Source organism: Rosa rugosa, chromosome 5 (assembly GCF_958449725.1).
Source record: "Rosa rugosa chromosome 5, drRosRugo1.1, whole genome shotgun sequence".
Classification (NCBI taxonomy): domain Eukaryota; kingdom Viridiplantae; phylum Streptophyta; class Magnoliopsida; order Rosales; family Rosaceae; genus Rosa; species Rosa rugosa.
In genome coordinates, this window is record NC_084824.1 from 39,539,775 (window position 1) to 39,592,493 (window position 52,719).

General features: G+C 40.7%; 5 protein-coding genes and 1 pseudogene across 6 annotated transcripts; 2 read left to right on the top strand and 4 right to left on the bottom strand.

Moving 5' to 3' along the window:
* Positions 1-8,178: 8,178 nt before the first annotated feature.
* Positions 8,179-9,743, bottom strand: LOC133711639 (uncharacterized). Its single transcript, XM_062137745.1, has 6 exons — positions 9,277-9,743; positions 9,072-9,203; positions 8,916-9,002; positions 8,502-8,837; positions 8,355-8,432; positions 8,179-8,223 (listed from the first exon to the last, which is right to left on the bottom strand). Exons 1-6 carry the CDS (start codon positions 9,472-9,474, stop codon positions 8,179-8,181), a joined length of 876 nt encoding a protein of 291 aa, XP_061993729.1. The 5' UTR covers positions 9,475-9,743.
* Positions 9,744-14,258: 4,515 nt separating this feature from the next.
* On the bottom strand, positions 14,259-16,762 carry LOC133707928 (uncharacterized). The gene is made up of 6 exons (XM_062133393.1): positions 16,248-16,762; positions 15,906-16,008; positions 15,483-15,538; positions 15,195-15,359; positions 14,707-14,820; positions 14,259-14,616 (listed from the first exon to the last, which is right to left on the bottom strand). Exons 1-6 carry the CDS (start codon positions 16,596-16,598, stop codon positions 14,491-14,493), a joined length of 915 nt encoding a protein of 304 aa, XP_061989377.1. The 5' UTR covers positions 16,599-16,762; the 3' UTR covers positions 14,259-14,490.
* Positions 16,763-18,948: 2,186 nt separating this feature from the next.
* Positions 18,949-27,246, bottom strand: LOC133711640 (uncharacterized). The gene is made up of 3 exons (XM_062137746.1): positions 25,887-27,246; positions 24,719-25,327; positions 18,949-19,191 (listed from the first exon to the last, which is right to left on the bottom strand). Exons 2-3 carry the CDS (start codon positions 25,325-25,327, stop codon positions 18,949-18,951), a joined length of 852 nt encoding a protein of 283 aa, XP_061993730.1. The 5' UTR covers positions 25,887-27,246.
* A 1,303-nt stretch (positions 27,247-28,549) lies between these two features.
* On the top strand, positions 28,550-30,082 carry LOC133711641 (probable phospholipid hydroperoxide glutathione peroxidase; annotated as a pseudogene).
* Positions 30,083-39,695: 9,613 nt separating this feature from the next.
* Positions 39,696-41,838, bottom strand: LOC133709574 (small ribosomal subunit protein eS7z). 2 transcript variants are annotated; one of them, XM_062135358.1, is made up of 6 exons: positions 41,699-41,838; positions 41,188-41,277; positions 41,028-41,101; positions 40,824-40,947; positions 40,325-40,507; positions 39,696-40,027 (listed from the first exon to the last, which is right to left on the bottom strand). In XM_062135358.1, the coding sequence occupies exons 2-6, from the start codon at positions 41,260-41,262 to the stop codon at positions 39,908-39,910; spliced, it is 576 nt and encodes a 191-aa protein (XP_061991342.1). In that variant the 5' UTR covers positions 41,263-41,277; positions 41,699-41,838; the 3' UTR covers positions 39,696-39,907. The 2 variants fall into 2 exon arrangements, with proteins under 2 accessions (XP_061991342.1, XP_061991343.1); XM_062135359.1 differs by having other exon boundaries at positions 41,188-41,273; positions 41,699-41,799.
* Positions 41,839-42,824: 986 nt separating this feature from the next.
* Positions 42,825-48,021, top strand: LOC133710822 (mitochondrial outer membrane protein porin 4). The gene is made up of 7 exons (XM_062136949.1): positions 42,825-42,971; positions 43,679-43,743; positions 44,015-44,082; positions 45,224-45,334; positions 45,497-45,583; positions 46,444-46,652; positions 47,494-48,021. Exons 2-7 carry the CDS (start codon positions 43,695-43,697, stop codon positions 47,798-47,800), a joined length of 831 nt encoding a protein of 276 aa, XP_061992933.1. The 5' UTR covers positions 42,825-42,971; positions 43,679-43,694; the 3' UTR covers positions 47,801-48,021.
* The last annotated feature ends 4,698 nt before the right edge of the window (positions 48,022-52,719 follow it).

The window sequence follows — 52,719 nt, forward strand, 5'->3', positions numbered from 1 at the left end:
TTTTTCAGGGGAGGATACCGAGAATGCGGCAACTCATTTGGCCAGGTTCAGGGTACAATGCGGCCAGTACCAGAATGATGACATCCTCAAGTGCAGGATCTTTGGCACTTCTCTATCAGGGGCTGCCTTTAGGTGGTTCTCCAAACTGCGACCAGGAACCGTGGCAGATTGGCCTGCAATGGAAAAGCTCTTCCGAGAGACTTTTGGAGCCACAGAACCTGAGGTAGACTTGGCTTCTCTCACCCAGATGGCCCAACAGCCCACGGAGTCCGCTGTGGCTTACCTTCAGCGCTTCCAGATTCAGAAGGCCAAACTGAATGTGATCCTGCCGGAGAAAGAGTTGATCAAGTTGGTGATCAAAGGCTTAGAGCCGCGCCAGCGAAAGAAGCAGCATGGAAGCATGATTCAGTCAATGGGAGAGCTCATCACAGAGGTGGGAAGCTTCGAACATCTCCTCAGAGAAACTGATGCCAGGAAGAATGCGTCCAGAGGGACATATGTACCAGGGAAAAATCGCACCATAGCGGCCCTGAGCTACCAGCCGGCTACGTATGATCCTTACTATCACTATCACAGTGAGGATTTGGTTCAGGAGGACGATGAGGAAGATGAGAGCGACATCGCCGCTTATGAACTGACAGGGAGAAAGAACCCAGCCTTGAAGCAACTGAAAATATCCAAGGAACCTGTCAAGCTCAAATCGATGGCCTTCACTAAACCTGAGTTCGCGGCGTATACATATGATGCCAACAAAGCACACGAGATTCTAGATGAGATGATCGCCGCGAAGATGGTGAAGACCGACTTTGGACCTTTCCCTCGACCAGATCAGCTGAAAGGAAAGAAGTATTGTAAATTCCATAACTTGTGGAACCATAATACAGCTGACTGTGGGAAGCTCAAGGACCAGATTCAGGTATGGCTCAATAACGGTAGTCTTCAAGTGGAAGCTTCAGTAACTGCAGCCGCGCTTGTTGACCTAAACCCTTTTCCTGATACTGGGATCAACATGGTCGATGTGAACTGGACCAAGCAGAAACAGAGGAAACCAACCCTGGATTTGAACACACAGGGGCGAGAAGAAGAACCTAACGAGGCCCCTGCCCAGAAGAAGGCTAAACCATTTGGTCAAGCCTCACCCGTAGTATTATGCTCGCGATGCAAAGAAGAGTGTGGCATCCAAGTGTCGCACGAAGAGGTCGAGCAAACATTTCGTTTTGGCTCTCTCCCGCCCATCAAGTGGGCCTCGCCATCGCGAAACTATCAACCTTCCAGCCCGAGAGAAAGGGAGGAAATGGGGTCACCTACATCACCAAAGGACTCCAATCTGTTCAAGAAGCTGAGGGCAGCTACGGTTGATCAGCAAACAGAGGAGAAGGCTGCAAACAAGCACAAAGACATTCTGACCAAACCCTACATACCACCTGCTTCAACCGCTACCATCAAGGAAGGGACGTGGTACACCAGGGAGAAGGGGAAGGCAGTGGAGATAAGTCCTTCCAAAAAGCGAAAACTTCAGCGCAGGTTTGGGGAAGCCAAGCGCGCGCTCGAGGCTTTAGACCAGAGCCTGATCAAACCTTCACAATTGGTCAAATCGCCTGAGCAGTATCAGAAGGAGATGGAAGCACTTGCTGCCAAGCCATTAGTGGCCCCTCGCAGTTTGCGAAAGCAGGCGAGTTCAGCAACAGGGACATCTGAGCCCAGTGTTTTTTGCAGAATTAACAAGGAAAGAACACTTCCGCCAGCCAGAAAGGAGAGCTCGCCGTCCAGGCGACCGCACGTCAGGCGCCGGTTGTTTCGCGAGGAACCAGAAGCCAAATCCTCAGTTTTCGAGAGACTGGGGGGCAGGGATAGGACTACCGACACTTTACAGTGGAGACCTAAGAAAGTCCGGAATGTAGTAGTTGCTCCCCTAGAGGAGGACGTTGCTAGGGAACCAGAGTCAGTTTCCCCTGAACAAGCTCCCGTGGTTCAGGAGCATGAGCAGTGTGAGGTAAAAGGACTCACTGAGGAATCCTTAGTAGACAGGTTGGCTAAACAGTTCAACACGGCTATCCCTGTCAACGAACCCAAGCTCAACCTGGAGGACGACATAGGTGAATTAGATACGTCCTGCAATATGGTTTATGTGCTCCCAGCGCGGTATGCAATACCGGTCGCTGCTCAGGAATGTGTAGAAGCCGAGGAATGTAATACACAGCCCCTGCAGATCACGTCAGTGGTCACAACACCGGTAGAAGAGACTGTTTTTCTGGAAACAGAGGACGCCAACAGTAAAGAATTCTTCATGAGCTTCACTAGGCCAACGCCTGCTATGGTCCATCACATGAGACCTTTATACATCACGGCAGAAGTTGGCGGTACCAAAGTTAGCAAGATCATGGTTGATACTGGAGCTGCTGTTAATGTCATTACTACTAGGACCATGCACTTGCTTGGAATCAAGAAGGAGAAGATCCAGTCAACGTCTCTCACTCTCAAGAACTTCGCGGGGACTGTAACAAAGACCTTGGGGTTACTTTTCTTGCGTATCAAGGTAGGTCCAGCAGAGGGAGTTTATGCTTTCTTTGTGACAGATTGCTATGCGGCCTACAACGCTATCCTGGGAATGGACTGGATTCACCGGAGCTACTGTGTTCCGTCAACCCTCCATCAGGAACTTATTATGTGGAACAGGGAGACAGATAAAGCTGAGGTGATCAAAGCGGATCCTCGTCCTTTCCCAGTATCCGCAAACTATGTAGATGCCAGGTACTATTTGGAGCCTATCGCTCCATTGCAAGTCAGTGGCATCGATAACAAAGGCCGCCCTACAGGGGTGACGGCCTCTGAACTGGCACAGTGGGGGCTTACGCTCGCAAAAGAAGACTTGGAAAGGCCTGGCCACGCTGTGCCTAAACCCTTAAACGATTAATGGATTACGACCTTCCAGAGGAAGGGATAGAGGCCCTCCACTCGCTGTACGAAAGATTATCATCATATCTAGTGGAAAAAGAGGCCTATGAGCGAATCGCGATTTTGGAAATCGTTGAAGAAGAACTCTCTGATCAGGAACAAGCGAATGAGGTGGAAATTCAGCTCGCTCCGGCAGCGTTGGACGACACGCCTCCCAAAGTCAGAGACCCTACCGAGAAAGTCAATCTCGGGACAGCAGATGAGCCTATGGAAGTGGCTATCAGCGCTTACCTAGAGCCTAGCGAGAAACAGAGGCTTATCGACTTATTACTAGAATTCAAAGACTGCTTTGCGGAAAAGTACGAGGATATGCCCGGCCTGTCACCGGACTTGGTTTGCCACCAGCTACCAACACTCCCTGACAAGAGGCATGTGAAACAAGAACCGCGAAGAATGAATTCAGAAACTCAAATCCTCGTCAAAGAGGAGGTTGAAAAAATGCATAAATCAGGCATTATCAGGGTGGCCAAATACAATCAGTGGCTATCTAACATAGTGCCTGTCCACAAGAAGAATGGCAAGATGAGGGTCTGCGTAGACTATAGAGACCTTAATACTGCTACACCTAAGGATGTCTACCCCATGCCGGTCGCGGATATGTTGGTGGACGCCATTGCGCAACATGAATTATTGTCCTTCATGGACGGCACTGCAGGCTATCACCAGATTTCGGTCGCAGAAGAGGACAGACACAAAACCGCGTTTCGTTGCCCTGGGTTCGCGGGCGTCTTTGAATATGTGGTTATGCCTTTTGGACTGAAGAACGCTGGAGCGACTTATCAGAGAGCCATGAACCTAATCTTCCATGACATCCTTGGAAAGATTTTGGAGGTTTACATTGATGACGTGGTTGTCAAATCTCAGAAAAGAGGGGATCACATCACAGATCTCAGGAAAGTATTCGAGCGCATGCGACAGCACAAGCTTAAAATGAATCCCGCTAAGTGTGTTTTTGGGGTTCAAGCAGGAGACTTTCTGGGGTTCATTGTCCATCAGAGGGGAATTGAGGTCCCAGAAGACAAAGCGAGCGCAGTCATAAACGCATCTCCGCCACGCACGAAGAAAGAGCTGCAGCGTTTGCTCTGTAAAATCAACTTTTTAAGACGCTTTATCTCTAACTCTGCAGGTAAGATCCAGCCTTTCTCTCCTCTGCTAAAGCTACAGGGCCAGAGCGAGTTCGTCTGGGAGTATAAACACCAAGAGGCTTTTGATAAAATCAAGGCCTACCTGGCGAGCCCACCAGTGCTCGTTCCTCCTAGGGCTGGATTCCCATTAAAACTATATATTTCAGCAGCTGAGGCCTCCATTGGCAGCCTGCTCGCCCAAGACGATGAGGACGGTGTCGAACATGCCATATTCTATCTTAGTAGGACACTCACAGACTGCGAGACAAGATACACTCCGATGGAAAAGCTGTGTCTCACATTGTACTTCTCAGCATGCAAGCTGCGCCACTACATGTTATCCTTTACCACTTGCATCATCGCTCAGACTGACTTGGTCAAGTACATGCTGTCGCGGCCTATTCTGCGAGGCCGCATTGGCAAATGGGTATTGGCTTTATCTGAATTCTCGCTACAATACGTGCCACAAAAGGCAGTAAAGGGACAGGCTATCGCGGACTTCCTAGCACACCACCCTACCTTGGACATCCCCATAGTGAAGGAGTTGGAGATCGCAGCTGTGACCATAACTCGGCCAAATTTAGCGCGCATCCCGGAATACGCTATTCGGTATCAAGCCACGGTCTCCTTGCAGCCCTGGATACTATACTTTGATGGTTCAAGAACGGAAACGTTAGCAGGGGCAGGGATTGTTCTGGAGAATCCAGCGGGCGATCGTTTTTCTTATTCTTTCCAATTGGAGTTTAAATGTACAAACAATCAAGCAGAGTATGAGGCCCTTATCATTGGCCCTCGCATTCTGAAAGTCGAGCGCCGCACACTGCCTTCGTGGCTCGCGCGGCCTGACCCACCAGATGATCCAGTCATCGCGGTTCTCGGGCCTATTGACGTCGATTGGCGCATTCCGTTGATTGACTACCTCAAGCAGCCAGATCCTACAGCAGATAGGAAGACTCGTTTTCTTGCCTTGAATTATTTCCTCAGAGGTGACGAGCTGCGACGACGTGGGGAAGATGGCGTAGACTTTCGCTGTGTCTATGGCCGCGAAGCCAAGAGGTTGATGCGCGAAGCGCACACGGGAGTATGTGGAGCCCATCAAGAAGGCCCCAAGATGCGTTGGCTTATCAGAAGACATGGGTATTATTGGCCCAGCATTTTGAAGGACTGTATCGCGTTCGCGAAAGGCTGCCAAGACTGTCAGGCGCATGGTCCAGTGCAGCACATTCCTAATATTCCCATGCAACCCATTATTAAACCTTGGCCTGCCCGAGGCTGGGCTTTGGATTTGATTGGGATGATTCACCCTCACTCTTCGCTCCAGCATAAGTTCATCATTGTAGCCACTGATTTCTTCACGAAATGGGTTGAGGCTGAACCTTTGAAGGAAGCTTCCAGCGCTACCATTCGCCAGTTTATCTTTCAGAATATTATTTGCAGGTTTGGCATTCCAGAAGTGTTGGTCTCAGACAGGGGGGCAGCATTTATGGGCGGTGAGGTAGAGAAACTTGTCAGGGACTTGGGCATCCAGTTCGTCCACAGCACACCATATTATGCCCAATCCAATGGTCAAGCAGAGGCCAGTAACAAGATTATTATCACCTTGCTCAAGAAGATGCTTGTTGAAAACCCTAGACAGTGGCACGATACGTTGTATGAGACCTTATGGGCTTATCGTACCTCCAAGAGGAATCCCACTGCTACGACCCCCTATGCACTAATGTTCAGTCATGATGCAATCTTACCTTTGGAAATCAACGTCCAGTCTTTGCGCGTCCAAGATCAGCATCACTTGATCGGGGAAGATTATCTTTAGGCGATGTGGCAAGAACACGAAGATCTCAGCGAGCAACAACGTTTAGCAGCTTTGGACAACTTGGTCTTGGAAAAGCAACGGATTGCTCGCGCCTATGACAAGAGGACGCGTGGCCGTAGTTACAAAGAGGGTGACTTGGTTTGGAAGGCTGTTTTGCCTTTTGGCGAGAAGTTGACCGGTCGCGGTAAATGGTCTCCGCGATGGGAAGGACCCTTCGTTGTTCATCGCATTCTAGAGCGCGGGGCTGTTCACCTCAAAGATTTGGATGGCGACCTCCACCGCAATCCCATTAACGGGCGTTTCCTGAAGAAATACTACCCTAGTGTTTGGGAGTTTGAAGATCCACCGGATCAACCTTCTTCTCAGACAGAGGGGCAACCTTAGTCTCCCCAGGTTCGCTTCATCCATATTCAGGCCTTTTCTGTGGCCTTAGTCTCCTGTACTTGCGTCACCTACGAAGACTAGGGGGGCAACACTCTGTACATTCAGGCCTTATTTGAGGCTTTATTTTTGGTCAACAATTTCAAATTTCTTGTTATTATTGTCAATTTTTCTTTTCTTTGACATTATGGTGTTAAGAATGCATGTAATGGCCTATACCTGAGGCCTTATTTTATACTCTGATTTGCAAAAGTATTAAAAACTTTCATTCATAAAGTGGCTTTGCGGGCAAGAGCAGTACAAAGTGCAAATCAAAATAATTACATTTGCGGTTTACAAGGCCAGAAGTGGCTTAGAATAAAAACCATAAAGTTACAGATCTACTGAGAGTTTCTGGATCTTGTGGCAGCGAGGGGGTGGTGCTCGGGCATTCATACTCTTCCTCTCTTCACCCACATGCCTCCTCTGATCTGAGTGGCAGCCGCTACCGTCTGTACCGGACGAAAAAGGAAGGAAATAACCCATCGCAACCCTTCTGGTTGGATTATCCTCCGGGATGGAGATGGTCTTCACGGAGAGTGCGACTCACAACCACATCTACCTCCAGGGGAAAAACATAAGTCACGCAGTCAGACCCTGGAGGTAGGCTACGGAGCAAGAACAGGCGACCCATATTGGTCTTCCGCCTTTCTTCCTCCTGCTCCACGCGGGCAATCTGAGAGAGGGGACCCCTCAGAATCGAGTCCCGCCGTATCGGGAGCACCACATGTTCTTCAGGCTAAATGAAACCGGTGGATTTCACCGCGACTTCCAGAGACCAAAGACATGTGGTTGGACCTGAGGTTAGGCCATAAGACCTACCCAGGTATTGAGGTTAAGCCATAAGGCCTAGGAATTTGAGGCTAAGGCTGATATCGTGAGGAGAAGATTGTAGAAACTGGAGGAAGAGAAGCAGAGATTGTGATACTATTTCTGGGAAACCCATATTCATTTGTGTATATCATCTCTCCAGAGTGCAGATATTTATAGTGCCAGTCTCAGTGGCCTCGACCGTACGATGGGCGGTTGTGATATTCTCACTGCCATCAATGAGCGTATCAATTGGTGTTAAATGCTAAGATCTCGGAAATGAAGATAATTGAAAGCACGTGGGTAGCGGGGCAGTCTCCAAGGAGGTAACCGCTCCATTTCGAGACTATCTTTTCAATCTTTTCAAACAGTTTTAAAAGCATTAAAACAAATTAAAGCGCTGAACAGTTTGAGAGGTTAAGTTGATATGTATTTGGGCCAAGCAATATGGGCTAAATATTAAGTTAATAATAATATTATTGTTCATACGAAACATGGGCTTAATTCTAGAGGCCCAAAAGTCTGCGGCCTGCATGGGTCAGGCGAAGGAAAAGTTCATCTAAACGAAAACTAGCATCTGCAGCAGCTTGTGCGGCTTGTTGGGCTGCCACACGAGCCTGAGCCAGTTCCTGGGATAGCGTCTCGAAGGCAGCGAGGGGTTGTTCTAACTGAGGCTCCGCATGAGTAAGCCTGGTAGTAACGTCAGTTAACCGGGCTTGAAAAGCCTGAATCTGGGACCTCAAGTGGTTCCTTTCGAGCGTCAGTTAACCGGGCTTGAAAAGCCTGAATCTGGGACCTCAAGTGGTTCCTTTCGAGCGTCAGTTCCCTGATGAGGTTAGCTTGGTCACCCAAGAAATCGCGCGCGGTCTCTGTGTGCTGAGTGAGGTTCTGATAGTGCGTCTCGGTCTGCCTAGCCTGCGCGTTCGCGACTGCCCGCTCATTGAGCCCTTGGGGAAGATTTTGCAGCAGTTGATCGACCTCTTGGAATTGATCTTCAGTGATGGCTCCCTCGCGGAGAAGTACCCTCAAAGCTCGCGACGAAGGCCTTCTCTAGCTTCATCTACGACCCCAGGAGGGGTCACTTTGAGTACGCGAGCTAACCTTTCCAGAGTGGAGGGAGTTGGTTGCTCAGCGACAGGGGCCTCAGGAGGCTCAGCGACAGGTGCTGCCTCTGGCACTGGTTCAGGAAGGTCTGGCACTTGGGGGGCAGGGGGAGGAAGTTCCTGACCAACCATATTAAGAGCGGGCTCAGCAGCCTCTGCCTCTACAGCTTCAGCTACAGCATCCTCAGTGTTGAAGGCATTTGGATTCTGAAAGAAGGTATTGTCAGAGTATTTAAGCCAGGAAGTAATAATGAATTAGTTGGTTAAGGGAAATACCTCCTCGGCTGGGGGCTCACGCACAACGACTGCTGGCATTGCCTCTGGGTTAGCTTCGCTGGGAATAGGAATTGAGTCAGGCGCTATCTGTTCCAGGACAGGTATATCGCTTGGTTCCTCGCGAGGCGCATCCGGTAATGGTACTCTATCTTCGGCCTCAGGCGAGCTATCATCTATGATCTGCACTGGGATCAAGGCCAACTGTGCATTACTGGCAGCGCCCGCAGGAGGTGGAGAGTTGTTCACAATAGTTGGCGCTTGGGCTTGGGAAGCAGATGTGCCTTCACCAGCAGCTGAAGATCCTTCTTCAGTGTGTCTCGAGGACCTGTGGCGAACCTGCGAATGAGAATTGTTACATGGTCGCATAGAATGAAAAGAAATTGCTAACAAGTACTGAGTGTGCTTGTATCTTACCAGTCGGTCAGCGATTGGTTCATCTTCTGCCCATAGGTCAGTTCGAGGATCAGAGCGACTGCATTTCCGAGCCGAGAGGGCGGCGATCTGTTGGGGTCAGAAGATTAGGTTTGATTCGTGGAGGAAGTATGATTTACTCAAACAGAAAGTTCTTACCGTCTGCGAGTCATCATCATCAGAGGAGGATTCTTTGTCTTCAGGCTCTGTCATTACTGCCTTTTGTTTCCCAGACTGGCCAGTGGCTTGGGAAGTGTTGGCTGCGCGACTGCCAGAAAATGGCGCATTTCCCTGGAATAGCAAAATTTGAATTAAAAGGGAAGAGCAAATGAACAAAGGACAAAACATAAGTCAGGATATTTACCTCTTGAGGGGGTTCGCGGATTACGATACCAGCCTGGGCCTGACGTGGGGCTCGCGCGGGTCGCGGAGCCGGCTCAGCAGCAGGAGGAGGAGCTTGTGCAGCGTCTTCAGGGACGCGAGCAAGTAGATCGACGTCGGCAGTATAGGGGTATCGCAGTTCCCCGAAAATGGCAGCGAATAGCTCATCATGCTGTTGCATCCAGCAGTTAACAGAAACTTCTGCCCACCATGCCTCGTATCCTTCCTCAGCCCCATCCACAGAGTCAATCTCTTTAGCCCAGTCAGGGAGATCAACCAGTGCGAGTGTGCTTTGTGCTGGCGGAGACCCAGAAAGAGGCCCAAGTCTACGCCAAGAGGTGTTGTAGTTCCAAGCATCATACAGAGGGAATGGCACTAATTGAACAAAGCCGAGTTGGCGAGCGAAGTGGTTGGGAGCGTAGAGCTCATAACTGAGTTCGTCAGCGGCAATCCTGATGTCTGAACAGGAAATTGCGCGGCGAAAAGCCAAGCGCGCGCGATCACTGTAGCGAGAGGCGCCAGGGAGAAATCCGTGTTCAAGCGGAGCCGGGAATCTTCTACTCAGCACTAAGTCGCAGTATGGCATCTCGTGCAGAAGGTACAAGTATGTGAAGCACTCAGAATAAGGAGGGGATGTGTACCTTTCATCGCGACTGAGCCATCGTCCCAGGAGTTGATCAGTAGGTGGAAGCAATGGGATGTCGTCGCGACGAAAATATGGGAAGTAAATTTGAATCCAGAAGTCAAGAATCCAAAAAGGGCCAGAAATGCTAGTCTCGAAGGGATGCATGGTGGCTTGGTACAAAGTGCGATAGAGGGCACCCAACACTGGTTGTCCTAACCCCACGCGGCGACCGTTGTAGAGGGCCGTTGCCAGAAAGGTCCAGGCACCAGTGGGCTTACAGGAGGAAGTGCAGAAGATAAACTTACAAAGCCAGTACTCCAAGAAAGCAATCCCGCCAGTCACATTGTGCTCCTGGCGGTAATAGGCCAACCACCGCGGATAGGAGCCGCTATGAGCGCTGCGACCATGTTGGGCCATGGTGGAGGTAAAAGTATCAGAGTCGAATTGGCCATGCAGATAAGGCTCGCCGTCGATGGGTAGGCCAGTGATGGTGAGAATGTCCAATAAAGTGATGCTCATTTGGCCAAATCGAAAATCGAAGGTGTTGGTGGCGGTGTTCCAAAAACAGAGAAAGGCAGCGAGTGGCGAACGATTGCCACCGCGCGGAAGACAAAAACAAAGATCGATAGTATGGGTGATACCTGCTGCGTTCCAGCGAGCCAGATCTCGAGCTCGCGCTTCACGATACCAGGAAAGCTCCGCCGCACTGATAAAAGATGGCCAATGCCCTATTTTTGATCGATGATTAGGGGCACTCTAACTGGTAAAATCCCCAGGAGTCCTTCGGAGGACTGGGATGGGGCGGCGAACAGGTAAGCCATAGAAGGCGATGGCGTCGGCCGGGAAAGAATCTCGCGGCGTTGGACCCAGTCCGGCATGGTTGTTCGAGAGTCTGAGGAGCAGGGGTCTCTGGATAATGGTCTGGAGGACCAGGCTGGCACCGATGTTGGTTCCCCAAGAATGGGCGGCCTGTTCATTCAGTTCTTCTTCTTGATCGATAACTATCTTTTTTGGGGGAGCCATTTCTGGGTTTCAAAGAGGAAGGTGTGTGCAAAAGAGGGTTTCTGGGTTTAGGAGACTAAAAGAGTTTCTGATGTGACAGGTCTGAAGTGGCTGCGGATTTAAATAAGAGATTTTGTGAGGGAAACGATACAACAGAAAGGTGTTTTCGCGAGCGAAAGGACGCAACCCTCATTAATGACATCGTTTCAAGCATTGAACGGGTCGTTTTAGTCCCCTTCAATCAGTTACATTTTCATGGGCCTGATTTCGAGGCCTGGGGGGCAATGTTTGAGCCCAAAAGTAATTTTGGCAATATCCTTTAGTGGGATCTAGCACAGCGGGCCGATACCTGCGGCCCAAAAATAAGCCTACTGGGGTTTGGGTTACAGCTTCGCCCATTCCGGAATCCATGAGGAAAACGAAACCTTATCGGAGTCAGGTAGCAGAGATTGATTAGGAAACTTCAATCAATAATCCTTCTACAACAAGGAGCAGTCGAAACCCTAGGTATATATACCAGGTTTCAAGGATGAATGAAGAAACTCTCTCTCATATCAATCAATCCTAGCGATTACAAAGCCTCCCCGGAGCAAACCTTCAACCTTGTTGAAACCCGGTGACCGCCGGCCAGTCCTAGTCTCTCCAAGAGCCGACTGTCAGCATCACCATACCAACCGGCGACCGTACTTCCAGTCCTAGTCTCCCCAGGAGCCGACTGCGAGCGCAACCGCCACTGTTACTACCAGCGAAGCAAGGGTAACGCCCTCGCAACCCAGCGAAGCTAAAGTCACGCTTTAGCGCAACCCGTGCTTTCTCCAAACTTCCCAATGATTGCTCTGCTTAGTCTGCACTACTAAGTATCGATTCGGTGACGCGAAGAGATCACATCCAAAGTCCTTATCCGTAAGGCAAAAGTCCTTTTCCGAAAGGCTAGAGAAGAACCCTGTGACGAGGTTGGTGCTCTCCTCGTCCACAGCGCTTGAAGAAGAAGTCAGGTCAAGGGACTACCCCAACGACTGCACCCCACGGTGCTGGCACGCCTGCGCAATCACTCGCTCAAAAGAGACAGTTTGCAAGCCGACTGGTTTTGGAGCCAAACAGATTGGATGGATTCTAATTCTTAAAAATGAGCCATGGCATTAGTAGAAAAACTTTTTTACTAGTTTAATTTTCAGTCCCTTTCACTCATCTACTATATTCTCATGCAGATATGAAGAAAAAGTACATTAATTGAATGTCTCAACCTAGCAGAGCTCTGCTAGGTTTGGGAGAGCAACGCCCTTGGATTTGGCCTCTCTTTATCTCTCTCCGTTATGAATGGAGTACAACTAGGGCATCTTCTTTGTGGTCGCCCAAATCAAGTTAGGCTATTGTCGTGTCTACTTTGTCGCGGAGACCTGATTTGTCCCGGAGCAATTGCCTCTTGCTGTGCAGCCTCCGGGGTGTTGTGTTATGGTGGCTCGTCAAGGCCAAGGCGGGCGCCGCTCAAAGTTAGTGGTGTGGGATCTGAGGTGCTGGTAGATCAGGTCAGAGCATGGCAGTTGCGCTTAGAGGGTTGGGCTTTGTCCTGGTCAGGTCAGATTCTGTTCGAGTCTCTCCATGGACAGCAGCACGAGAGACTCCATTAACAAGCATATTTTGCCATCATCACGCGACAAGCATATTTTCTTTTTAAAGTCATTTTGCCACCATTAACATTGATCCTAAATGAACTAGCCGCAAGAGAGTCTCCCTAAAAATCTTCTCACTTGTCCGGCGACGCGTCCTATGGACGTTGTTGCCGGACGGGTAGGCTTAATATCGCCGGTTATCGGCAAAAAGTGGCCCTGGGCCTTTGGTTGATAGGTTTTGGGGTTCAAACAATGAGGGTTTGCAAGGTTTTTGACCGGCGGAGGCTTGGTAGGAGGGTCGGGTTGGCAGCGACTGGTCAAAGTTGGAAGGCGGAGCCATACGGGGACGTGGTGGAGGGGATGGCTGGATTGATCTGGTTTGGAGGGTTTGTGGGTGGTTGGCGGAGTGGGGCTGCTTTGATCTCTGGTGGTTATGTTAGGCGGGCTCCGATCGGATGGGATCTGTCTTCCAATCTGGTTTGGTCCGGTGGTTGGCAGGGATGGGAAACTCCAGTTCAGGGGTGATGGCTGGTTTGATCCTGATCTGGCTTGAAGGGAGGAAGGTATGCTGATGGTGGCGGTCAGTCTCCGGTGGTGCTAGTGCTGGCGCGATGCAGTTTGACGGCAGTCGGGGTCTGAAGGCGGTGGCGGTCTGGGCCTGGTGGTAATTGGGCCTGGGATATTTTTCTAGGTCCATTAGGTGTTGTTTTTGTTTTACAGCTTTTAGTTTTGTTTTGCTTGGTTGTTGGTGTATTGTTGGTAATCAGGCACTACTAAGGGTGTGGCAGAGACAATCTTCTCTTTCGCCGTCTAGAGGGTAGTTCCTGTTCTGGAGTTGGGTCAGCAGCGGTGGCGAAAATGTCTGGCTATGGCATAGACAATCATCCTTGGCCTTCTAGTGGGGCTTTCCTGCCTGGGTTCGGGTCGGAGGCGATGGCGATTTGGAGCAGTTGTGGATGGATGGTGTTGACAACAGGGTGGTGATGGTGTTGGGTTTTCTTTAGTCCCAGGTTTGAATGTCCGGCAATCCTTTTGGTCGAGTTTAGGTCACAACAAGTGTTGGCTTGGTCGATCAAAAGCTGGTCAGGAGGACTCTGGTTGGTGAGTTAGTGTCCACACAAGTAAGTTGTCTAGTTTTAGAGTTCTTACTGGCTAGACGAGAGGTGAGATGTCAAGGATTCACTGCTCTTGCGCTTATTGTCTTTGTCATACAGTTGTAGTGCAAGTTTAGAGTCAGTCATTATAGAGTTCCAGTGTGAAGTATAGTGGCCATTTCTGAGTAAGAGATGTCGCCTAAAACTCGTTGTAAGCAGTTCATTATTAATGAAGTTCTTATTTGATAAAAAAAAAAAAAAAAAAACATTGATCCTAAATGACAAAATTCAAAATACCGTACTAAAATTATAAGAATCCAATGATAAGTTTATCACTGTTCAATGCTGAGCACTTATACCATACAAAATAACACATGCCGCATAGCATTACAATGAACTAAAATGAAAATGTTATACATCCTCCTTTATACATTTGTATCTCGCGATCTCATACCAAGAGCATATGGTATTATCGGGGAAAAAACAAAAAAGATGAAATTTTGCTCTCCCATATTAGAGCATAGTTTAATTAGTGCCTTCCTTATTATTATTTTTTTTTAATGGGCTGGTGTGGCAGCCCTCAAGTCTTGATTAATGAAACTGCATAATACAAGGTAGGACATAGAGTCTGAACTTCAGATTACAATATAAAGAGTACGTACTGAAATAATAACAAAAGTCTCCACAAATCTATGTATTTTAACAGACACCAATTAGCAAAGAGTGCACGAATGACTACTACATTTGTTTTGGTATAGCGGTGACATACCAAAAATATAACTATATTTCGAAGAAGCATTATTACAAATACCATAACTTTCCCACTATGTTGCCGCACGGAAGATGCATCAATCATACTGTTTAGCTCACCCTAACGTAACTTCAACTAATGGATAATCTTTAAAAGGCTTCAAAAGAGGGTACTTATTGAGTAATTGCTGTTCTGACAGATTGTCATCTTCTTCTTGAGGAGTCCACAAGACTTGGACTGACTGCAGAAATAAGAACAAGAAATCATTTGTACGCATATTAAACTTAAGGAGAAACTTACTATTTACTAAAAGTATCAATTCCTTTCTTACCAATATTTTGTTCGAGGGAATGGATTTGAGGTTTTGCAATGCTTGCTTCAAGGTACTACTGTCATCAACTGTTGGCAGCTTATACAATCCTCGAGTGGCCACCAGTATAGTAACCTGATCAGCGAAATTTAGTACGACACAAGGTTAAATATGTTACAATCCAATATCCCAAAATAAGCATGCAACTGGACAACTCAGGATATCAAATGATGGAGTTTTCTTGTTACATTGAAAGCTATCCGAATCATTGCTGATAAATGAGGTCTGACCTATGAAATCGCTCACATTAGTGTTTGTATTATGACACCCGAAATCATTTTGGGGTTTCCGCCCAACTTTCCTGTCTATACCATGACTAACTTGAGCTATTTAATAGGTCAGACACCAAAATGACCTTTGGACAATACCATTCCATTCATGATAAGAAAACCTTGTATATAAATCAAAATCCTCGACACTAAAATCGGGGGATGTATGTTTGGCCTTACCGTTATATATTCACTCTGGGATCCAGTAGCTGCCTTGCTGGTTGAACTTTTAACTTTTATGTTGTTCACATTGACAAGCGTTTCTTTATCACATATAGCCCTTTCTGTGATCGACAATTGATTGAAGTATTTCTCTGCATCCTGTATGGTTTGTTTTAGAGCCACCTACAAGCACGCGAGAAGTTATATTTCATGTCCTTGACATTTCTAATTTCTAAATCTAGTTATATTTGATCCATCTGTCAACCCATTATTTATATTTCCAATAGGAGATGGTATTGGACTTACTGATGAATAACCTGAGATGCAATAGTCAAGATTCTGAAGCAAACTTATTGTTGCCCCTGCAAAAAAAAAATACATAAAAGAAAAAAATTTTAGAAAGGAAAAAGAAAAGACTAAAATCAATAACTGGGCATTTAGAATTAATAATCAGGACTCCAATGTCATATCCCTAAGCAAACAAACAGACGATAAAAAAAAATAAAAAAAAATACACACACAAACACATATATGGTAACTAATTTTACCGAAAAGTAAATTACAAATCAGATCTTTTTCCATCTGGCTTTCCAAGCGACGAGGCTTTGACAAGATCACTAGCTAGTTAATATTCCATTTTTGCAAGTGTTCGATCTCAGAGTTATGAATAAAGTCTCTCCCTAATTGGAAAAAAATAAAAATACTAGAGAAGACACTAATTGAATTTACCTGCCAAAACATTGCTCCAACCCTGAGAGGTGGAAGTATCTGCGGTTTCAGCAATCCGATTGAGATCCGTTTGGAGGGTTGGTGCTGAGCCCAATAAACCAACCTTAGAGAAAAAGAATAAATGGTTACTTTTTCTGAAAAACAGAAGTATATTATTGGAAATTTTCATGATAAAACTTAAACAATCATTATAAACATTGCATAAGTATGAACTCTCTTGTATGCATGATCTAGTGTACTAGTTTGTCGAACGGTTTGGTTATATGATCATCACTAATCATCAATAACAAGAAGTATTAGAAAACTCTAATAAAGTATGAACTATAAGTGGAATATCCATACCTGGAGCTTCAAAACACTAGTTGAAAAACTCGAACATTTTTCTCCCTTAATTTTGCAGCAGCAGGCTATCACAAAAACAAACGGAAAAAACGCGATAGCTGCAGCGATGAATCCGATGATTATCCAGATGATGAAGTTCATTGAGGACGACGACGAAGAGGACGAACCATCGCCAGAATCGTAGTACCTAGAAGAAGATGAGGATGATGATGATGAAGAAGAGCCGCCGGATGAGAAGGAGCCTCCGCCGACTGCCCCGCCCGATAGGGCCAATGCCGAAGTGGGGCCATGCATCAATAACAACAACCCTAACAGCATGGCAGCCATTGCCGGATTCCTGTTCAGAGCCATCAGGTCGATCAAACAAGATTGTTTTCAGGGCGACGAGGGTTTTATAGTTTGCTAGGAGATGAGCTAGTAGTATAATCCAATTGAATGCCCTAATGTATAATCCAGTCGGATTTGAATTCTCCCCCAACAATAATTAGCAAGGTTTATCTACCACATCACGTGTTTTGAACTTGGTGTTCCGCCTCGAAATCATTCTTGAGTTTTTCCTTTTTTGTTTTTTTATTTTTTTATTGGAGCTTTTATCTTGATCTTTTTCAAATTTTCACTATTTCCGTTCCTCCTTTTCTATATTTTTTTTCTTTTCATTTTTATTGAAAAAACTAGGGGTGGGCGCGGTGCGGTGCGGTTCGGTTCGGTTTGAGGTCCAAACCGCAACCAAACGGCTTTTTTCGGTTGGCCTATATATCAAACCGCAACCGCATTACAAAAGGGCTGAACCGATTATTTCGGTTACACAATTTTTCGGTGCGGTGCGGGTCGGTTTCGGTTTGGAGCGATTTATTAATTTCAACTAGAAAGAGAGGGCCAAAATCAGGTTTATTTTTACTTAACAATTTCAATAAGGCATAAATAAATTTTGGATGCATTTAGAGTCCACACAAATCGGCAAATGTCACCCAAATATCAAGCAACTTGCAGAAAAACCATAGCAACTTATTACACACACACAGATATATATATATATATTAAAAACTGAAAACCTAATCAAAAATGGATTTCTTATATATTAAAAACCAACATTTCCATCAATAGAGAAATAATAAATAAATAAAATGTAATTAAAATAAATTCGGTGTGGGTCGGTTTAAATCGGGCGGTTTATGACCCGAAACCGCAACCGAACCGCTTTTAAACGGTTCGGTGCGGTGTGATCCTAAAACGACACCGTTTTAGTTCGGTGCGGTTACCAAACCGTTTTTTTCGGTGCGGTTCGGGTCGGTAACCGCATTTTCGGTACAAAATGCCCACCCCTAGAAAAAACGATTGTTATCAAGCTTGTAGCTAGGATTACAAACGTTGTCTATCAAAATAAGCTTCTCACACATAACACTATATTTATATGTGCTTAGTCGTCCAATTATATTAAGATTATAAGGTCGACTCAGCTCAACAAATTACAAAATCCTAACTCCGTCCTTGGATAGAAAGAAGAACCATAACGCAGTATGATAATGAAATTATGAGACAATTTGTGTTAGGGTGAGGCTATACACAATATTTTTGTTGTAGAATACCTACTTTACCCATAAAGTAAATTAAAACAATAAATATTAGATAAATGCTCCAACCAATAGAAGAAAAAGAAAAAAAATCGAGAAAATGTTCCTCGTTTTCCTCTCTTCTCTTCCTTCTTCTCTATCCATCTTTCTATCTTCTGGGAGGAACTTTTTTTTAATATGAGTCATCACTATAAAATCTTTCAAAAGCATGATAAAAGAATCAATATCGTTATTATATAAACTATCAAATTTGACCAATCCCAATATCAAGATGAACAAAAATATGATCAAAAACATCCGATTGATTTTGATTCAAGCTTAACAATTCTAAAAACATGTCGGTGAGCCGTGACCTGTTGGTTAGCTAGCCTAACTAACACTGTGAAGGTCACGGGTTCAAATCTCACTGACATCAGGAATGGGGTGGGATGGGGAGTTACATTGTCGTCCAGAGTAAAAAAAAAAAAAAAAAAAAAAAAAATTTCTAAAAACATATTTTTCTTCAAATCAGTTTCTATTTAACTAGTGAATTTATCATTGTGATAGAGATATCTCAAAAGAAATAAGGTAAAAGAGAAAAAGAAAGAGAAATGAGCCGGTAAAGTTGTCGGCAATTGATGGCTTGGCTTTAATAGTAACAGAGCTTCGACAATGTGTCTTATATTTGTGGTCGAATTACAGGCAAGATTGGTGTATGATTTGTTTTTCTTTTCAGTTTTTATTTTTATTTTTTATGTTTAATTGAACGGCAAAATGGAATATTTTGGAAAAAAAATTCTTATAAAATAAAATAAATAGATGATAGGGTGGCAATTGCAGCACCCTTTGTATTAATTTATGTTTATTAAAGAGCTCATATGAGATATAAGGATAGCAACCAGTTCCAACAGCCAATTGATCACTAACATTACAATACGTAGAGCAGTCCTGATCCCCTGGTCAGTAGCTGACCAGGGATGATTTGGTCACTGACCATCCGATTGAGATCTGACGGTTGACAGCTCTCATCTAAGATCTCACTTAGCTGTCAACCGTCCAATCTCAATCGAACGGTCATTGACCAAATCATCCATGGTCAGCTACTGACCAGGGGAACGGGATAGTACTCTATGTATAATTATTATTCAATATCAACCATGCACTACGCAATTGTAAGTGCACTGACAAGTACGGTAAGGACCATCACCCTCACATGTTCCATGACCATCAAGTCCAGGGTATTTTGCTTGACAGTTCGAATTACAACAATTGACGTCGCAAGATTCGCTGCATGGACCATCACCCCCGGTGCATATGTTCGCTTTTGATCCAAACCTTGGTTCTCCCAAAACAACCAAAACTGATCTATCTCCCTTCACCATCTCCAATCCGGCCTGTAACTAATATTCAACATTGAATTTAGATCCTAATCTTCCTCTTCTCTTACAAATTGTTATGATCTAAATACATCTTTTTTAGCTTTTAACAGTGATGCTCAAGATGTGTAGAGTTAGATTAGAGAGAAATTAAGGATTACGGACATAAAATAAGAGGAGACAACAAAATTAGATGATGGAATAGAAGTGCATATATACCTAACATGAATGCGAGCAGGACAACAAAAAAGCTGCTGGAGAAATCTTGGCCTCTTCGAATGATATTGTTATCTTTTTGCTTTACTAAAGTACAAGAATTGATACTCTTGAGCAACTTAAATCACTAACATGTGTTTATAAAGAACAAACGGTTGTTGAAAAATGCATGAATAGTGAAACATTGTGCTTACAATAGGACATTTATTAAAGAAAATCGGGGAGGATCTCTACGTACAATTAGTAACAATATCTATAATTCGCCTGTGCTAATCCTTTTTTTTTTTTTTTTTAAATATCAATACATGCCTTATGTTGTTGCTGGCTAGATTTGGACTTCAAGATTTAACTTAAAAATAAGAATTTTTCTATTGGAACCTTCAAATTTACTCACTTGACCTCTATGCTTTTTACACCTCTTATCAAATTTTCAAATACTAAATTTACTCATTAAACCTCACTGAACTTCCTCAAATAACCTCACTTATATAATTTACAAACAAATTATTATCTTTAAAATAAAAAATTTAGTCATTTCAATGATTTAATCACCCTATAATCTTAACTAAATATACATTTCTTAATCAAACTTGAGTTTCAAAAATTAATGTCTAATCAATAAGAAAATGCCATGAACTATTATGTTTTTGTTAAAGTGAAATGACAATTGGAATTGGTCTACTCATTTCATTTCATAGTCCCTTTATATAGGGATAGAATTACAACGGAAATATCGATTACATTAATGATACTAAATGCTGATTGATCCGTAATTGTGCTGATTGATGGTAATCACTGATTCCTTGATTCCCTCTCCGTCAGTTGCTTTGACGAAGGCACACAATATGTTTTTCCTTTAACACTCCCCCTTGTGCCAAGTCAAAGCGAAATGGTGCATGAGTTGTTGCCTCACTAAAAACCTTGCCAAGTAACAATAAAAACCCTGTGGGACAAAAAATACGCCTTGGTCGAAGGAAAAGAGCACAACGCACCTTTTACATTTGAGGATGACATGTGTGTGTTAGACTCCCCCTGACGTCTACACCTCCCCCTGATACTTACATTAATCAGGGGAGCTTGGAAAGTCTTCGCATTCCTATGCTTTTCACATGTTTCTCAAATATGGCCTTAGGCAATGATTTGGTGAACAAATCTGCCACATTCTCCTCAGATCTTACTTGATTCACTTGAATCTTGAGGAGGGCCTGTTGTTGCTGATTGTACAAAAACTTTGGCGATATGTGTTTTGTATTATCACCCTTGATATATCCTAGCTTCATCTGTTCGATGCAAGCTGCATTATCTTCATAAATGCAAGTAGGCTCTTCAGTGGTAGAACTCAAACCACTAGTCCCTCGAATATGTATGATGATAGCTCTTAACCATACACATTCACGAACCGCCTCATGTAGAGCAATGATCTCTGAGTGGTTCGAGGAGGTAACCATAAGGGTTTGCTTGGTTGATCTCCAAGATATCGCCGTGTTCCCAATGGTGAATACATAACCAGTTTGGGAACGACCTTTATGTGGGTCAGAGAGGTACCCAGTATCAGCAAAACCAACCAAAACGTTATTTGGCGTTTCGGTGTAGTGAGTGGCGCTTTCGCCATCAACATTTCCTTTAGGGATTGCAGTTCCATCTGCGGTCCCTCTTGTCTCTCTGTAGGGAAAGAACAGTCCCAAGTCAATGGTTCCTTTTAGGTATTGAAGATGTTCTTGATACCATTCCAGTGACGCTGCGTTGGCGCTGAGCTAAATCTAGCTAACAAGTTCACTGAGAATGCAATCTCTGGTCGAGTACATTGGGTTAAGTACAATAATGCGCCTATTGCACTTAGATAGGGAATTTCAGCTCCCAACACTTCTTTGTCATCTTCCTTTGGACGAAATGGATCTTTCCTTGCATCCAAACTTCGACCGATCATGGGAGTGCTAGCAGGATGCGCTTTGTCCATGTTATATCGCCTGACTTTTGGACATACGCAGACGGGTGGATTAGTATTCCACAAACTCGGTGTTCTAGTTCAAGGCCTAGATAGAATCGAGTTTTCCCAAGATCCTTCATCTCAAATTCGGATTTCAAGTAGCTCGCGGTTTCTCTTATTTCGTCAAGAGTACCTATTATGTTCATATCATCGACATATACAGCTACAGTTGCAAATCCGGAACTTGTTTTCTTTATGAATACGCAGGGGCATACTTCATCGTTCTTATATCCCTTCCTAATCAAGTAGTCACTTAGACGGGTATACCACATCCGCCCGGATTGTTTCATTCCGTAAAGTGAGCGTTTCAACTTAATTGCAAACGCACTCCGTGGTTTAGAGTCACTTGACTTGGGTAATGTAAGGCCATCAGGCACTTTCATATATATCTCTGAATCTAGATCCCCATAGAGATATATAGTAACCACATCCATGAGCTGCATTTCCAGTCCTTCGAAAATTACTATGCTAACTAAGTAGCGGAACGTTATAACGTCCATTACGGAAGAGTATGTCTCCTCGTAGTCAATTCCAGGGCGTTGTGAGAAACCTTGCGCCACAAGGCGAGCCTTGTACCACAGGACTTCATTCTTCTCATTACGCTTTCTGACAAAGACCCATTTATGTCCTACAGGCTTTACACTTGGTGGGGTTAGCACTACCGGACCAAATACCTGTCTCTTTGTCAGAGAATCTAATTCTGCCTGGATTGCTTCTTTCCATTTAGGCCAATCTGCTCTTTGTTGACATTTTGCAACAGAGCGTGGTTCGATATCATCGTGCTCTATGATTCCTTGAGCAACAGTATATATCATCAATGTGTATGGAAGATCTTTCTATCAACTCATACGCACTCTCATAATCCTTTGAGATTTCTTTGTTCTCTGGAATCATTTTAAACATCGGAGCGTCCTCCAGTATTGATTCATGGACATAACTGTAATCAGAGACAATCTCATGAGAGGGATTCTATACATTGATGATTAGTTTGTGCCTTACTCACCCTCTTCTTCCTTGGGTGAGTGTCAATCGAACCAAGTGGCCTCCCCCTCTTCCTTGGGGAGCCACGGCCTCAACCACACCTCCACTAAGTGCGGTTGCAGTGCCTCTATCTGCGGCACCGTGCCCCTTGTTGGGGACTTCTAACCTTGCAGGCACATTTGCAGCTGGTATATGTGATCTCGTCACTTTTGCGATATTAGTAAACGCATCAGGCATCGAATCTGCTACGTTCTGAAGATCGATTATTCTTTTCACTTCACTTTCACTTTGTGAAGTGCGGGGATCAAAATGAGACAGAGTGGGGACAAACCACGACAATTCCTATCGTTCCCTTGGAAAATCCTTTTTCCTATCTCCCCCTAACGACGGGAAGACTGTCTCATCAAAGTGACAAACCGCAAATCTAGCGGTAAAGAGATCGCCTGTCAAGGGTTTCCAAATAGCGGATAATTGTTGGGGATTCGTATCCAACATAGATACTTAATCGTCTCTGAGGACCCATTTTGGTGCGCTGTGGGGGCGCAATAGGCACATATACTGCTCAACCAAATATGCGTAAGTGTGAAATGTCAGGCTCATATCCAGTTACCAACTGGTACGCAGAAAATGGTTGGCTAGCAGTGGGTCTGAAACGAATAAGTAAAGCTGCGTGCAATATTGCATAACCCCATGCAGATATAGGCAGGTTGGTGCGCATAACCAATGCCCTTGCCACCATCTGTAGCCTTTTGATGGTGGCTTCTGCGAGACCATTTTGTGTATGCACATGGGGTACAAGATGCTCTATATCGATCCCAATAGACATGCAATATTCATCAAATGCTTTTGATGTAAACTCTCCAGCGTTATCAAGCCTTATAGACTTGATAGGGTGATCAGGGTGGTGAGCCCTTAAACGTATAGTCTGTGCTAGGAGTTTTGCAGCATTTCTTGTTGACACTAAAGCGACATGTGACCAGTGTGTCGAAGTATCTACCAGAACCATAAAGTACTTAAAATGGTCCGCATTCTGGATGGATAGGTCCACAGATATCTCCTTGTATCCTTTGTAAGAATGGAATGTTTTGTGTTGTATCTTTAGCATAGGAAGGTCTCTATCCTGTTTTTGCTAAAGGGCAGGCTTTGCAAAACGAGTGATGTGCCTTTGAAATAGTCAATGAGGCATAATGGGAGGGAGGTAGTGCTTCTGGTACTTCAGAAGGCAATGACTGCATTTGAGCAATACTAGAACCGACACCTTGCAGTGTGACAGATTTTTGTCCCATTTTATTTTTCACTCGAAAGAAGGGATGTCCATATGAGTTCTTTAAAATACGGATCATCATGTCACGACCAGGGTGCCCTAGGCGGTCATGCCAAAGCCTGTATGAGTCAGTGTCCCACATTTCATTGTTGGTGACAGCATAGGATTCAATGATCCGAATCGTAGTGAGGTACAGTCCACTAGATTGACTCATAAGTTTCTCTAAAATGCATTTCCTTCCACATTCATTAGAGGTAATAGAAAAGTATTCAGTTCCATTCTCACAGTTTGTTTTTACATGATAATCGTTGGCATGAATATCTTTGATACTTAACAAGGTTCGATTAGCTCTTGGTGCATACAGAGCGTATCTCATATTCTTTAGAGTATTTGTATTTATGTAGAATGATAATTTTTTCATCCAAATAATTTTTTCTTTTTCTAGATGTATTGCTTTACATCTTTATAGTGCAATTTTGAACCATGTAAATATGTGTAGTAAATAAATTTGAATAAATTCAGTGCTTCAGAATAAAATTCAAAATTTATTAATAAGCCAACGATAATCAAATCAAGGTCTTTGTTCATAAATCTAATTCATCAAACCATTATTGAAATAAACTTTAAGACCAAGTAATAGTCTAATTAAAAATGAGGCATTATGCCTTCATATCTGTCTTTGGAAAATAAATAGATAAAGCAGGTCAATCAAAATCTAGTGCATCCATTGACTGAGCAAGTTCCTTGTTGCCATTGAGGTCTGCAATTGTGAGGTTGACATCTGGGTCATGGCCTCCTTCTTCCATATAGTGAGTTTCTTGTTCTTTAGACTCCCTATATCTCTTGTAAGTGGCTGCAACTATGTTGCTTGCTTGGCAGTTCTTGTACCAATGCCCAATGATTCCACACCTATAGCATGGTTCATTGCCAACTCTATCCTGTTTAACTGAAGGGTTCTTAGGTGCCTTTTGCACCTTGTTTCCATCACCTCCACGTCCCTTTCCACGTGGTGCATTGTTGCCACGTGGGTAGGGATCAGCACGTTCAAACCTCTTTGCATTGGAGTTCTTTCCACCTTTTATTTTTCCATAATTAGCATCGGGAATTTTCTTTGTCCCAGTGGGCCTAGCATTGTTGTGCAAGAGATCCTCATTTTGCCTCTCAGCCACTTGCAGTAGGCTGATCAGCTTTTTGAAGGTTGTGATTCTTTTGTTGTCATACTCCAGCCTATACTGGTCCGCTAGTATAAGCGCTGAAGTAGGAAAGGTGGAAAGAGTCTTGTAGATCATATCATCTTCTGTGATTTCCCTTCCACAGAAATTGAGACGTGCCTGTAGGCGCAACATGTCCTTGTTGAAGTCATTGACCCTTTTATAGTCAAGCAAGCGGATTCCATTCCACTGAACAGCCAGTTCTGGGAGCAAAGTGTCATGAATGTTCCCAAAACGTCCCTTAAGGGCATCCCACAGTTCTTTGGGTGTCTTCAACTGAAGGTACTCCCAGCGTAGACTAGGATCAATATGTCGCCTAAGAAACATTAAGGCATTTGCTTTCACCTTGTTAGATAGTTCATCATCTTTGGGATCAGTAATGGTGGCAGTGTAGTCTTTTGCCACAAAGGCAGTTTCCATATCGGAAACCCAACGATGGTACTCAAGTCCTTCTGAGTCCAAGATGTCAAACTCAGGTCGAGTTGGATCAGCCATCTACATAAAACAAGAGAGAAGATATAAATTACGCAGTCATAAAGACATCCACGTAAATTATTTTCCAAACATATGAATTAGATTTCAAGACCAAGATTCGTAATGGTCACATTTTTTTTCGATGCTATGTGAAAATACTTTATCACAGTAAGTGAGTGTATAATGCGCATGAATTTTCATTATCATGGCCAAACGGTATTGATATGTTGCATTAAAAATAATCATAGTACATTTAAATATATCATATAAAAATAAGCTTCATGCTCAAATTTCACAAATATACAACAAATTATATACTACACATAAGAATAGCAATAATATATCATGCGTAAAATAAAATATAAATAATAGCATAATACAAAGCATGCGTAGGCATAATTTATATAAACATGCTCAAAATTTCATAAGAAAATATAAACAATAAAATATAAAGCATGCTTAAACATAATTATAAATCATGCGTAAATATAATCATATAAAACATAAATAATAAGGCATGCTCAATAATCCTAATTAAATATACTATAGTATGAAATTAAATAAATAAAAGAAAACATACTTGATTTTGAGTAAATAAAACGATCCTAGCGCACGCGCGTGTTGATGCAGGCGTGCGTAGCGATGTTTTTGGGCTTGGGCCACTTCCTCTTTTTTCAGCAATGGACCACGGGCCTTGTTGTTTGTTTTTCTTTTGCTTGGCCTGCTAAAGTTTTCTTTTTTCTGTGGGCCGTAGGGCCTGTTTCTTGTTTTTTTTTTTCGTTTCTAGGCCACACAATTTTTCTTTTCTGGGCATGCAGGTTTTTTTTTTGTCTTGGCCACAGGGCCTGATTCCCCTTTTTTTCCTCTGGGCCGAGGGCCTTTTCTTTGGCCTTCTTTTTTTTCTGTTTTTTTTTTTTTAATTTTATTCTTTGGGCCGGCTCTATACTGTGAGCCTAGTCACCTTCTTTTTTTTCTTTTTCTTCCTTCTTTCTCTCTCTTCGCGTCTTCTTCTTCCTACAGGTTCTTTGTTTGCAGGTGGGTGGGTACCGATCGATCAGGTTTGCAGGTGGCTGACTCAGGTCGTGGGCGAGCGCCGGTGTCCGGGCGTGGATGTGAAGGCCGGTCTGCAGCGAGGTTGGGCGAACGCTGCTGTTCGTGCGCCGATCTGGATGTGGAGGCCGGTCTGGGCTGTAGGCGGAGGTGGAGGTGAGCAGCAACGTGGTGGCAGGGGCTGCGCTGGGCAGATCGAAGGCGCTGTGGGCTGGATGCGTCCGTGCTGGGATCGGTGGGCTGCTGGGAGGAGAGGGCGGTGCTTTGTATAGGGGAGCAGGCTGCAGGTGAGCGATTGGGAAGACGGCGCAGATCAGAATCGGGCTGGAGGAGCATTGGATTGTGCCGGAATTTGGTCGCAGTCGGAGCTGGGCTCGGAACCGTAGCCGGGTCGGGTCTTCTTTGGAGGTTACTTCTAGGTGGGTGTCCAAAAGGAAAGCTTGGGTGTCCAAAGGGAAAGCTTGGCTGCAGGCGGGCTATGCAGTAGCGCGGGGCGCTGGGCTGCGCGGCCGGGGGAGAGAGATTTTTTTTTTTTTTTGTTTAGGGCGGCAGAGGAAAAAGAAGAAAATATATTTTTTCTTCTAGGGTTTTGGTTGTTGTTTTTTTTCGACGGAAAGAAACTAGAAAATTAGGATTTTTTTTTCTTTTGGCTATTTGCTCTGAGCGTGCTGATAACGTGTTAAAGTGAAATGACAATTGGAATTGGTCTACTCATTTCATTTCATAGTCCCTTTATATAGGGATAGAATTACAACGGAAATATCGATTACATTAATGATACTAAATGCTGATTGATCCGTAATTGTGCTGATTGATGGTAATCACTGATTCCTTGATTCCCTCTCCGTCAGTTGCTTTGACGAAGGCACACAATATGTTTTTCCTTTAACAGTTTTAAATTTTTTTTTTTGTATTTTAGTTGTGCAAAAAAAAATATATGAAGAAATTATTTGTTTTTATTCTCAAAAAAAAAAAATCATTCTTTTTTTAATATTTTTTTCTGTATTTTTTGTACCACATGATCAATTATTTATTTATTTAAATTTTTTTTTTTTGCAAATATAATGGATTGACTTAGATTTAGGCCATAAATCATAAGAGGATTTATTTTGTTTTCCCTCACCAATATGCGTTCAACATATATATCATACATTTTTATGTCACATGATCTTAATCATATTTTTTAATTCTTATTAAATATATATGAATGCTTTAATTTTTTTTTTTTGAATAAAGGATACTTCCATTGATAATAGCGCATGCCAAGAAGGCCATTACATACCCATCCGCTGACACATAACAATGGCCAGACAAGACTTCGTGGAGGAGCCACAGTGATACATAGGATAGACTATATGAATGCTTTAATGAGTATGTAGGGAAATTGGAAAATGAAAATAGATAAGGAAAATAATAAGGAATACAATCTAAGGGAAATGATGGAAAATGTCACTTTAGAGAATGAAATGATAAAAAAGTCACCTAGTTTCCCACTTGATAAAAAGATCCATGATGAATTGTTAATAATATTAATTTAGTCCTTATGAGTAATAAGGTAATGTTAAAAAAGGTTAATTTTTATTCAGATTCTGCCCTTGAAGCCTAAAAACTTATGTACATAGATTCACCAACGCAAACCCTCACCCCTCTCTCCCTCCTTGTCTCTCATTTTGAAAACCCTGCATTTCCCGAAACCCTAGAATTCTCTCTCTCTCTCTCTCTCTCTCTCTCTCTCTCTCTCTCTCTCTCTCCGTCTGGCTCTCCCCTTCGTCATTCTCGTAATCTGCAAGTGTTCGCTTGCAGAAAGCTAATTTTGATTTCAATTCAATCAAATTTCTGCAATTGATTCGTTGATGATGGCCCACGGAAAAGTCAGTCTCGCTCAAGAACTCCTCCCCTCACCGATCTTCTCCGCCACCAAAGGTTTGTGTTCTTCAGCTCCTCCTCTATCCTTATCTCTCCGCATCGCATTCGATTTCTTTCTTGTTTTTCTTCTCTTTAATTTTGTTCCACTCTTTGCTAGATCTTTATCTCTGTGGTTCTAGTATGCATTTGAAATTTTTGTTATTCCAGCCAATTTTGAATTAGGGCTGCTACCTCTAAAGATTATGTCGGTATATGGATTAAGAAATTGTTGGATGTTGTTATTGGTTTGCGTTTTGATTTTGATTTTGAGATGTCTTAGACTCGGAGATGGCACAGAGGGAAGAGTTCGAGATGAGCGTCGCAGGATCTGGAGAGGTGGAGCCTTCGATCAGTCAGATCCTTGGAAAGCTTGACAGGTTAACGGAGATTGTGAGTGTTTTCGGTTCTTGTGGATCCGCAGTTTTGATTTGTTGAGTTCATGTGATGTTTGGAAGGCTGAAGAAAGGCTGAAGAATCAGGTTGGTCGATTCATTTTAAGTCATTTTTCATTTTGATTTTACAGTATGTGCATTTGATAATTAAATAGAAAAGAAACGGGTATGATCTGTGGTGTGGTCACAATTGTTGTCAAGCAAGAACAATTGGCTTAATTGAATTGACGAATTGATTTTCTTGTAAGATTAGCATTTTGTTTGGAACACAGATATAAGGGCAATGACAGGGATCAAGTTGTTGAGGCACTACTTCCAGAACACTCAAGGTCTTATTTTTGTGGTTGATCGCAATGACATGGATCAAGTTGTTGAGGCAAGGGATGAGTTGCACAGGATGTTGAATTAGGTAGTTACTGATTCTCACGTATTATAATTTGTGCTTGTTTATGCTGGGGATTCATTAGTTCCAATTGCAAAAGATCACAGGATTCTTAATTTTACCCAAAAAAATAAAATAAATAAAATCTACGTTGCTTCACTAAGTTTCTATTTGGTTTGGTGCAAATGGTGGAGTGGAGGCCAAAGATTGCATCAAGATCAAGGATATGGCGAAGATGATGAACTATACATTGTAGATGTTTCTACTCAATCTAAGTGTTCAACCGGTAATGGAACTCTATACCTATGTTCTTATCATATTGTGCTAGAACTCTATGAGCTCTATTGTTTCTTTGTTCTTAATTTTTTTTTAATTGAACTTTTGCAGTGGTTTAACATAATCCAACTACAAGGAATTGAACATTTTGTATGAAAAGTACAAAAACAAAGGCCTGTGACTACTTGCAGAAATCTCATACATTATTTAATTCATGTGTTCATTCTTATCCGTGAAGCTTTGGTTTTCTTTTTCTGGCAGGTTTTGAGATCCTGGCATTTCCTTGCAACCAGTTTGCAGGACAAGACGTTTCCTGGAATGAGGAGATTCAGGAAGTTGCATGTACGAAGTTGAAAGCTGAATTTCCAATCTTTGACAAGGTAATCTTTACAATTGAACAGGAATTAAGCCATGAAAGAAAAGCTCTCGGCAATGAAATATTAATTTATCATATGTTGCTCATATAGGATGAGGCTCCCCTTTACAAGGTCTTAAAATTGGAGAAAGGTGGTCTCTTTGGAAATTGCATCAAATGGAACTTTACCAAGTTTTTGGTAAACAAAGAAGAGAAGGTTGTGGAGAGATATGCTCCCGTGACAGCACCTCTCAAAATTGAGGTCAGTTGTTTTTTTAATTTTATTTTACCGTTTTGGTTTGAGCCAATATGGTTCTGATGATAATAGCTCACCTATATTTCTTTTGTATGTGCAGAAAGACATCCAGAATCTATTGGAATCTTCTTGTGTATCAAGGTTTGACAGGTTTCCTTAAGAAAGGATTACTATTTAGTTGCGTTAGTGTAGTTGCATTAGTGTGAACCTTTTACTTTCTCGTGAAACCAATTCCTAGGTACCGACATTTGGATCTTAAATCTTGTGTCCCCATTACTACAAATCATCATTGCCATGACAGCCTTTCGTTAATAGAATGGTTCAAATTATTTTAAATAGAAATATAATTGCACTGCTAGATAAGGGGTTGATTAGATGAAACTTGCAACTGCTGGACTTGTTTAGTTAAATTCTCTGCAACAGTAGTTGTACACTTAGCTTTCACTTCAAAGTTCTCTTGCTGTTTCATATAGTATTGTGTGCACGATTAATCTTGGGTAGTCAGGGGCTCTATGGTCCGGTTTGTTGTTTAGACAAAGTACTCATTCTTGTTTTCAGTAATTGAGTATTTGAATGACCACACCTTCAAATAACCCTCTTTGTCGTAACCAGCCCTTATTTTGCATTTTTTTTCTTTATTGATGTACTGAGTAGACACTAAATATATACTAGGTTTGATGCTGAAATATGCATATAGGCTGAGATATTCATGTCAGTTACATCCAATTCAGGGCACTGGTTAAGTCACTGGCCATGTCACAATCATGAACATGTAACTGTCACAGTCACTGACGATTTTCTCATTTTCACAATTTTGTACAGGATCTACAGACAGAAGACATGGGGCGGGTTAAAGAAAACATAGGGAAGAAAGTGAAAAAGAAGATTATGAAGAAGAAGCAAAAATTCCAACGAGGAAGAAAAAGGATATGAAGAAGAGTAGCAAGGACATACGAAATTTTAGAAATTTGTTTAGGGCTTAGGATAGTGACTTGGCCAATTGTAAACTCTAGGTTACTAAATCAATTAGTTTTTTTATATCTTTTTATGGTGTCACTATTATATCTTCTTAATGCAACATTATTTTTATATATCTTTTGTGTCAATTCAAGTTTTAGGCATCTTCTGAATTTACCAAGTCATTGTCACTGTTAATCATATGTCACTAACCAACTAATTGACCATGTCACTAACCAAGTAACTGACCATGTCACTAACCAAGTAACTGTCAGTAGCCAAGTCACAAGTTAATAGCCAAGTCACTGTTAATCACATGTCACTAACTAAGTAACTGACCATGTCACTAACCAAGTAACTGACCATGTCACTAACCAAGTAACTGTCAGTAGCCAAGTCACAAGTTAATAGCCAAGTCACTGTTAATCACATGTCACTAACTAAGTAACTGACCATGTCACTAACTAAGTAACTGACCATGTCACTAACCAAGTAACTGTTAGTAGCCAAGTCACAAGTTAATAGCCAAGTCACTGTTAATCACATGTCACTAACCAAGTAACTGACCATGTCACTAACCAAGTAACTGTCAGTAGCCAAGTCACAAGCTAATAGCCATGTCACAATCATGAACATGTCACTAACTAAGTAACTGACCATGTCACTAATCAAGTAACTGTCAGTAGCCAAGTCACAAGTTAATAGCCAACTCACCGTTAATCACATGTCACTAACTAAGTAACTGATCATGTCACTAATCAAGTAACTGTCAGTAGCCTGGCCAGTGACTTAGTCAGTGACATGAGTATAAGTGTCTAATAGTGACATGGTCACTGACATACAATGTGACTTAGCCAGTAACTTGATCAGTGACATATTCATGACTGTGATATGACCAGTAACTTCACCAGTGACATAGTCAGTGACTTAAGGTTAACAGTGACTTTGCCATTGACCTCACTAACTAAGTACATGGCCTGGCCAGTGACTTAGTTAGTGACATGTGTATTAAGTGTGTAACAGGGGACCTAGCCTAGATATGATTTCATAATAAGAATACTAAACTTTATGAGCTATAGGAGCAGTAATTTAACAAAACACTCAATCCCACAAGTCATGATCGCCAACATAATGAGTAATCAAGACCAACTTTTTTTTTTTTTTTTTGGATTAAAGAAGATCTAAAACTGTAAATGAAATAGTATAATCTTGATTTTCCATTGCACATATACTATATCACAAAGTAACAAAACTGAAACAATATTACAAAATCAAAATATTGAAATCCCAATCAATCGATCAAGGGCAAATGAGGTGCAGGTGAATTGGAAGGGCAGGTGGCTTTTGCCTTTGGTCTGGAGGTAACTGTAAAGCTGCACGCATACAAAAATCCATACAAAAATTAATAAGCATACTTAGTATAATTAGAAATACTAAGCAACTGTTCATGATATCTAACTCATAAATAAAATGAGAAACTACATAAGAAAGTCATGACAAAACCAATTGTATTGCATTTGAAGAACAAAGAACCCAAACTAAGAGAAATGAAAGACACCTAGCTACCAACATCAGTAAAGCAGGGTCATTTAGGATGGAATGAGGCAAACATAACACAATGATTAACATCAGTAAAGTAGGGAATTTAGTCTCATAGGTCTGAGGCAACTGCATGAATGAAGTAATTTTTATCAGAGACAATATGGAGCAATATCAACAGTCTACCAACAGCCGTGATGACATGTAAGCCCAACCAAAACAATTAAAAATACAACAATTAGAAAAGACAAACCTTGATCCACTGCCACTGCGATCCAGTTTGTGCATAAGAATTGCTCGCGACCAGGCATTCAATGACTGTAATATTATTAGCAGATTAAGTCAGTTTCATTGCAGATCAATCAAAAAAATATAATGCAGTGCAAAAACTTAGTTCACAGTTTTAGTATAGCCATATCTTTATACCACAAACCAGTACCCTTTGGATTTGCAATGCTGATGTCTGCACTGCCTGAAGATATCATGCACTTCCTACTAGTTAAAGTAACGGGGTCAACCAAAAAAGTTATTCAGGGAGGGCTAAGTGGTGGGATTATGAAACTAGTAAAACCATCTCCTTTCACTCTAAACCAATGTCTTTTAACAGATAATGTACTCCTTACTAGTTAAATCAAAGAGGAAGGGGATGAGTGACAAGCCCAGTAAATAGGTTACAAGAATGCATGATGTGCTATATTCTATATCACAACTTTCATTACTTACATGCAAACAAAATCATAACTGATCAATCTTTACATCATGATTAAAAGTTGACACCAATTTAAACTAAATTTTTCACCTTTTATATTTGGATGATAAACTCTAATCATTTATAAAAAGGAAACTCATCTTCTTCAGTAGATTAAAAAAATATGATGACCCACATAAAGTACTAAGCAGATTGAACCAATGAAGTAACATAATATTGTTTCCTTATCAAAAATGAAGCAGAGGTACCATTAGCATCAAACATAATGACATCTTAAAATAGCAGCAGCGTTTGCTATTATGAAACCAAAAATCAATTTCTAACCCCATATACTCCTTGAGGCAGTAGCCAAGACTAACAATACTGGTAGTCCAGAAGATATATAAACGTCAAAGCAAATTGAAGATTTGTTCGCATATGATCAATACTACTACTTCAATCGATTATGGGAAACAGAATCTCCAAATTCTCAGGCAACAAAGCAAGTAATCTACCAAACAGAAGCACCTAGATTATAAATACATTCTAGCATGCGAAAATTGATTAATAATATTGAAAAACTGAAAAATTAGAACTCACAGTGACAAGGGAGATGGATCGCGGCGGCGACAAGGATTCTAAAGTTGCTGCTGGTGCGCGAGATAGCCGTGTAAAAAACCCCGCCGCGGTCGACATCCGGCGGGTACAATTGCGGCGAGTGGCTCAAGTCCGACAAGAGTTGGACGAGTCGGCTCCGGGTAGTGTCGTGCAAGGACCAGCACGAGATCCGACTTGAGGATCCAAACTCCAACGATCTCCGTCCAGACCATGCTTGACTCGTCGCGCTACTTCGTCCTTAAGATGGAGGACGGCACCGGCAAGCACGCCTTCATCGGCCTCGAGTTCGTCAAGTGCAATGAGGCGTTCTATTTCAAGAAGAAGAAGAAGAAGATAGAGAGAGAGAGAGGTTCAGATGGGCTGAAGGGAGAGAGTGAGAGCTGTCGATGACAGTTTTGTAATTAAATGTAACTCTAATGGTAGGTTGTGAGGAAGTGACCTTAATTATCATTGAGACATTTGTGTATCCTGAATTATAATAAAGCACTTTAAAATGACCTCTTTTATCATTGACCCTACAATCTAATATTATTGAATTGGAAAGTCTACAGAAAATAAATATAATATTTTTTTGATATAATTATTGTCCTTAATAGTCATTTTATAGTAGGTTATATACGTCATTTAATAACTCATAATAGAGTGAGGTCAAGTGAGCAGATTTGGAGGTCCCAATAGAAACTTTCTAAAAATAATGAGTCTTTGAGATTTGCTACTAAGGTCAACTCCAGCCCATCTGCCAAATGATAGGTGAAGAAAAATTTGGCATGTAATGAACCAAAATCTGTTGTTCTTTAATTTGATTAAACTAATGTTAGGACCCACTCTAATTCAACAAAATTTATAATTTTTTATAAATTTTTTGAGTCCAATCCTTTAAATAAAATATTATATGAGGAAAATATATACATAACAAATCGGCTGGAGCCAACACTGTTCAGAAGCCATAGCTGATATTGCAAATCCGAAATCTGAGCTGTTGGATGTTGCTGGTATTGTAGCTGACATCCATGATGATGGAAACTATACCAGGAGTACAGATTTGTTTTGCTCCTAGAAATTGTAATAGAGTAGCGCATAGGCTAGCTAGCATAGCTTTCAAGATAGTCAGAACTTGTATTGGTTTCAGAATGCTCCTGAGTGCATTCTAGATGCCCTCCAATTTGATTGTAGTCAGCCTTGAGTTGTTCTATCAATTCATATAATAAAAATAAAAAATAAAAAAATCACTTGGAGCAAACTTCCATTAAATGTTAAAAGCCACATCAACCCTCAAATTTATAAAGTTCATTTGGCATCTCCATTGGTTATGCTCTAACAAAAACTCAATGTGGTAGTCAAGAGTTAGACTAATATTTGAGGAAGCCAAAATGTAATTGATTACTAAAACCATGATTCTGAACTCCACAGTAATCAACATGTCTTACGCTCTAAAACCTTTAAAACCAAATATAAAAATCGACCAAACATTGAGCACTAAACTCTTATTATATCTAGGCTCCTTTTCTTTTCTTTTTATATAAGGAGGTTAAATCTTTATTGAAATAGGGGGCTAATCACTTGGTTCAAGTTTCGCTACCATGAAAACCTAGGCACAACGATCAAGTGACCCGCAGTTACTTCCGCATCCAATGCACTCTGACCATTAAGACCCGCAATTTGGACCCGACCACCTCCTCCAACGACATAGATCACTTGAACCGAAGAATCCGTTGTGTAAATGGGAGAGGAAATTGCATAGGGTTCAAGTTTTATGAGGTTGGCACTTAACCCAGCTTTGTTAAGAAAAGGACTCCTTCTCAGTCAAAGTGGCACTAACAGTGAGTTGATGAACAAGTTTGTGGGTGACGAGTGCGTTGAGCTTAGGCATGGTCTTTCCCTGTTCTAGCTTAACTAGCAAAACCCCTGTCTAAATAAACATCCCGTAAATTTCAATTGCTATACATCACAACACCCATATATATATATATATATACAGATCCTATCCATAGTGGAGCTCCGCTTTGAAATTAACGTGTGAAGTTCGAGTTTTTGGTCACTTTTCGGTCGCACATCCACATCTCGACCGTTTAGTTTTTAGGTACCAGTGTATAGATCATCTCTTCAAATTTTCAGCCAAATTGATGATCGTTAAGGTATCTAACTCGCTTAAACCAATGGACGGACTGAATCTGTCAACCTGAACCGTACTAGCTTTAAAGTAGTTATCAATGCCTTAACGATCATCAATTTGGCTGAAAATTTGTAGAGATGATCTATACACGGGTACCTAAAAACTGAACGGTCGAGATGTGGATGTGCAACCGAAAAGTGACCAAAAACTCGAACTTCACACGTTAATTTCAAAGCGGAGCTCCGCTCTGGATAGGATCTGTATATATATATATATATATATATATATATATGCGCTACAAATCACAATCTACCACTCATATCCAAAACCCAGAACAAAATTGATCTCAAATTTTAATCAAAATCATAGAAATTTATCATGAAATAGATAAAAAAAACTAACCTGAATCAAATTGCCTAGCAGCCTTGCTTGATTGAGGCTTCGATTTCCAAACTGAAATCGTGATGAGAGGCTGAGGCGGCGTCAGAGGGAGAGAGATTGATGCGGCGTCTGTGATGAGAGAAGGGTTTCATGGCAATCGAGTAATTGCTTCAACCAAGAGAGGGTAGAGACCGGTATTATCAAAACTTCATTAATCTACAGTCACCAGCGCCACAGTGATCTCCTGGCTTCTGGCTTCTAAAAGGAGGGGTAAGGCCGTTTCTTCTTTTCGATGGAAACCGCAGCAGCTTTTGGAAAAAGCTGATCAAAAGTTAGGTTACCAAACGCTTCTGGGTCTTCTGCTTATAAGTGGGGGAGCTAAAAAGCCCCCCCCCCCCCCCCCCCCCCCCCTAAATGTAGCCATAATCCCATTAATCCACCCCATTTTCTAACACTACAAAAATAATATTAAAATTCAACTTTTCAAACCATCAAGGTCATTACGTGACAATTGTTAGTGTAACTTGATTACAATAACACTTAATTTTTTTTAAGTGTTTAAATTCTCTTAGGATTAAGCTACTTATTTATATTTGCGCATGTTTGAGTTTAGCCATATTAATTCTTATCTCAATCTATCACCAAAAGTCGAACACCTATTGAGGCTCAGTTTAACCCCGAGGTGCTTACGAACTTGTGGCTTATAAAATAATTTAAGTTGCAAGCTCTGTTTGGTGAAACAAAAACTAGCAACTTATAAAACAATTTCTCACTTCCTCATACAGATTGTAGAAGCTGCAAATTAGGTGCTTCTATAAACAGCTACTTTTAAAAGTCATCCAACTTTTGTCTTATATACCCCTGTTGCCAATTTTTGTCTTCATAGCACTTCTAAAAACAAAAGTTATGAAACACTTGGCTACTTAATTTCACATCTGATTATTCTCACAGTACAGCTAAAGATACTTTTTTAAATTAATCACCTCGGGGCCAAATTGGGCTCGAGAGTGACATTATTTCTCAAACCTAGACATCGCGGGCTAGGATTCAGTGCCATCATGGGTCATCTAGTTCACCTTCAGTGGGCACCTATTCTCTATACCCACAAGCACTTGGGGCAAATCGGCTTAGGCGACGGTTTTGGGCATTGAAACAATCTTCTATAAGGGTCAGGGGATGCCATGGCTATAAGGCTACTACAATTGTGGCGACGTGAGTCTGCATTTGGTACGCAACTGGGCGTATACGTGTAAAGCGTCGATGTTTGGAGATGACTTAAACCACGCTAGGATGCTGGCCATTTTATCGTGGCTCAAAGGTTGGACATATCTTGTGCTGACAACCATTTCGGGTTGCTAGCAACGTGATTGCCCCAGTAGCGTTTTGGATCCGCCACAATGGTAACATTTTAGTAAGGGCTAAAGTCTGTTTAGTCCTTGTACTATGCCTCTCTCATCGTTTCAGTCCCTGACATTCCAATTTAATCTGAAAAGTCCCTGAGGTCTCAATTTCCGTCTAATAGGTCCTTTCCGCGGGAAATTAGGAATTGACCTTGAGTGAAATATCTAATATACCCCTCAGTTATTTCTTTATTCTTTTTTTTCCTTTTTAATTTATTTTTTCCTTTTTTTATTTTTCCTTTTTAATTTCTTTTTTTTTCTTTTTTCTTTTTCCTTTTTAATTTCATTTTTCCTTTTTTTATTTTTATTTTTTTCCTTTTTCCATTTTAATTTCTTTTTTTTTTCTTTTTTCTTTTTCCTTTTTAATTTCTTGTTTCTTTTTCCTTTTTCCTTTTTAATTTCTTTTTTTTCTTTTTCCTTTTTAATTTCTTGTTTTTCTTTTTCCTTTTATTTTTCTTTTTTTTCCTTTTTCCATTTTAATTTCTTTTTTCTTTTTAATTTCTTTTTTCCTTTTAATTTCTTTTTTCCTTTTTTTATTTTTCTTTTTTACTTTTTAATTTCTTTTTTCTTTTTCCTTTTTAATGACCATCGTATTCTGCTGCATCAGTAGCGCCACGTCGGCGAACCAATCCAGATCGACCCGAAATCCCAATTCTTGTTCTCCACGCCAGCGGCCATTTTTCTTTTCCATCACTATTCTTCTTCTTCACTTCTGGTTTTTGTCAACTTGGCCATCAAAAACCACCATTTCAACCAAACCCAAAATCCAAATCACCATTTTTAGCAAGACCCAAAAACCTCAGAGTTTGGAAAAAATGGTAGTTTTCAGTGAAAAGTTAAAAAATGGTAATTTTCAGTGAAAAGTTTCCAAATTGAGGCTTGATGTGGATAGAGAAAGTGGGATTTGAGTGGGAGAGAGAGAAGTAGGCTGTGAAAACAAGAGGGGAGTGGTTTAGCGGCGAATTTCCGAGCTGATTGGGAAACAGATGGGTTGTGGAGTTTGATCGGAATGGAATTGGTGGGTTGAGGAAGTAGAAAGTAGGCAAAACGAAAAAGAAAAAAGAACTTAAAAAGGAACAAGAAAAAAAGAAGAAATAGCAAAAAATAAATTAAAAAGGAAAAAAAATAAATTAAAAAGCAAAAAAGAAATGAAAAAGAAAAAAGAAAAAAGGAAAAAAAGAAATTAAAAAGGAAAAAAAGAAATTAAAAAGGAAAAATGAAAAAAAAGGAAAAAATAAATTAAAAAGGAAAAAGAAAAAAATGAAAAAAAGAAATTAAAAAGGAAAAAGAAAAAAGAAAAAAAAAATTAAAATGGAAAAAGGAAAAAAATAAAAATAAAAAAAGGAAAAATGAAATTAAAAAGGAAAAATAAAAAATAAAAAAAAGAAATTAAAAAGGAAAAAGAAAAAAAGGAAAAAAAATAAATTAAAAAGGAAAAAAAAAATAAAATAATTGAGGGGTATATTGGACATTTCACCCAAGACCAATTCCTAATTTCCCGCGGAAAAGACCTATTAGACGGAAATTGAGACTTCAGGGACTTTTCAGATTAAATTGGAATGTCAGGGACTGAAACGATGAGAGAGACATAGTAAAGAGACTAAACAGACTTTAGCCCTTTTAGTAATGAACTAGTGAGGTTCAGTGAACATCACTCTGAACTACAGTGATCATCACTAAAGAGAGTCAAATGTCCCTATATAATCGATCCTATTGATCGGCTTAACATGTTTATACACAACTGTTTAATGTTCATCATCCATAATTCCAATCTGCACATGAACTTTTGGCGCTGGATTTAATCACTTTTGATGTTGCTATCAAGGGTATCATTGTAGAATTTCTAATCTCATCACGTAACCTACAGTTGCCAAATGGAGGCAAATATGGATCAGTGCTCTAGTTCCTCATAAGTATCAAGCTTAAATTGCACTTGGCACTTCGGTAAACTGCTTCAGTGCAGTTGGTCTGTCAAGTTATACATGCGGGATACAAGGGTAGAATCATTTCCAATCAGACCAAACCAAGGATTCAGTTTTCAACAAGACTACACCAACATCAGTCAGTGCAGTTCATGAGCAGTCCAAAATCCTGATACAGACTCAACATTTGAATGAAACACAAGCGCATCCTTAACATGATAGTAACGAGCAAAACCTTTCCAAAAGCATACAAGACCACGTCCTTGATATCAAAATTTTAAAATTGTCTTCGACGAAATGCAGTTTTCAGAGAATAAAAACAAAAAATGGAAAGGTTTCTTAAAAGGTGCCATATTACAAAATACTTCTAGGCCTCAGTAATAGGATACTCAAACACAACATCTCTGCCCGACAGCTTCCGATAAACTGCAGAGAAGCTCTCCAGCTTGTATTCTGTGTTGTTTCGCTCCTTGGGGTCCAAAAACACCTGCCCAACAATACCATAAAACATAAATTAACATGGTAGAAAACATACAAGTCCAACATATTAAGAACGATTAAACATACAGTATTTAACTCAACATACTACATTCTCAATTCCCGTATCCAAGTGTCAGTCTTTACCATTTTTGTAATGAAACCATCTATTAGATAATAATACTTCTCCATTCATGCCTTAAAACATTATAACCTAATTTTCTCCTTTCTTAGTGTTGATAAGTGAATGTCACTCTATATAGATCAGAGAAAAAAAAATTTCCCTTCAGTGAGTCATGAAGGCTACCTTCATTATCTTTGACCCATCAAGACGATATCTGGTGCGCTTTCCGACAATCTCAGCAGGAGAGACAACATCCTCCAACATAGCCTCGTGGACAGCAGTTAGTGTGCGAGTGCGGGGCCGTTGAACAGCGGAACCTTTCTTTGGAGGCCTCACTATCCTACGTGTGGCAATCAGGATAACATCCTACCAGATAACAAACAAAAAAGGCACTATAAACATTACAAAACACAATCATAAGCAGATAAATATAAAAGTATGAATGAAAGGAGAATCGCTTTAATCACAGGTAGATAAACAAATAAGAGAAGAAAACCCTACAATTAAACAACAGACAGCAAATGTAGATCAAAACTAGCAACTGGGGAAGAAAATTAAAATGGTCACAGTCTTAAGGCACAAACTTTAATACCTAGACAAAGGTACACTAATATCAGATGAAAGACCTAGTCTCAGTTTGCTCTATGAAGGACAGAACCAATAAACATAAATCAGTAATCACCTTTCCGCTGAACTTCTTCTCAAGCTCCCTCACAAGACGAACATGGATCTTGCGGTAAGCCTTCCTCAGTCTATAGGGTACATGAACAACAACAGCCTTCCTGTTTCCCGCAACATCAACTTGACTGCAAGAGAAAAGCAAGATTACTACTACATGATAGGCCACGTTTTACAGTACAGATAAACACAGTAAAACCATTCTTACACTGCTGAATTTATATATAGATCCTTCAGCTCACTTTTCAGCTCCTGGTTAGTGTTTTCCAAATCGAAAAATGCCTGCGCAGAGATCAACTCGTGAGAAAAACAAAAACATTACAACTACAACACGACCGAGAAGCACAACAGAAAGCAACATAGCTTACTTGCGCAACCGACTCTTCAAACTCGGTCGGCTCGGCATCCTTATCCTTGTGAATCTTCTTCCTTGAAGTAAACATCTTAGACAAACCTGACTACAGAAAACAAATAAAACATAGTTAGCATTTCTTTTCAAAATGCGGTACTATGCTCATGAAGGAGAATAAAAAAAAAACTAAAAAAATAGCTTTAAGAATCGAATCGAATCGTTGCGGTTCCTTCAAAAACAAAAAAAAAGCAGAGATTGAAAGTCTGAATCACAAACAGCAAATAAAATCTAAGATGCAAATATGAACTCAAAGCAACTTTATCACAAATCTAAAGCTTCTTCCAAGACGAATCTGACAAATAATCAAGCCAGCACATGCTACGACCATGGATTTTGAAGTGAAGGTTATGATTTTCGTAGGTTGAGAAAACAAAATTGAGATGCATTTCGATACGCTTAGGGAAATAGAGAGTGATGTGAGGTGAATCGAATGTAGGGGAAGAGGAGGGATTGAGAAGTGGAAATACCTGGAGAGGAATGGAGAGCTGGAGAGAGAGGGGTGCGCTTCGAGTCTCAAAACCCTGTAACTCTTTGTTCGGCGGATAAGAGAAACCCTAGCGATTCTTTGGAATAAAAATGGTATAGACAGGGCGACTGGGCCTCCAAGTGAAACGGCTAGCGGACTTGGGCCTGGTATACCAGTTTTGTTCGGGTCAACTGAAGTTGAGTTGACTTGGCCATTTTTTTTTTTTTTTTTTTTTTTTGCCCTCTTACCGAACAAGAAAGCTCAAATCTTTTCTCCTCTAGCTACCCCCAAAAGTTTCATCCTTGAAAGAAATGGCCTATGAAATATAGGCCATAGGAGAGAAATCAAATGCTTATTTTTTGCAAGAGAGCCATAAAATTTGCGAAAACAGTATATGTGAATATTGTTGTATTCACAGTAGAGTATTTTGGGTGGAAGAGGAAGCGAGATTTGCCATCAGAGTGATAATAATGAATGATATGCCGTTTATTTCCATATTTTAGTTGAATTTATTTCCACATTTTAGTTGAATATTTATTTTGTTAACAACTTTATTAGTATATAATGTGATTGAACAAAATATTATTACAGAGGCTAAATCATTAACAAGAAAAAAGACTAAATTATTGAAATGCGATACTTCCGTTAAATATCTTTTGAATAGGTTGTGTTTCATGCACATGTGACATGTCAATTGTGGGTGGAAAACTTAACAGAAGTTGGAGATTTGTACGAATCAAGACAAGATTGAAGGAGTTTTATGTACTAATTGCAATTAAAAGTGAAATGCAAGTACCATCAAGAAGATCAAAAATAAATTCATGTATTATTTATGATAATAACGCTTTATTTTCTTGTCATAAATTAAAGGAGATTAGGCCTAGATTACTTGAGTTGAGTTGGTAATAATAATCAGTTTTGGTAATCAATTTTGAATTGGAGAGAAAAAAAAAATCTCATCTAAAATTGAAAAGTACACAAAATCCAATCTGGGAATTGGGAACCAAGGAAAAATGGCAGCTAGTAGCCACCAATTGCAATGGGGCACAAACGTCATTTCAGCGTCTACTCCTGTCTTTCTGGTAAATCAAAGCGTGTCTCCTTCAGTCAAAACTCAAAACCCTTCGCTTCACAGCCAAAGCCGCCACTCAGCATCGGCCACGCAATCCCATTCTCCAATCAAAATCACTCTCTCTTTTCTTTCGCACCACACTCTTATATATTCGGCCTGAAGCTTTGCTTTCAGGGATTTGTCGCCGATCCTCTGTTTCTCAGTAAGGCTTCACTCTCTCTCTCTTTCAATCTTGCTCTAGCTAATCGATTCTACAATCTTTATCTGTTTGTCTTCGATTTGCTGGAGAAAGCCAATGTTTGTATTATTATTTTTGGTTAATTTCTGATTATGTTTGAGTTGGGTAGTCAGTGAAAGTGATTCAAACCCCCTTTTAAGGCTCTCTTGTTTGACTTTAATATGTTATATGAGGCCTTTATTTCAATGGCCCCAAATTCCTTTTCCCAATTCGAAGCCGAGATGTTGGTTTAGTGAGGTAGTAGTATAGGCCAGATTTGGATTTGAGTTTTGGGTAGCTGGATTTAATATAGGATGAGAGCTAATTTGAAGTGATCAAAGTACTATTGTGTTTTTGTGTTGAGGTTCAACTTATGTGTACTGAAGTCTGTGTGAATAGTCGTTGTATTGATTTTTCTTTGGCCTCAAAAACAATTTACGTTTGTGTTTGCGTGTTAATGTGATATTAATCTCTACTTGTTTGCTCAGGTGGAGTTCATTTTGTGTTATATGTATTCATAATTTCATGTATGTAGTTTTCTGGTGTTGTGTATTTCTATTTTTATATTTTTTTTATTCCGGGAGGACAATGTACTGCATTAACTGCTTGTGTCTTTGTTGTAATTTTGATTTTCCCATTAGCACGATTATGTCTATGATTTGTTTGTATAATCAACTCATGTTTTCTTGCAGGATCTTCTAAATAGCTATGGGAAGCAGTCCGGCGCCATTTTCAGATATCGGCAAGAAAGCAAAAGGTATCATGTGTCAGAATTGCTGCTTAGTGGTTTCAATTCTTGAACCATAATTTGTATGAGAGAGCTTTCTATATAATGTTTGTCATCACGAAAAGTGGAAGCCACATAATGGATGTGTCTTGCTGGTCTATTTCCTTGCTTGTGGTTCTCATACAATTTATATTTTTTTTTTCTTGCTGCATGCTTGTAATTAAATGCTCGGTTTTCTTACAAAATTACTTTTCTTTGAAGTTGTAAGTTAAATTGCTTACAAGTTTCTTGCTATCTGCAGACCTTCTGACCAAGGATTACAACTTTGACCAAAAGTTTACCCTGTCGGTGGTGGGCTCTACTGGGCTGGTATTATATAAGTCCACTCTCTAAGTTTTAGGTTCTTTTCCCAGTTTTCATTTTAGCTGGTTGGTTTGTTGGGCGGGAGAGCTAAACATCTATGCTTTAATAATTAACTGTCGTAGAGTTCTGTAGTTGATATTCTTACAACTAGATCTGTACAGATAATTGTTGCTAGAGCCTCAGCAAAGGGAGAAGTCAGTAAAACTATAGAGCATCATCTAAAAAGTTAATCAAGCCTCTCTTTAACAAACTCCCAAAGATTCTACCATTCAACAGTCTACTTTTGATGATCTATGTGTGGCACTGTCAAAGTGGCTATATACAGAAAAATAAATTTTATGTTAAGACAAAGCTTCAGTGCATGTCAACAGAATTCTGATTATGCGGTTTCTGTCAATTTTTAGTTGCGGTTTACCAGTATATGTTTGCAAAAGTTTCTTTTTGATATCTTGTGTTCATTGACAAAAAAATTTAGATATGAACATTGTGCTCATTTTATTTTCCACCCAATTAAACTAATAAACACACTAATTAAAATTTTTGTAACTAATTTTAGTTTGCAGGAGCTTCATTCTTCACTTTGCTTCCTAAAACTTGGATATATGTATTTCACAGCATTAATCTCTTGTAGAAAGGACTCCTGTTCATACAACTTTTGAATGCCTTATAAATTTTATGAAAGTTTATTTTAATTGTATCTAATGCATATGTCCTTCCATATTTATCTCATCATTGTTTCAGCCCAAGCTGTGTATGTTGACAGAAATGTGCTGCTGTTTTTTCACACCCTTCAACTAACAATATATTGTAACTTGAATGGGTATCTCTGTTGTCAATGGCTTCAGTTGACACAAGAATAGAACTAGTTACCTTTCAGGGTTTATGTGCCTGTGCTTCTTTGCTGTGACATAACATATTAACTGTTGTTTTCTTTTTGTTTCCCACTTTTGATAATTTTTTTCATCAAAACTTATCTAAAGAAATAGTGCATTCCGTCATTGAAGTGTCAAAAAATTATTGGTGGCCGAGACTCATATATATTCTGCCGTATGCTTTGTTTGCTTATAGAAAACAGTGGTTTTTTTCCTTTCTTTCTTCCCCACTTTGTTTTGATGACTAATCATTCTTGTAATCTTTAATATGTCAGGGACTTACAGCTAATGGTTTGAAGAAGGACCAGATTTTTGTTGGTGATATAAATACCCTGTACAAGAGCGGAAACATCACTGTGGATGTTAAAGTTGATACCTATTCAAATGTAATGATTTTTTTTAAGTGATTAAGTTTTCCATGTATCTATTTGGAGCATATTGTAGCTAGTTATTTTGCTAACAATCTCTTGTTCTTGTTTGTCACAGTTCTTTATTTCTTCCACATAATCTCAAGTGTGTCTTATATGTTTTTAAAAATTTCTTCGCAGGTATCTACAAAAGTGACTCGGACTGATATCTTGCCAAATACCAAGATAGCATGTAGCTTCAAAATTCCAGATCACAAATCTGGCAAGGTAGTAAAATGCAGCTTAGAATTCCGTTAAAAAGAAAGAATTATGGCCTTCCAATATAAAGTAGTTAAATAGATGGTTTCCTCTGTGCATCTTTTTTATTTGTTCTGCAGGGATATGGTGACTGTTTCCTACAATATAGATTTGTTTGATATGTGGTTTCCTTTGCACATGTTTTTAACATGGTCTGCAGTGATATTGTTACTATGTTTCCAGTTTTATTTATTTATTTGGATTTTTGTATTTTTTTTTTTTACAGTTGTTAGTCTTATGACTGTGTAGAAGATTATACTGATCCGCGCTTTTATTAATCTTTTTGATTCATAGAACAGTCTTTTGACATTTGGTTGGAAGATATCAATCCCACTTGTGGGATAAGAAAGTTAAAAGAAAGTAGAAATGTGAACATACTGATTTTTCTAATAGGAAATATGTTTTAACTATGTCTGTACAGTTTACAGACTCTTCACAGATATTCCCTTAAATTTCAAACTTCAAGAAGTGGATTTGATTGCTAAAAGCAAGCCTCAGATCATGGGTTTTGGTCCAGAATTATAATGTCAAGGTTGTCAACTTGATAGACGATTTCAGATTGCATCTGAAAAAACGGCAGCTCCCTTAGCTGTCTGGAAAAAGCAAATGTCACCATGTAGGTGAAACGAATAGGGACTGGAGTAAATGAGAATTTTATTCAGTTTTTATTTTTATGCTTGCAATAATGAAATAATTTCCCCTTAGAACTTACATTTTTCCTATAAAACTTAGCTTTGGCAGACGTGTTTCTGATAGTGGAATGTGAATGTTTACGTCATATTGATTTTTTCTGGTAAAAGTCTTCAATCTGTTTCTTTATGTGATTGCAGCTGGATGTGCAGTACCTTCATCCTCATGCAGCTATTGATTCCAGCATAGGCCTTAACCCAGCCCCTCTTTTAGAGTTAGCAGCAACAATTGGAAGTAAGGATCTTAGTTTGGGTGGTGAAATTGGATTTGACACAGCATCTTCTTTGTTGACCAAATACAATGCTGGGATCAGCTTCAACAAGCCAGATTTCTCTGCTGCCCTTCTGCTGTAAGTACTGATGAAACCTCATGTTTCTTGCTTGAAAAAGTAATCATGCATGTTGCCCTTTGCTTTTTTATGCTACAATAGTTGACGTTTCTGTGATGCATGACATAAAGAATTCAACCTCTCAGTAATTTACACGGCAATTGTAAACAGGGGTAGTGTGTCCAATATGGGTGGGGCAAATACAATTTCCCAGTCATTAATATCCAATGCATCTTCCTTGTACTTGATGCTTCATTGTTTGGACCCCTCATTCTAGCAACTTTAAAATCTTGGTTCAAATTATGCCATAGATTATAGTTCTTATTGGCCAAATAATTTAAGAATTCGAAGCCCCATAAACTTCCTCCTAGATTGGGTTGACTTCTAATTTCCAGTTCAAATAAAGGAGACCACTAGCCTTTAAGCTAGTGGTGAATCTGTACCTGTGGGCATCGAAGCTTCTGTTGTGTTGTGCCAAAACTAGTGTTCTTTTTTCCCCAAAAATGTTTCAGGGGAAATGATAGAAAGAAAAAAATAGGGTCCCAGGGCTTTGCAGTCTATTGGAAGTTCATGGTCAGGACTCAGGAGTAGATAACCATGTCTGCAATTGCAGGTGTTTTTATTTGTGTTGCATATATATTTTTTTTTAATCTTCATAAAGTTCTGATTTCCGTCCAGTTTATAGTAATTAGTAAGCTATATTCATTGTCATTAGACTTGAAATCATGCATCTATTGTTCTACAGTTTAAATATCTCAGTGTTCAAGGTTTTCCTTGGCAGCATCCACAATTTGACTCTTGACTCTGTGTCTGTGCCCTTAATTTCGTGTCACTGTATTGATTTCCTTTTGCATTGATGCAGGACGGACAAAGGACAGACGTTGAAGGCAACTTACATTCATGCTGTTGATTCCGCCAATGGCACTACAGTTGCTGCCGAACTTACCCATAGATTTTCTACGTTGGAGAAGAGCTTTACCTTGGGAAGTGCCCATGCAATTGATCCACATACTGTGGTGAAAACACGCTTATCTGACAGTGGGAAAGCTGCCTTACTATGGCAGCGTGAATGGAGACCGAAGTCACTAATTACTTTCTCGGGAGAGTATGACTCAAAGGCGAGTAGTGCAGCCCCAAAGTTTGGTCTTTCCCTCGCGCTCAAGCCTTGAAATGTGCAACTACTGGCTTGATAATGTTCTGCAATTTGGGATACCTTTGATCTTGTTACATTTTTCCCCTGAAGTCAAGGGGTACCATTTTCTAGCCAAATTATAGTGGAAAAACTAAGATTTGGTGTAGTGATAAATGTTCTACAGCATTGTTGGGGAAATTGGACCCATTTTTGGAAAATCTTATATTCATAACATTTATTGTCGTTGAATTTTCACAATGGTTAACCTGCTAACCAGTGTATTTTACTTTCTTGTTTCTATGTTTTTTTTTGAGCTAAAATCGTTTTACTACCCTGAACTTTACACCTAAAATCATTTGTGTCCCCAAACTTCTAATTTGATCACATATGCCCTTGTACTCTCCAATATGATCAACCAAAGGCATTAGTAAACTAATTCATCAATTTCTTCATAACTTGGTGATGATGAGAGTCCACTTAGGGTCTGTTTTTACCTTTGAACATGCAAATGGTGTGTTTCTTGCATGATTGAAGGCCAAAATCTAGTTTGAGTGGGCAACACTATATGAAGAAATTGATGGATTAGTTACGGATTGACTATAATCAATTATATTGGAGAGTACAAGGGCACAAGCGATCATATTGGAAGTTTATGGGCACAAATAATTTTATGTGTAAAGTTCAGGGTGGTAAAATGATTTTAGCTCTTTTTTTTTTCTTTTTTTTTTTTAAATTTTTATTCCTTGTGCTCAACTCGGAGAGACTGTGCACTACTTAAACTGTACTCTTTTATATTATTTAGGAGACAATTTGTTCTGAATTAAATCTTATTCAAAAAAAGCTGCCAGTATTGCCGAACAATAAAATCTTATTCATGTTTGGTGACGTTCTTGACATTTTAGTCACAAACTATACAACTAATTTAAAACCAATACGTGTATCTCAGAAAAAAAAAATCAGGTAATACGTGTTTTTCTTTTGAGAATAAGTTAGGTAATACGTGTTATACCTTCTCAACATCCAAAAACACTGAGCTTTGGTTTTCCTTAAAAATGCGTTGAGAGTTGTTGTCGATACCTCCCGCCCTTTGTGCCTTTGTGGGCAATTTTTTTGGGTTCCTAATGTAAAACCGATAGCTAAGAGCAAGTGCACCCGTAGTCAAGAAAAGGCAAAGTCGAGAAGTAAAGAATTCGACCGGTCAAGTTACTATTCATTGTCACTGGACATAGGTTTGCATCCGTTTTTTTTTCTTGCCCGGTCAATACTGTTCACTTTTTTACTGTTCATTACTTTTCACTGTTCATTTTACTGTATAAATTTACTGTTCCTATTACTGTGTAAATTCAGTCAAAGTGGCGCTTCACGCGCAACCATAATTCATTTTTTTTTTTTTTTTTCTGATTTGTGCCTACAGCCAGACATTGGCTTACAACATTCCAAGACTTGCACAATTGAACATCTTCCTCATCCGTCCATCTCCTTTTATCTTGGGTATCTTCACTTTGATCTCCCTCTTGTCCGGCCACTGGACGTGTGTTTCCCCTTTGTTCGGCCATAGTGGATAATGAAAAATATGGATGATGAGAGCTATATGAAGAGGAGGAAGGTATAACTATGAACTCTAGTATTTTGGGTGTGAGATGTTAGAAAAAATTGTAGGTATTTATAGAGAAATTTTTGGTATGATTTTTAGAATTTTTTACATATTTTTTTCTGCCTGTTTTCTTACCGTTACCTATATTAGATTCATATTAATTCCTAGCTGTCAGATCCATTTTTGCTGTTGATTTGGTCGGCCCAGATTTCTTGACCGTTGGGTTCAAATTCCCAAAGCAGCCAACGGCTAGTTGCCACGTGCCATGCACTGCCATTAATTGTCGCTACGCGACAAAAAACAGATCCTCCTGCTGTGATTGGTCCGTGCTCTTCACGGCCTCTCTCTGGCGCGTCTCTCTCTGCGCTGGCCGTCAGCCACGATCAGTCACGGGCCGAGGTGGCAGCAGGCCAAGCCTGGGCAAGACAAAAGCCATGGGCTTGACATTTTTCTTGCCCTTGGTCAAACAAAGCCAAATGGTGCCCGGGCAAAACAGGCCCGGTGGAGGGGAAAAAAGGAGCTTGCCCAGTCAAAATCAAGGATTGCTGAGGTGGTGCCTGGGCAAAAGAGCCGGTGCACTTGCTCTAAGCGTGATTGAAGAGCAGATTGGGCGTAGAAAAGGTAAAGTTGGCGTACTGCAGATTTGGCACTCGGTGTCCGATTGCTAATTATTATACCTTTCAGAGAAGGATACGGCGTCGGGAGCAAAACTCGTCGCTTCGCCTTGAACTATGAGCTTTTTCAAGCCTCCAAGGTCGTTTAGGGCCTCAAAACCGCATTTAATTATTTTTGCCGAAAAAGCCAAAGTATTCTAAAAATAGCAATCCAAGAGGCAAGAGGTAAGAAAAAGCCAAAGCAGCAATCAGCTCGAGACATGAACGGAATTTATTCAAAAAGGCCAAAATGTTCTTTTATGACAAAAAATGTAGTTACAGCAAAATATCAATTCAAAAAATGACTTACCAGACATTTTTCTAAGATTTTAATGTTGAGGACAGAGACTCGAACCGAGTTTTATTAATCAAGATTGATCCATCCCATAACTTAAATTTTTTAACAAAAAACCAACCAACCTAAACGAAACTAGTCAATTTTCCGAGTTTTCGTTTTCGTTTTATTTTTTTTTCGCCTACCGTAACTGTGAATACTAGTTATACCTAAACATAAGAAGCAATATACGTACATCAAATGAAATAAAAAAATGTAATGACAATGAACTAACAAACTCAATATGTGAAACGATGTTGTTTTATAACTAACAATTTGGGGTCTTAACAACGAGATCTAAAGGGCTCGATCGGTGATTAGTGAGATAAAGTGACAGCACTAAGTGGAGAGGAGAGCGATGACAATTTTGAGAGGAAGGTCTATGGGTGTGAGAGAAAGATCCAAGAGGGTTTTTAGGGCACAATCGGTTATCGAGAAGGCTCGATTGGTGGCTGGTTGCGGCCGTTTGGAGGATAGTCATTGGGGTTGTTCTCTCGATCGCGGCAGCTTTCTAGGTCACGGTGGCCGTTCTCAGAGCTGAGGCTGATCCCAAGCCAAATCTTAATCTCTCAGTCTTGGCTGCTGTTCTCAGAGTCGAGCTCAGAGCCGAGGCTGATCCCAAGTCAAATCTCAATCTCCTGAGGTGTTGTTGCATTATTGCTGAAATTATGCTTTATGGATTGTCTAGTTGTCCATGTGCTTGGTGCATTGTGGATTCTACTACAAGAACAGTGGCCACTCAGGTGTAGAAAGATTTTTGGGATAAGAAGCAAGTACTTAAGAAAGAAAACGAGACAGGAACATTTTTTTAAGGAGAGTCTCATGTGATAGTTATGAAACCACCCATGTTGAAGAATACCAATGCATCCATATGGGCTGATCTTGCTGTCATTCGCTGTTCTGCTACGACTGATGCTGCACAGGAAACGACTGAAGAAGTATGCAACCCTTGATGCTGCCAAGAACAAGTCTACATCCCATGATATGTTTCATTTTGACAAGAAGCAAGATATTTTAGATCTTTAGCTGGTTGTGGTTTATCTTGGTGATGGGACTAGCTACAACCTCTGGTTTGACACATATTGTTTAGGGTGTTCAACAATCTACTGTGAAATTGAGATTTTATAGATGTTTGTTTAAGTTATTTTAAGTTTTAATTTTTTAGGGGAACAAAATATAATTCCATTGATAATAATTAAACGACCATACTAGGTCAACTGAGAGGGATCTGAAGACCCTTCAAATTAATCCACTGCTCAATTATTCAAGACTAAAATCCAAAAGGAAAATGCAAAAAACTAGCAAGAAAATAAATTCTAAAGAAACTACTCATACACAACCCTAAACCTAAGCACATGTCTTGACCAGTTTTGAGGCCTAAAACCCTATTGGTGTACCTCTCCACAAGCCAAAACATAAACAAAATACAGTTAGGGCAGTGTAAGGCTACTATTCCTAGTTTGCTTGGGAGGGAGGCTGTGTCTCCACTCCTCCTTCATTTTGGGGCCTGAGATCTGCCTTTGATGAGCTGGTCACCACGGAATCCGAACGAACTAGCTGCGGACCGACCTGAGCAAGTTTTGGGTTGTTCCTTTGACCCGGTGACTGCCTCTCTTCTTCACCACCTTCTCAGCCCCAGTAATAGTCACCTCAACCAGTCTATCAAAAGTCATTTCCAAGCCCAAATTCTCAGGCTGGAGACTCGTGGGCACCAACGCCAGGCTATGCTTGCCCTTTGGCCATCCTCAATCGCCTCCTTCTCTCTCTACCGCTGCTCACCTGAAACCGTAGCTGGCTCTGCAGCACCTTTATGAAGTCGAATGTGTCTCCTTGTTTTTTCTTTTGAAGCAGATTTGGAAAAAGGAAGACAAAGATCAGTGATGAAGCTAGAGTCAGAGGCATGTTTGCCCTAAAGATTAGGGCTGGAACAATCGGCCCTGCCGGCACACCAGACCCCGCAGTCTTCTGCACCACCTCTGCCTCTAGTTCACATCGACAACGAGCTCCCCCGTGATTAATCATGGCGCACTCAAAACACCGTCTCAACAGGTGCTCATACCAGAAAAGTAAAGTCAAAACGTCGGACGACGAGACTCAGACTCGTCGCTCCAAAACACGAACCCGCCCTACACCTTACCAGATCCTAGGATGATCCTTTTTTTTTTTTTTTGATGATAAGATAAAAGTTACAAAAAAAAACAAAACCACGAAAAACATCCATTCTCAGCTGATCCAAACGAAACACCCCTTTACTGTCGATCCATTTGCTATTTTAAGTTTCTTTTAAAAATATATACGCGCATCAAATTGAAAAAAAAAAGGGTCCTTGACCAAATGCACCAAAATTGGCCAAATTTATCCCACTTACCCCAGCA

Coding starts and splice junctions, on each gene's coding strand:
- LOC133711639 (XM_062137745.1), bottom strand. CDS start 9,474: ATGCAACAGCATGATGAGCTATTCGCTGCCATTTTCGGGGAACTGCGA. Junction 9,204..9,276: donor TCCGCGAACCCCCTCAAGAG/GTAAATATCCTG, acceptor TTGCTATTCCAG/GGAAATGCGCCATTTTCTGG. Junction 8,224..8,354: donor CTGAGCCCGCTCTTAATATG/GTTGGTCAGGAA, acceptor CACTCTGGAAAG/GTTAGCTCGCGTACTCAAAG.
- LOC133707928 (XM_062133393.1), bottom strand. CDS start 16,598: ATGGCTCTGAACAGGAATCCGGCAATGGCTGCCATGCTGTTAGGGTTG. Junction 15,539..15,905: donor TTGGAGCAATGTTTTGGCAG/GTAAATTCAATT, acceptor TTTTTTTTGCAG/GGGCAACAATAAGTTTGCTT. Junction 14,821..15,194: donor CCCAGAGTGAATATATAACG/GTAAGGCCAAAC, acceptor TTCGCTGATCAG/GTTACTATACTGGTGGCCAC.
- LOC133711640 (XM_062137746.1), bottom strand. CDS start 25,327: ATGGCTGATCCAACTCGACCTGAGTTTGACATCTTGGACTCAGAAGGA. Junction 19,192..24,718: donor GGACAAAGAAAATTCCCGAT/GCTAATTATGGA, acceptor TATTAGTTACAG/GCCGGATTGGAGATGGTGAA.
- LOC133709574 (XM_062135358.1), bottom strand. CDS start 41,262: ATGTTTACTTCAAGGAAGAAGATTCACAAGGATAAGGATGCCGAGCCG. Junction 41,102..41,187: donor TTGAAGAGTCGGTTGCGCAA/GTAAGCTATGTT, acceptor ATCTCTGCGCAG/GCATTTTTCGATTTGGAAAA. Junction 40,948..41,027: donor CTATATATAAATTCAGCAGT/GTAAGAATGGTT, acceptor TTTCTCTTGCAG/TCAAGTTGATGTTGCGGGAA.
- LOC133710822 (XM_062136949.1), top strand. CDS start 43,695: ATGGGAAGCAGTCCGGCGCCATTTTCAGATATCGGCAAGAAAGCAAAA. Junction 44,083..45,223: donor TGGTGGGCTCTACTGGGCTG/GTATTATATAAG, acceptor TTAATATGTCAG/GGACTTACAGCTAATGGTTT. Junction 45,584..46,443: donor CAGATCACAAATCTGGCAAG/GTAGTAAAATGC, acceptor ATGTGATTGCAG/CTGGATGTGCAGTACCTTCA.